Here is a 72,089-nt window from a genome sequence, read left to right as displayed (position 1 = left end):
CTCAGTTCTGGAACCGAAAAAGAACAAATCCTTTGTAGTGATTGATATGTATATTTAACTTGTTTGTCAGTTTTTATTAATTTCTTTAATTTCATTATATGATATAGATAATGTAACATTGTATGTTAGACTAGACCTTGTCCAGTTTATTTTCTACTTAACCTGATTCATTGATTTTTTAAATTATGTAATCAACTAATAAATAGCTAAATAGTTTCGCTATGAGTATGGTTTTACTATTAGGATTATTTTTTTGCCTAAGTCAATACATTGTATTTATCACATTTTAAATTCTAATATAATTAAGATTTTATTTTGTGAACATTATGAACCTTCTGGAGGGTTATTTTCTATTAGGTAATATTTTTTAGACAATGCTAATTGTGACCTGAGGTAAAGTAGTGGATTATTACATAATCTTGTTTTTCATGAAATTATTCATTTATGCTGTAAGATCTTAGCAGAAGCAGTTGTATTATTGTTTTGTCCAGAATTTCATTTGGCAGGACTTTTTTTCTTCTTCAAATTATTTGATTGAAGTGAATATTCTCCGTAAATACAAAGTACTCTTCAAAAATAACATTATTGGATTGACTGATTGTCTTTTTACGGCGCACCAGCACTGTCAGGCTATTTAGTGCCATACTAAAGGTTATATGTATCAACATTATTAGATATACAGACTTTAATTATAGCGAAATTTGAAATAAGGATATATTCTTGGATTAAAGTGATCCATCAAGAGACTGTTGGTACATCACCGTGACAAAAGCCACAACAGGCACATTCAGAACTTTAAACATTAGGACTTGTGTCTGTAATTCCAGGATATTGGGGGGGGGGGGAATTTAATTCGTAATACCGAAAGTTCCTTTTTTACATTTTCACTTTGCATTCATGGAAATAAATTGTTTGTTGAATTTTAGAAAGGTTGTTGCGTCTCACTTTATTTATTACTTTTTTTAAGACCAAGGAGTCGCAAGAGTGACTTAATAATTAATGAAGTCGGTCTTCAAACATAAATTTCGGTCTGGTGGCAAGATAAATTTTAGCAATACGCCTCCTTTTTGGAATTTGTTGCTCAGGAAGACATAGATGATTACATCTTAAAAATCTGTACAGAGGTTGAACATTGTGGGTCAGTTATGGTAACTGTCACGAGTTGTATAAATCTTTTTATTTATTAAATACATGTACTCGGGTTTCGTTTTTCTGTACAACGATACACAAGGGTGATTTATGTATATTATACAAAGATTTCGAAATAGTGAGCTCGGTTCATCTGATGCCACACGTGCGAAGTGCTTTAGATGGGAAGAACCGAATACTTCCAGCGCGCAGACGATGTATTGCGGCATCGTATGTGTATAAATGCCTCACCGTAAGACTAAATCTTTACATTACGGAACGTCTTGTCAGTGAGCGGTCTACTTTAAGGACTTGCACATCTTCAGTGTAGAGGTATGTGAGTTATTAATTTCTTATGTATAAATTATAACTATTTTACTATTTAAGTTGCATCTTTAAGAAACGCTTAGTACCGTATGATTCTTGTTGGGCACGGGTTAGGTTCCCTTTTGAACTTGTGTATTGTTTTGTAATTATTGTGCCGATAATGTAATCTGTGTAGCTTACCGTACATAACATCATTTACGATTTATCGTATATGCCCGTGTAATGCATAGTACACAGAGTTAGATGTATTATCAGTTGACCAGAGTGATCTGAGTCGCAGCTGCAGAGCAAACCATATAAGTTGACCATCGCAGCTGTGAAGCTGAACCATAGCAGCCGTAGAGCTGAGTAAACAGTGTTGCTGGTCGAGTAGAAGGTGATCGGGCTAACCGAGATTGGTGGGTGCTGATTGCTTGATTGACCAACCTGGAATATTGACTGCTTGATTGACCAGTGTGACTGGTAGCCAAGTGTGCTGGTGACGGAGTGTGTAACCCCCTACACGTAATCATTTAGCCGTGGGCTAATCGTTGGGGGTTTTAATACCCAGTGTGGTTTGGGAACTGTAAAGATATATTGTGTACATCTGTTCCTTTGTTTTCATTATTTTCACAATTTGCCACAGGGAATGTTTTTTGAAGCAGGCCATTAACAGTCTGGTACAAGGCACATTCTACCGCCTATCATAGTGAACTCCAGACGTTAGAGCTTAACGTGTCTGACCCCACTTTTTATAAAGTTGCTTTTAAAACGAATTCCCTAAAACGAGACAGGTTTGGAACATTATCTCCATGTCTTTGATGTTGGATTTGTTCTCCTTGGACATTTTCTAACTGGCGAGAAAACCCAGTCAACCAACACACCTGAGAGTCGACAGCAGGAATTGTTCGGATCATTAGCGACGCAGCTTATCATTCAATGGTGAATGTGCTGATTGCTTACGCCAGACGACACTCGATACGTCATAAATCGTGGTTGCGCTCCACAACGCTTAAAAAAGCATCACGCTCTCACTTGAGGGATGGCTTCATTTGTCTCACAATTGCTCCGGGGGCGAGGGGATATTTCAAATAGTTCGGAGGCAGGCAGCTCAAGAAATACCCCTCCAATTTGCCGTTCCACCAGTATGCTGGTTTTATAAATGGACCGTCCATGCCATAACGGACGGAATATAGGCAAGCAAAGCAAAGGGATCATTTACGTCCCAAATATCATTCAGATCTCAACCTTATGCCAGCAGAACACAGCTAAACTAATCCTGGAGGCACCCTTACAGGGAAGGTAAGAAAACAAGTTTCTCCACCAACACCGCCCGCAGACTGTGTACCGGGGTGAGGGGAGTGCCAGATTAATGCAAATCCGATCACACTGGATCAACCTATTGCCCCAAAAAGGAATCGGTGATCCTAGTCTTTTCAGGGGAGCTTCGGATTTGTTTATATAACCGCAATCTCCAGGTTATATTCATGGTTGTTCCGTACAAACATGAGCAAGGGCGCGCGCGCACACACACAGACAGACAGACAGACAGACATATATATATATATATATATATATATATATATATATATATATATATATATATATATATATATATATATATATATACGTTTCTCCATCCAAACGGACAAGTATGCCATCTGTCTTGATCTCACAGATGTATACATTCATGGTCCTCTTCACCACATGTCTTGAAAGTTTCTTCGGTTTGCTTACCGGGATGCAAATGAACAATTTCAAGGTCTTCTGTTCAGTCTATCAACTTCTTGGTCTTTATCAAATTATGGATGGCACAGTCACTATTCCGGTCGAAGTTCTCTACGGCAATGGTGGTATATCAGGACAGTCTCCTCCCAAAATATAGAGTATGTTCTATTCTCCCCAGGGGCAGAAGAGATCTCTGGTTTATTATGAATCATCTTGGTTTTTGTTAATTGGAGAAAAGAGCGTCTTCACCTATTAGTGTGTTATGTCTCAGTCATGTACGTCTCCGCGTGTCTTCGTCATACGGATTGTCGAACTCGTACAGTCATTTTCAACAGGAAGAGGATTTCAGCCACGGAGTTCTTGCAACTAACTGGGTTATTCAATGCTGAAACGAAATTTGATCCGCTCGGCAGCTTTTCTATACGCCTTTTACAAATGATGTTGCTGGCTCAGTGGCGCGTTTTTCAGTCCATTCAGTCAGAAAACACCATCACGAACGAGGTACAATCATTCCCGTGTGGGTAGTGCAAACTAGATTGGCTCACGACAGGAATTCTTCTGGAGAAACCCAGATTAGAAGTGAGGCTATATACAGATTTATGTACATTCGGTTGAAGTACCCACTTAATGCCGGACTTCGAATAAGGTCAACAGCAAATGGGGATAGGGAGAACTGCCTTTTCATATGAACTCCCATATGAAAGATATCATAAATGTATTTTAGTTCTAGACGGACAGACTGATGGTGACTTACGTTCTCAGACAGTGAGGCACCAAATCGCCCGACCTTCGCGTTTGACAGTTTCTTTGTCAATGCTGCAAACTTCAGTTTAAATCATACACATTCCCGAAAGACGCATGGTCTTCACAGACGTTCTCCCAATAAAGATTCAGGTTATACAGGAAGGTCCCTTTCTCTATCGGATTTGTGCACTTTGGGGGCGTCTTATGATAGAATATTGCAAAAAGGTGTTGCACTCCTGCCCAAATCGTTTTATCCTGTACATCAATTTATTTTTGAAAATAGTGAGAGGTAGCAACAACTTGTGAGCAACTAACTCTTATGTTATATTCTCTCTCTCTCTCTCTCTCTCTCTCTCTCTCTCTCAGCTGTTAGCATATTCGTAATGAAATAAGACGAGAAGTTTATTATCTCATCATTAACTTCTTAATTACACAATCGTTTTTGTGATAAGTTTTGTACGAGTCAGCATACCAGCATATTTGAACATCGGGTAATTATAAGAAATGTTAATTTTTTTTTTAATTATATATTTTTGCTTTACTTCCCTGCTTTAGATGATTAAGTGCGATTAGGCAAAATTACTTTTTGTAGACCCTTCCCACCCTTGCCATTACCTTCCCTTACAACACGTATGTGACTGCAGTTGTTTACTAGTTTTTAGCTTTCATTGATACATCGTAACCACTACCTCTCACATAATCTATGTCAGTCGTGTGGAGTATTACACCTTTCATAAGTATATTTGGCATCGTATTGAATGTACAGGTATGTGCTATATACTGCAATCATTATTTTTTTTAAAATGAAGTCATTAAATGTATGTGAATTTACTGCAGTCATGGTCGTAGCAATTTTCTGACCGCCTGATCAAACACAGTAGTGTTAGTACACAGTGTTGATTGTTTTCTCCGGCAAATGCATTACCTGATCACATTACTTTAAAACAACTTTATTTGAGACCTCCAAAACCATGCAAGTCTCAAAATCTCTTTCTGGCTGAATATTTTATAGACATAGCGAAACAACTCTTGCAGGTTAACATACCTTTCTATCTAGCTACCTGTATATTCGGTTTAAGCCAGTTTATACTTTCGCGTTTGTTTAGGTGGCGCTCTACAATATCGTATTTTGCATATGGTTAGATTATTCAGGAGGACAAATTTATACTCGAAATTCCAATGCTGTTTAGGTGTGTATCAGGTTTTGCAGGACATGTCGGTAGGATTTGAAGAACTAACCAAGATGCATAAATATAAGTATATTTATTACCAGCTAAAGAAAACACGTTTATGCCCTGTCACTTGTGTCTCGCTGTTGGAGGGACTCCAGCTGTGACTGTAACATACAGTGTTTCTTCTATCACTAGGGTAACATTGTATCCATTTTAGTTACACAGGGAAAATAGAAATCAGCTGTTATGTGACACTCCAATTACCCAGCTGAAATAACGCCTTTTCGTCCTCTTGCATTATTGGTTCTGAAGCTCTTAGTTTCCTACCAAAACATTCATTTGCATTTTCTTTCCTCGAATCTAGTATTTTGACATACTTGAAAATAGGTACGTCTCTGATAGACATGATATTGCCCTTGGCTACAATATGCTTTTCTATGCTATATATTTATAGACCCCAGACAGCACTGGTCATAGTCTGAACGATTCTATTTGCGAAAAGATACGAATATTCTCTTAGAAAGAACTATTTCAATAACCAGAACGGTATTTTCAACTACTGCGTATCCCACGTTTGTTGTTGACAATGCGTATATCACGTTCATTTGTTCGTTTGTTTGAAAGTTTGTCCACATCGTTAATTTATCATTTCTACTTTCAGATGGATAAAACAGCTGCTTTAGTTCATTCCCATAATTAATCAACCAAAACCTAAAGCGTCTACTACAAGAGTGTGCATGTTTTGTTTACAGAGTAGTTCCTAATACACTATGATATCTTTAGGCACACGTGTCGTGCACGTGCTTGCAGTATAAAAGTGTTCAGTATCGTAGAATAATGCACTAATCTGACAATGTAAAATTAACGAAGACAAAAATGAGCATATAATGAGCCAGGAGCCTCCCGTGGGTCGCTGATTTTAGTGGGGTGGGTGGGTTTTGGTGTCTTCCTCCGCCAAATATTGCCATGTATAGCCTATTATGCTCTAAGAAATAGCGTTAAACCCAAAACAACAAAACAACTTCCGCTGCCTAATGCTAAGATGTAATCCAGAAAATCCAGTTACATTCTGTAAATTTATAACTTAAATTTAATCACCCATTATTTCTTTTCAGTGGTACAGTAAGTTTAAGTGAGTATATGTTTTCTGATGGAGGCGGAGATGTTGGTGCCAATGATGGTAGTTTAGAATCCTTTCTGAGCTGCACTTTTGAGGGAATTGCTCCGATACAAAATGGCGTCATTGATGAAGTAGGTCGTTATGCAGACGACGCAGACGTCCTTGAGAAGAAAGAATAGGAAGAATGCCAAGTAGATGCAACCGACGATACTGATAACAGATGAGTAATACACAATGTTGACTACAGCTGGACTGGTGCTGAAATCTGAAATGGAATTTGAAGACAATGATTCTAATGCAGCAAAATTTCCGACCTAACAAGTGGCATTGGCTTTTTCCAGGACATTATTCAATATATTACACGTCACACGCATTTTTAGATATGTACCGGTTTCTCCGCCAGTATTTTTCAGACGTATTCATAATAAAACTTGGACTTCGACTTCCAAAAAAGTTTCCATTATAAATATTCATGAGAATCTGAAACTCACATTCAAACATGAATGTTTTTGGGCCGTGTGCGGAACCATACGATTTGCATGTAACGCGTTTTATGTATATCTAAGACGTGTCAAATAAATGACGAGTGCTAAGGCAAGGTGCTCAGGGAAGGTTGTCAATTAAGGATAGTCAATCATCGATAATAACTTTATATTCCATATAATTGACGCTTAAATTTCACATGATGATTTTCATTTTGGTTCACTGGTGACAAGAGTTAAGGTGTCTTTTTAATACGTTCTCTGTTTACACCGTATTTACCCGCTTATAAATCAAGTCCAACTTCAAACAACATATATCCTGATTATGCTGTCGCATAATGTGCCGACAGATCAAGGTCTATATTGTTTGTTCGATCAATTGCTCCAAACAAACTGCACAAACAAAGCTGTGTCTACCATTATGCGAAGGCAGACCTGGGTGTATGCTGTTTGCGGTTTTATCCTTCCTATACGCGAGTAAAGACAGAAGTATAGACCCTGCCCATCAATGTCAATAGCAGACGGCTTTTGACCGCGAGACCTGGAAAGTGGAAAGCTGTCAGTTTTTCCTATATCAGTCTGTCAAAATTAAATATTCGCAACATTGCATGTTCTGGGAAAATCAGTAAATAAACTGCGAAAGAAAGACACTGACCGGAAGCCTCTTCTTTTTTTCTTCTTTCCAAAACGACGCTCAAATATATGCATACACACACATACACGCACGTCAGTTACAGTTTTCTTATTAGTAAAAATGGTATTAAGTAATGGTTTACACACTTATACCTGAACTTGACCGCTTCGGTGGCCTAGTGGTTAAAGCCTCCGCCTCGGATGCTGGAAGTCGCTGGTTCGAACCCCGGCCGAGTCATACCAAAGACTTATAAAAATGGTACTAATAGCTGCCTCGTTAGGCGCTCAGCATTAAGAGGTTAGTGTTAGAACTGGTCAGTCTGGTGTCAGGATAATGTGACTGGGTGGGACATGAAGATACATGTCTGCGGCATGATGCCCCAGTGCTAGACATCACTATAAAGTGCCGCACTGCAGACATTGTAGGGATATGACTGAACAATTGTTAAAGCTATGTTAAAAATCCAAATTACACACACACACACACAGAGCTGAACTGTTATGTTCAGTATTTAACTGTGGAACAGTGGTGCTTCTGTAATTAGCATGCCAGACAAGCAACAAAGGCAAGAATTGTTGAACCCTGTTAGGACCGATCAAGGTTCTTGTCTATTGTGTGTCTCCAGGTCATCGAGAATGGCACGATGTAAAACAAATAAACCAACAAACAACTAGTCGCCATTCATATCTTCAAAATGTATCAAAATGTTTTTCTTTCTTATGATATTGATGCCTTGTTAGATCACCGTTTCATGGCAAATCGTTTTTACTGTTTTTGAGTCATTCTGTGGAAACCTACTGATTCTTGCATCACTGCTAAACCGTTTGTGATGACCCGAATTCCTTCAGATATTGTACAAGTTGCTTTTGATAACCCAGATGGCTTGACATTTATATACACATAAAACTCAACTGAGTAAGATAGCAATAATGTGCTAGTAAACGGCTTTGGTTTGGTATTATGTTTCATATATTAAAATTATTGATTTGTTCGTGGTATTATCTTTAGAACAGTGATGATTCAGAAAATTATAATGAGGAAAAAAGAGGGATGACTACTATATGACAGTGTTGGTAGTGGTATTGTTGTTTGTTGTTGTGTTAGGCACAGGTGCTCGACGCGAGCTTGATGTAAAGAAGAAAAAAAAAAACAATCATCTAAAGGAAACAATCATACAGAGTGACAAAATACCTTAGATTACCCCCATGACCCGTTCTGACATAGGACCCTCTCTATCATAATATATAAGAGAGAAGGTACGGAACTTCCAAATACTTCGTTCCACCCACGACCCTCGATTTCCTTCTGCTATTTCCGTTTTTTAAGGCACACGATCATAATATATGGCCTGTTTTACTCCTGAGATATTTTTCTATCCATCAAGCCATCATTGACTTTTCTGCGTTGTACCAAACTGAAGTTACGAGCTCCAAAACATGCGATTTTCACGAACTTTTTCATTGTGGACACTTCGTGTACATGTGAAAACCGGTGACAAGAACTATATGGACAATGCTTTCAACTCTATGGTGCATCCCTTCTTGAATTGCAAAACAGCGGTAGCTGTAAAAGTAAGTTTTTTACTTACCATTAACTCGATTCATAAAAAATTAGTGCTTTCCTCGTTCAACAAGAAAAGGGGACCAGGTGGCTGTCTTGCAAGAAAGACAGGGTTTAGTGCCAGGACGCACACTTTCTGAAAGAGAAGAACATTAAGGTACGCAATTTTAGTTGTTCATGTAATTTTCTTTTTTTTGTGACTGGTTTTGTGCAAATGTGTTTGATATTACTAGGATCCATCTTATGTATCATTTATTCAATTTCATGGAAATCTGTTGGTGCTAGAGTTGTTATGCAAGTTATCTCTTTAATTGTACGGTTATTAGTTCATTTATAGAACTGACGATTGCATGCTATCCAAGTTTTCATATGTGTAGGATTTCAATGAGTTATATGGAATAATTTTCTTTGTCAGTTAGGACGATACTGATAATCGTGAGTTAACAATAATCGCATATTTATATCTGATTTTGTAATATTTAAATACTCTTGTAAGTTAGGGATTGCTGTGAGCTAGAATTTTGTGAATTTTATGCAAAAGTAATCAAGAATGTGGTAGCGTAGATAAAGAGATACGGTAATGTTAGATATCTCGCTCATGTGTTAATTTATGGCCGATCGATGTGAAGCGAGGGTGATGTTCTATCGGAAGAAGTCAAAATTTATGCAGTGTGGATAGCTAGTATGCTTCTGAGTGACTAAGTGAGGGAATTTTATGTACGTATAGAAAGTGATACGTATAGAGATTTGGGGGTAATTTTGTCTTTTAAGGAACAGCTTTCTGGGGAGAGACGAGACTTTCCAAGACGGAAGTCCAGAAAAAGAAGTGACGAGTTCAGAATAATGGACTAGGAAATCCAGGAAGAGGTGATTGTTGTTGTTGCAGTAGGGTTCAACGCCATTTTTCAGCACACCATAGACTATACATGGAAAAATCTGGGAAAGAACCACCGACCCACGAGAAGCTACTGACAAGCTTTCTCACATACCCACATTGGCTGAATCCGAGACTCGAACCCACGCAGACAGAGGTGAGATGGCAGTGATCCGTAACGGAGAGCGCTTTAGACCACTTGGCCACTCGGGGCCTCTAGGAAGGGGTGAAGCGTAGAGAATAGGAAGGCTCGAGGAAATAGGAAGACGTTGATACACGGTCAAAGGAGGAAGGTGATTCAGTCAGTCGTGGACATTGCGCTCTTTTCACTACTCGTTATTATGAAGAAATAAATCTAAATTAGGCACTGCTATTAAATTCTGTTGACATAACTTGGATTGAATTGGAGTTGCCGCTATTAATTTGTTTTGGTTAAATTTGTTATTTCTCTTGTCTAAGGGAGCTCGTATTGCATTATTTCTTCCCAACAATTTTGCTTAGTTCTCTAGTGATATTCTATCTTTCCACTCCCACAAGGCTATACAATCGAGGGAGGTCATTTCCTAGAAAAAGCCAGCCAAATTCAATTAACCAGCCCTCTTACTAAGAGGGCGACGTTGCAGTTATGATAACCATAAGCAGGAGGTCACAGACGACTTATTTTTCAAACATAAATTTAAAGTGGGTGACCGCATCAGAATCATCAGACAAAAAACCACATTCAAAAAAGGATACACACCTAGCTGGACCGAGGAAGTCTTTACATTAGATACAGTTAAGAAAACTATCCCAGTCACTAAAACACTTAAAGATACCTCAGGAGAAACCATCGAAGGTTTTTTTTACGAGCAGGAATTGCAGAAAAACAACCAGGACGTGTTCAAAATTGAAAAAAAATCCTCTCCACCTAAGGCAAACAAAATCTCTCTTTAAATGGTTTGATTATTCTGAGAAATTTAACTCGTAGATTCCGACGGCGGAGTTGACATCACTTGGGAACTGAACGCATCTGAAATAATTATATCGTACGCTTCGAACACCTTTTTACCAGAGACTGTTTTACATTTCGCTGCATGCTCTGGAAGCCGCATCACCTCAAATATACGCTTAATGACGTAATCAAACTTGATACATTTCTGATGACATGGAAGCGACACTCTCGTCACCAACTTCAGCAACTGACAAAGCTTATCTCGCTCAGATGCTGATACATTAAATCGCTTTAACCTATTCAGCCTATAGTACTGCTGCTTATATCTCCTCGCTGGCCTCTGGTGACTGTGGTGTGATTCCAAAATAAAGATTACGATTTCGTATTTAAACTGTCGCCGTTATTGCAACTTTCTAAAAATCGTCGTACCCACAACTTTTTAAGAGATTTTCTACAAAAAAAAGTATTTTGTTTAAAAAGAGATGTCCTTTTACACATATAAAGTCATTCTTTCGCATGTGGATCACTCCAAAAAAGTGTCAAAACAAACATTTTTATAATGTCGCTTTCTTGTAAATCAAAACTAACCATTCCGTTTTTACTATACAACTTATAATAGCGTTCATATTATGGGCTCATTTCATACAAAATATGTTCCACTTTCATTGGTAGGAATGACAAGTTTCTTGAAGTTCGTGCCTTTTATAAATTTTAATTATACGTATGTCGTATATCGATAGTTAACATCCATAACAATTTTTAGACTAAGCAGTAATATAACATTGGATGTTAATAAATATAAGACAAACACATTTTAATAGAGGATTTTGATGTAAAAAAACGATTTTTTTTTACCTAAAAATTGTTAGGTCTTTAAAGTTTTGTTTCGGTATTTGATTTAGCTGGCTGGTTGTGTTGTCGCATTTAAGATTTTTAACATACATAACGCCAATATTTAATTTTTCACTGTTTGCGCGAATTGGAATGATAATTTTAAATAAACCATATGTAATAAACAAATACAATTAGTTACTTTTGTTGCTACAGGGAGACTTTATTTTGCAAAAAAATCCGATACAAAATAAATTTTAACCTCCACAACATTAACATGCGTAACAGTTTTCATAGATTCTCTACATACAAAATACAGATGAGTAAAACAGGGTGATTTTAGTCCATACACCGCCGGAAGTATATAGTTAAAGCAGACGACGTCATGTCATACATGTAAATGCAACTACAGATACATTTTTATTCAAGCGTCAAGGTAAGTTTTTATCTATATTTACTATTTGTAATAAAAGATGTTCATCTAGAATAAATTTATCACACATACCGTTTATTAGAACATTAATATGTCCAGTTTACCAAGTCTCCGTTTTCTGCAAATGGAAACCGGTGAAAGGGGAAATAAATTCAGTATTATTTTGCACCACTATTGTTACGCAGGTTAAAAGAAAGAATATATATAAACATGGAAAAAACATTTTCCGTAAATAACAAATCAATCAAATTCTTATTAGATGTGATTTTTATGATTAACCAAACGTTCCCCACGTGTAAATGTGCACTTTGACATGTTTAGAAGTCCGTATATTTAAAAATAACGTTACGGAGGTTAAATTAAATAATAAAATTTGAAACCGATTTTTAAAGTTACCTGTGACATTCATGCACAATTGTTTATGCTATTTCGTTTTGTACCAAGAGTTTTAAAAACAATATTATGTCTATGTAGCAAGAAACAATGTCCATTTAAACAGAGACTCCATAAGGTTCGTTATGGAGGTTAATAAAAAGTTACGGATGTTAATAATGATTCCAGAGTTATGCGTTTTGATCTTCAACATTACAATGTATTATTTTTTTCATAATATCTTACACTGTTTGCCTTTTAGATTGTATGTACACACAAATTCCTCTGTTTTAAAATGTTTAAAACATTTTTTAAGGCAGTTCATTAACAGTACCTTTTAATTTTCAGAATGGCACTGACTGATGCTGAGAGACAACACCGATGGCGAGAAAAACAGAAACAGAAAGATGCTGCAAAATTTTTAGAAAAGGAGGCAAAGAGGAAGAGAGATTCTTATGTTCCTACAACTATGCTTAAACCAGCTCAGCTAAAAGTAAGGAGAGCAGAAATACTGAAAAGAGTGAAAAAACATTATAAGAAAAAGAATCAAAAGGACAGTACGCCTATTCCCTCAGATAGTAATACAGCGAATAGTCCGGCAGATGTTATGGTGGTAAAGCTGCCAGGAATTGAACAGAAAAATGCTAATAGAGCAAAGGGGCTGAGAAAAACATACAGAAGATCACTAAGACAAGCCTACAGAAACAACGAGGAGCTAAGACACAAGAATCAGAACCTTGTCAGAGCTAATAAGAGACTTCAAAAGAGGATTGAAAGGATAAGAAAACTACAGGCACGAAAAGAGATAGAAAGCTCAGACACTGAAAAGGAAAGTGAACTTACTATCACTCCTCGTTCTAAGACAAAAAGTGAAATGAAAAATCTAGGATTCAATAGACTCCCTCTTAATAACACCAAAGTTCGTCGCACACTGATAGAGGTCAGACGCAAGTTTCTACTGACAAACACAGTCTTGAGTGAATTAAAAGATGAAATTAAAAAGAAAAAGAAGAAAACGCTTTCATCAGGCATACAGTGGAAAGATTTAGTAAGAAAGTACAGATGTGGATCAAAGTTAGCGAAGTCAGTGGGTGTACGTAGACAGAAGGTGGCCAAACTATGTGTAAAGAGGAAAAGCTCAACTAAAAACATGAATTTGCAAAAAAAAGGTCGTAGCTTTTCTAGAGAGAGAGGACAATAGTTCCATACTACCTGGAAAGAGAAACACTAAGAAAGTACAAGAACAGTTGAAACAAAAACATGTCTTGTCTGATTATATGCATAATTTGTACTTCAAGTTCATGTTAGAAAATCCGATATTAAAGATATCTAAATCCCTCTTCTATTCATTTCGACCTCAGAATATTCTTCTTGCAAATTTTGCAAGTAGAAAGACGTGCCTTTGTTCTAGACACCAGAACATGGCTTTGAAGATGCGCGCCATCATAAATATAGGGGTTCAGTGTCCAAAAACCCAGATGATCTAATAAGACAGTACCAGTCAAATGAAACAATAATTGAAAAGATAAGAGATACTGATGTGGCTACTATCAGTTTTAAACATTGGAAGAGAGTTCAGGAAGGTAATAAGTTTCGCCACAGAGAGGTTGAGGAAGAGCTACTGAAAGATGAATTTTTAAAGTTGTTAGACAAAGACCTCACCGAGTTCCGGGACCATGTTGTAAGAGTTCAACATCAATATAAGGAGCTTAGAAATCTACGTGAAAATCTACCAGAAAATGAAATAGTAGTATGGATGGACTTTGCAGAAAACTTTCAATGCTCGTCAGTTGAAGAAGTCCAATCAGCTTATTGGAATGCACCTGTCGTTTCACTCCATACCATGGTGGTTTATTTTCCTTCCGGAATGAGCAAATCAATCCAAAGCTATGTTGCAGTTTTCGATGTGATGTTTCACAACGCCTTAGCAGTATATGCTATACTTCTGAAACTTATTCCACAGCTCAAAGAAGAATGTAAAGATTTGAAAACAATTCACTACCTTACTGACTCTCCAACGAGTCAGTATCGTAATAGAACCATATTCCAGTTTATAGCGCAACACCAGGATGAATTCGGCATTGATGCGCGATGGAACTACCTGGAGAGTGGCCATGGTAAAGGTCCTTGCGACGGACTAGGCGCCAGTGTGAAACGTTCAGCAGGCGATGCAGTTAAGCATGGTAAATGTTCCATACAGAATGCGAATGACTTTTTTGCATGGGCCACTCATTCCGTTAATACTGGCAGCAAAGTGAGGTACTTTTTGTACACACAGCAAGATTATGATGAAGCCGAAAAGAATTTATCGAATCGTCCTGCAGTTCGACCAGTTCCTGGAACTTTCAAACTTCATTTTGTCTGGTCTGCCACAAACATGGAAATCTTCACAAGGAATTTATCCTGTTATTGCCCTGAATGTTTAGTAGATGTAGCAACATCTACCTGCGATGGCTATGTTAAACACAGTCTACTGAGAAACGAATATGAGAGACCTTGTGAAGAACAGGGTCTAGGAAACAACATGGAAGCTATTGAAGATAGAACAATAGAACAAGATCAGCCTCAAACAAAACGACAAAGAATTGATGTCATACCAGTACAGGAAGGTGACTGGATAGCTGGTTTATACAATTCGAGGTGGTATATTGGTAGAGTGGTCGAACAAGACAACGAAGATGGAGAACTGCTAGTGGATTTTATGGAGAAGTCTGGGAAATTGGCTAATACTTTTAAATGGCCTCGCCAAAAGGATGAAATCTGGATCACTCCGCAGAAAGTCATATATCGTCTTATAGACAGTCCTGTGCCAGTTGGAAAAACCAGAAGATCCATGAAAGTCCCACAGAAGGAAATAAAAAACATTTCAAGGGCTTTTGATAAATATGCTTGAAATTGTTGTATGTGTGTAACCTCCGTAACAAAAAGAGATTGTAAGGTTTTATGCAAGATTTCGATAATTTGTTCAATAATGTCAATATTAAGTTCAATTAAATAATCTTTAATGCTATTTTGTCAAATTCTTAGAGTTTTCAGAAAATTGAAAAAAAAATATGTTAGTAACATAACATCCGTAACTAAATTCATGCTACCGGTTTCTGTGCTTTATGTTTTTACTTAGATGCTCTACAGCCAACATCATTATGTTTTCTCTTACTTCATACTTGCAGTTTTTGAATGATGATGACAAACTGTCCTATATATTAAACTATTATTAAATAGCAAATGTTAAAAAACATGGTTAGATAGTTTAACAGTCAAGAAATATTTGGTTTCTTTTTGAAATAAAGATAGTAAGATGTTTTTACAATAACGATCACTAGTTGTGTTTTTTTCAAAATATTTGATGTATTCCTGGACTAAATTTGTGTGTAGAATATATAATGCATCTCATAGTTGAATATTTTTTCTTGATTACGGGTAGCTGTTTTAATTTTAACATCCATAACGCTCGTTTTTATTGTCATAACTAGAAGCACTAAAATTTTGTAAATTCTCAAATTTGGTGTGAGAAAAATTGGATTTTAATCACTGAAATATCCAAGATCATGAAACAAAGTCAAATAAGTTATTTCGGGTAAGTTATTTATTTCGCCAGTTGTGAATTTTAGTTGTTATTATTATTCTGGAATGGCTGTGATGGCACAGTCTCCTCCATTGTTCATCTTCGTACTCATCTATGTCCAACTTAAAAAATATTATCTCTGGGACATAACTCAAATCGTGATTCACAAAAGCCAAAACCTCATCAAAACGTTTCAACGCATCCTCAATGTCATCGTCAGGGGTCAACTGTGCCATGATTTGACTCTGGCGACTGCGGCTCTGTGACACACAGCGTGTACAACCATAATATTTCCTCATTAAACGCATCGCGAACAATGGCGTGTCTCGAGCATACATTCTTTTATACAGTACTATAATCTCTAATACGTTCACACAACACAACACTGGACCAGAACCACTACAGACAAACTATCGTCATCTGAACTAGAAAGACTGATTTTCCTTTTCGTTTTTTCTGTGTCACCACATGGCTCAGAACCACCACATTTTACACTTTTGAGTGACACCACCTGAAAAAGTGGCTCATAACCCCATTTTTTTTAATACCTTTCAGTGACTACACCATTAAAACTGGATCAGACCCCCAATTGCCTATACCACTCCCCCTCCTCACTGGTAATAGTTCAATCCAATATCAACTTTCTTGACCAGTTTAGTGCCGACTTGGCATTGTAAAAGTCCATAGCGATCGATAATTTTCGTCTGGAAATTTTGTTATGATAATTATTGTGCAGATCACTACAAAATCATGTTCGCATAAACTTTATTAAAACTATATTACGATTAAATTTTAAAACTATAATTAATTTTTAAAATTTATATCAGTAAATGCGCATACTTGATCCGTGTGACTCTTGCTGTACATAAATTACACTTTCTAATCTGCTAAAAGTTACATAACAAACAGCTACAAGTACAGTGTATGGAACAGTCCTTCCAAAATTATCCAGGTATAGTACATTATTTACTTTCGGCAGTAAAATCAAAATGTTCAACCCTGGACCAGTTGGAATTGCCAGCAACGTCAAGGCGCACTCCTTCTACGCCTTCTCCGCCTTTGCCACGCCTGGATATGAACGATTAAGAAATGAGCAGTGCACACATTAAAGCGTCTAATGGGTGTCCAGCACCCATTTGAAGGAGTAATTAAATGGGACACCGTGCGCACAATAACTAGACGTATATGGCCGAGTGGCCGCAAATATCTCTAATTTAAGATCATGATCGTCAACCAATCTGCAGACCACCCATCGTCCGCCACACAAGAAAAATGAATAGTCAACACTGTAGAGCAGGAAAACTGAGGGAGGCTATGGACTTGATGGAAAGAGTCGAGCACCTCATCGGTAGGGTAGAGGAGATGGAGCGCTACCCCCCTTCCCAACCGCCATCTCTAAAACTACCCAAAGACTTTGTTTGCTACATCAGGGAGGAAGAGGAGACAAAGGTCAGGATGGGCTATGGCAAAGGAGTAGGAACAAAAAGAGCTCCAGTGAAGGGAAACGAAATGTCCTCGTCTAAATGAAAATTGGATTAAAGCACGTGAAAGAATGAGACAGGGTGAAGACAAAGAGTAGATACCGGAGAAAGAAGAGAAGCTAGAGGATTGGGAGGAGAAAGTTAATGAGCCTCTTTTTAAGATCAGCACCACCACAAAACATAATTGGGGTAGAACCTGAAAGTGTTGCAGCTAAAGTGCATCTACTAAACCCCAACGGTCCCTTTCAGGACCACCAAAATCACTAGAAAAGAGAGATACTCATACTATTTGCCAAAACATGTATGTTTTGTGTGTATTATGTGGTTCATTGTGTATGTTTTTTTTGTTGTTGTCAACTAATACTTAAAACCCTTTTATTCCTTCTCTCTTCTGTTTGCTAGCGTGTCTGTAAACAATTTGTTACCCATCCTTGTCTGTGAATGTATGTTTGTATGCTTGTGTGAAAGTATGCGTATAAATGTCCCTATCCTTTTCGTTGACACTTGTGGGGGTTGGTGGGTGTTTGGATGGTAATCTAATGGCGTGTAATGGATTTTGGGTGTGTGTGTTGTGTTTGGATGATATATGTGATCTGTAGGCTTTAAAAAAAGTTAACATTTCCCTTACGACCCCATATCGCTACCGCGTTTACGGCCTGTATTACTATGATATGCCTTATAATCATCACATACAACTATTAGTACATCTCTCACTTGAAGGTGAGGTGGTTGTTTATTTTGGGTTTCTTTTGGGAGAGGAGGATTTTGGGGTGCAATCTCGCTACCACTCTCGTATTCTTCTTTGTCGTTTCTTAGATTTTTATTTATTTATTTAGTTTCACGGGACTGTGGTTGCTTTTTTACCTTTGCTTACTGCATTAGGAGCCCATCGCTAAAGGGAACGAATACTCACTCCTCCTAAATATCCAATTACATCCAGTTTCTTCGTTTGTTTATCGATTCTTGAATTGGTCGCTATTGTGTCAAAGCTACTTTATACTTTTTATTTCTGACGTTGAGTATTTTTTTTTTACACATGAAGTGTATCTTGAATTTGCATTGTTTATATTTTTAAAGAGGAATAGCTTTATCAGTTCTCACTGCCTGCCATCATTGTACATAATTTAACTACTGTTACATGCTGAAGGACAAAGTCCTTATTACGATAATTTTCGTTTCGGTACCTATTATGTGGGTGGGTACTCCGTTTACGATGGACGGTCACCTGCCAGGGGAGATTAGCCATATTGAGCTCTTCGATGAAAAAGCTGTTTTTAGAAATGGCCTGGGAATTCCCCAGCTATCGAGTCTATTTATAATTTAAGTACGAAGACCAAAAGCATAACCTCTTCCAGCATGTTTTAACGACTTTGAGATGTTTATTTTCTTTTCTTATTGAAGGTAAATGTTATATTTTTATTCGAATTAGGGACAAGTTTGACCTACATTGGCAGATGTCCAACGTCATACTGCAAAAGTACATTGCCACAGAAATCTCATTCCAAACGAGAATTTATTGCACTCCAAAACGAAATTCGTTAAGAAACAGTATTTTATCATGCGTCTTCTGGAGAGTTTCAGTTAAAAGAACGTTATATTTTCCCACCTTATTATTCCAAACTAATAACGATAGAACAGGAACACGTGTGCTTGCATCAAGGCCAGTCCCTCCAGCCACATGTAAATCGTGGAGTCGCTCAACACCCCAGGACACTCCAAGACTCTCCAAGAACACCCAAGTATTACATGTAATCGCACCAGAGCTCTCAAAAACGCACGAAGACGCGACTAAAAAAGCAAACACATGCATGGATCCTATTAATGATTGATAGAATTGGTTGATGACTCCATTTACGATAATCTACGGAAAATAACTTATGCACAGGCACTTGGTTCTGTGGAAACTAATGTTATATGGTGAGTGTACACATTAGTTTCCACAGAATCAAGTGCCCGTGCTCTTATGTATTAAATCTCTTTAAATTTTCAAATAGTATTTTAACAGTTTCCTCATTAAATGGCAATTCACTGTACTTCCCTCGTATATTATGCTATAAACTATTAAAATACAAATTTTCATTTCAATGTCGTATATCGAAACTCCTGACAGAAACATTTTCAATGCATGACCAATGATGGTTACAAACTACACGGGATTGATTTCCCTTGATTTTAATCAGCTGTGAAGATGAACTGCACTTTGTTTCCCTTGATTTTACTTCAGTGTCAAGAAAAATCTCTGTGTGTAGATTTCTTGATGTAATTTATCTAAACTGTTTGAATATATACATAATTTAATGAGTGCACAGTCACATAGACAATAATCAACAGTAACTTACAAACCACCACGTCGTTTAATTCAAATACGCTTAAATCATCCCATATGTACCATTGACAGTTTAGGTGGATTTTTGTATACATTAATCAAGAGTTAATATTAAATATTTATTTTTAAACAGTGTGATCGCGATTTACACGATCTCAATTCACGCAAATTCGAAATAATGTGAGATGGGGAAAAATACCAAAAAGACAACTACTACTGAGTTAACTCTCATACATATAGATTGTGACACCGTCTCATTCAAACATTACCCACAATGCTCAGCTCTTACACCCCTACCATTCTGTTTACTGTTGCCGCCATGTTGCATACCTATGTACACTGTTATGAGTCTATGCCCTTAAAATAAGTAACAGAAAAGGGTGAAGACAACAAGCCTTGTAAAATTTAAGAAATGATTTATTTCCTTTGAATACAAAGTGAAAAATGAGAAAAAAGACAAATTATAATCTAAGAATTAAAGACACAAGTCCTAGTAATACAACTTAAAGTGCTAGATGTTAAAGCACAACTGGTAAAATCTTCACAGTCATTAGAAAATAGTTCTCTCTTGACCTCAGGTCACACTAGCATTTTCTATAAAAAAAACCTATTACCTAATGGAAAATAACCTTCTAGATCTAATGAGCCTTGTTTACTTACAAAACAATAACCTATGAAATTCACGTAGGAATTTCCAAAACCCTTACCCTGATAAACATATTTACCACTTCTTGTTTACCTGAATAATAATTTGTTTAATAAGTTCATACACATAGGGTATAATGAAGCTATTTTTGGTTGTTTACATAAATGAAATATAAAAAAATAAAAGAAGTCAATCAGGTCAAGCAGAAATGAACTTAATTTTGGACAAGGTCAAGTCCAGCAAATAATGTTACATTACAATAACATGTAGTGAAATAATAAAAATGTAAAACTAGCATACAAACAATTAAATAAAAAATACATAACATGTACAAATTGTTTGTTAAAAAGAAAATTATTTGTTCAAATTTTTTAATGTTATTAGTGACAGCATCTAAAAGATGAGCAAGTGAGTTTGAAGAGACAAAGGAAGGCTAATTTTTAGAGGTTAAACTTGAAGTAGTGAAAAGGTATGAAGCTGGTCAGAGTACCACCATGATAAAGTATGCTTTGAACCATAGTGAAAGTATACATGTACAACAACAATACAACAAGACAGTGTAGAAAAAATAAAAGCAATTGTGAAAGCTGGAACCTCCCTTTCAAACCAGAAAAGTTGCTATACCCAGACAGGATGGATAGGATTTTGGCAACGTGGCTTTATGAACAGCATAAGAAGAAAATTTCTCTTAATCAAGCTAAAGTCTCTAGCCTGTACGAAGTTCTCAAGGTATCTGAAGAAGGTGATCATAAAGATTTTCATGCCAGTATTGGGAGGTTGCACAAGTTTAAAGCATGTTTTGGCTTTAAAAATGTTAAAACAAGTGGCGAAGCTGCATCAGCTGATGAAGAAGCAGCAAGAGGATTTCCTACCAGACTGCAGAAAGTTATGAAAGCAGTGATTACTCAGAAAAGAAGATTTTTGATGTTGACGAAACCGGCATATACTGGAAGAAAATGCCTGACTGCACCTTCATTTTGGTTGAAGACAAGCCTGCGCCCAGTTTTAAAGCTGCTAAAGACCACTTAACATTTCTCCTGGGAGGCAGTGTACAAGGTGATTGCAAGTTAAAGTCTGTCTTGATTTATCGTTTTGAAAATCCCAAGGCCTTGTAGGGGTATGAACAGTCAGAGTTGCCCATTGACTAGCATACTAATAAGAAAGGTTGGATGACCAGTGCAATATTCAAGCAATACTTTGAGAAGGACCTGCATTGTGGGTTGAAAAACTATTGCCAGAAAGAAGGCATTCATTTAAAGTCTCATTACTTTTAGACCATGCCTAAAGCTATCCTAGAAACTATTGAAGACTTCTGAAAACATTAAAGTTATATACATGTATTTGCAACTAAATACCACATCCCTTTTGCAACCAGTGGATCAGGGTGTCATATAATGGCTTTCTGCAATCAGTTTTAAATGATTTGGCAAACAAAATAACGGAACATTACAGTGAAATAATACTGGAATGCATTTAACATCAATGATGCCTTGCAGTTTGTAAAAATGTCATGGCAGGTTTCACCACATTGCATTAATATCATTAGGAAATAAAGTTGTATCATTCTTTTGATGGCTTAGATGTAGAAGACATCATCGTATTAGCAAATAGGCCCAGTGTAAAGGCTGCAAACAAAGTCAGACTGGTGGAAGAGACATTACAAAAGATTAACATTGAGCAGCTTTTGGAATATGATGCTGAGGAGTTGACATATGAAGACCTGTTGGATTCGGAACAAGAATATTTAGATGAAAAACAAAAAGCATTTGCCATCCAGCAAGAGACTTGTGAGCAGCAACATGTCACATCACTGCTGCTTACACTTTAATGGTGGATATTGATCAAAGTTCACTTATTCAGTGCACAGTTATGGATGCAGTTGCTTGCTATGAAGAGCTTTTACAACACAAAAGAGAACATTAGACTCAGACTACGCTGGATTCTTTTTCCTTCAGAGTATCATCTCCAGATGAGCCTTCCACTTCAAGTGGCATGCCTGCATGCCTGCATGCCTGAGCCTATCTCCTGTTGTTGTCTCTACAGACAGTTCTGAACTGGATATGCAAATGTTCTCTCCTATACAGTTTCGAAGATGGTATCTACACTACTGTTCAACACAGCTTTCATATTTTAATTACATGTACATTTCATGTTTTTATTTTATGCTTTATGTTCATTTTCCTATGCTTTTTATGAAATTAATATTAATTTTGTATTTTAATCAACTTTGCAGAGGCATCAACTGATTTGGAACATATTGAATTTATACGGATTAAATGATCTTAATTTATGCCAATCTCAAATCATGAACACATGTCAGAATGTAACTCGCGCATAAATCATGATTGCACTGTATATAAAATTTGACAGAAAGATTTTCTGAAGTTAAGGTCAAATAAAATATTCAACATGGAATGTAAACTAATGAATGTTTTACGCTTACTAAAAATTATACCTGGTTGAATAGACAGTAGTCAGACCATTCAACTACTATGACTACCCTAACTGGCCCTCCTAGTTTTCTTTCATCATTCTTTTGGATGATTGGCAGGTAATCAAAAGGATCGCTCTTCTTTCCATTCTGCTGCCATATCTAAACAATTTCTGGTTGTGAACCATTACACTGAGGGAGACAAAATAATTTTATTTTCAGTACATACTACAAGAAAGAAACTTGATGAACCTATCCTTTATTTTAAGTGTAGAGGCTATCAAATTCAAGACTGGAGCTCATTAATTCTGTTTGCTGTTGCCACTGATTTGACTTAATAGGCACATTGCTCCTCATAGCTCATGCTCTGTCAGAACATATCCCTGTCATAACGATGTTTGGTCATCAAATCCATAGTCCATTATTTCCATGAATTAATTAGGAGACAAAGACCTTGATTGGTTCCTACCGTCATTACCAGTGTATGCGTTGAAGTCACATCAAGAACAAAGGTAAAGAAACCATGCTGTATGTGGTGGTTAAAAATCATTATACTTTGTTGTCATTGGTACATACTGTCTGCTCACAAACTACCTTATTTCACTAAACTCATGGTCCATCACTGAAAGTAAAGAATCCTGTGAGATTTTTGCAGCGGAACATTGTATATAATCTTTGAGTTCATCGTCAAAGATAGAGAATGCTTTTCTCCACGTGTCATTTTACCATCAGATTTACAGTATTGTGGCACTGATGTTAACCTATTATTGCTGGATGCATGTAGGTCACTGTGAAGAGTATGAATGGATGAAGGAACAAAATGGGATATGTCACTTTTGTTAGAAATGTCAACTTGCTTGGATCATATCACAATGAGACCTGTGTGCACTTGGATCTTCATTGCCAGTATATTTAGCTGGATATTAGAAGAAAATTGAACATTAGAACTGCAACTGGCAGTATTTATTTGTTTAAAAAACATTATTTAATTTTTTTATCTGCTTGCAAGGATATAATGCAGTCTAGTTTACCTAGTGCACTTAGGACTGGCATTGAATTTGTTCATCAATCACATCGGTACACAATCAAGTGATTAATTTTTTGGACAAGATATTCAGGAAAATTATCTGGTAAAATAAAATAGTACATGCAATTACTTTTAAATGTACAAAAAATCAGATAAATAATGGTGATTTTTTATGATTAAGAGAAATTAATTTAAATCAAGTCCACTGAAACCAGTTATGTGTAAAGCAAACAGAAAGAGGTATGAACTTTGTAAAAGACAAACAAGTCAATTATATTCATTAGTGCAAGATAAGGTAGATACATCTTATCCAAGAATTATGCCATGATTAGTCTGCTGATAAATTATAATGCCCTGATCCTAGATTAATATATATAATAATGATTATAGTTTTGTTCTCATTGTAAAATTGTTGAAAATGAATAATATTTGGATTATTGATGCAGTTTACCTTTTCATTTAAATTTGCAGTATTGCAGAAGTGTAAGGAACTTAAAACTGTAAGGTTTTCTTTAAAATTTATGACATTTGTTTTGACGTTTTAGGTCTCTTAATGGACCAATGGAACAAGATATGGAAATGACATATGGAGACTCCAGCTTTTGTACATTCTATGAATTTCCCAGCAAAGCTTTTCCAAAATTCCGGTACATCCAAGATAATCTGATTAGCTTTTATCCAAGATTTCAGAGAACAGTAGGTAAGTTGATAAAAAGTTTTTTGCTCCAGGGATTTATCATTACTTTCTGGTACTGACCCAGCATGTTACATATATTTTATCCTCATTTTCTCATTTCCTTTATTTGTCATAAATCTTGTTATAGCTGGCTACATCACATTTATAGAGAACATTATAGACGTGATGTTTTCACTTAAATATTTTCTACGCTATCCAGTTGGTTCTGATTGAAAATGGTGCTGTCAGACTTCTAATTAATGGCCATCTTGAAAGTTTTGTTATAGCTCTTTCTCCTGAATGAATATCAGCATATGGTTGCCACTAAGATATTTCCTGTCATATGCAGTTGGTCCTCACTTACTGTATAAAGGTGCAGTTAGATATCCAGTATGACTTCCAAGGTTGCAGTCTTTCGAATCCTGTTGTACAGTACTGCTCATTTTCTTTTCTTCTTGTGTCACAGTGGGGCAGTTAATCCACTCTATGCTTGCTATATAGTGCTTGTTCTGTGAAAATCAAAGCAGCAGCTGTTGTCGGCACTGTTATACTAAAATATTGACAATAGTTAGCATGAAACGAAGATGTCAATGTCTGCTTGGGGAAGGTGTCTTTTAAGCCCCTCAAAAATGTGTGCATTTCTATTGGCACTGGTTTTAAAATTTGAGTTGGTAGGCTTATGTTTTTTTTTCTCTTGAACTTTATCTATATGATAATGATTAGTATATATAATGTACCAAGAACTTCAACTATTGTGCTAAACTAGATAAGTTAGATGCCCAAATCAATTGTTTTTTTTATAATTTTAATTTAAACATTTTCTATTAGATTGATTCATATATATAATGTGTGAAGCTCTTCAAGAACTAGGCTAAACCAGCTCGAGTAGAATTTTTGTTTTCAATTTTTTTTACCCAAGGGGGAAATAAATGCTAGGGAGGGCAGCGAAAACAGACATGGTCAGCCATCTGGAAGCACACAGTTTTTGTGTGCCTTATATTGTAAAAGCCAACTGACAGCAAGGGGATGGACCTTTACTAGAGGCTGTAGATATTAAAGATTGATACCAAATATTGTGGCAGATTTTGAGGCAATTAGTGGAAGGTGGTCAATTATTGGAACAGTGATAAGTAAAAGTTTTACAGTATTTTAGCCATATGGCCAGTAATAAGTAGAAGTTTTGTAGTATTTTAGCCATATTACTTCTGATAAGCACAGCATAAGCTATATATTGTAATTTATTCAAGCTTAAATGTGTACTTTAATTACCTTATGAAAATTAAAAATCGGGAAAAGTATTTAATTAACTGCAGTTAGAACAAAGACTTATTATTTTCTTAGTTTCTTAAACTTCACCCAAATGACTGTCTCAGACCATGCACATTCTTCTCAGAATTAAGTCCATGCACATGCAGTTGTAAAACTGAGGTTATTCACCCATACCATCATCGACCACTGATTTATGGATTTTGTTTCAAAGCAGCTTTAAAATGTTTTTTACTTGAGTGATGTTTTAGAAACTACAGGTAAAAGATATTTTCATCTAATTTGCGATTCTCATAATGTAAAACAAGGTGTTCAAATTAATTACAGATGTACAGTGAATGACGATGCTTTACTAATTTATACATAATGTCCAATGCGTCACTGTATAAACTTTAAAGGGATTGCTTACACCTTTGATTTAATTTTTACAGCATCCTTGATAGAAGACAACATATCCTTCCATGCAACATCTAAAATTAATGTATTTTGTGTTACCAGTGCTTAGAATTGAAACATTTTAACCAAATATTACCTTTGTCCCTGACTTGTGCCAAATATAAATATTGGTGCTGGCATTATTACCATGGGTGCTGATGGAGATATACCAACCAGCATGTGTATTTATGAAGAAGAAAAAAACTAGACATGTTTGAACAGATTTTATTACATGGAAGAGAGTAGTAAGTGGATATTGAACTAAATATGTACAGATGTTCAAAAACAAAATCATGTACATTTCCCCAGCTGGTAGTAAAGACAATTTGCAGATAATTTGTGCTATACATGTATATTCTGAAGTTTGCATGTGTTCCAAATTGATCTCTTACAATTTTTATCTTTGCAAGTGCCTGCAGAGTTAATATGTATTCCTCAGCAGTCGATTCACCAAAGTTGAGACAAATATACATTACTATTTTGGTATGGATGAGTGTATTTTATATTTCCTTAACTTAAATCTTCATATTAATTCACTTTACAAGTCTGTATTTTCTAAACATTGATAACATGTGATTCGAAGTAAACATTTTTTCCATTCATTTTTTATCATAATTCCGTGAAATATGTAAATATTCCCATTAACATGAGCCACAGATTTATTTACATTGATCTATACAGTTAAGAAACAAAAACTCAGACCTGAATGAACAACAGATACTTTATTCAAATACATGATTTAATTTTTGTTTCATTTTGCATCTTATTGCTTCTATTAATTCCAGCTATTAGTACTGTGATCTTAATTCATTGTTGTTTATTATTTGGAAATTAAAGGTTTGATTGGGATAATTGCATAATCAAGTTTCCTTGTATCCATGTGTTAACCATCCATTTCAGATCCATTTGTTGCATGCCTTTCTTCTCATTAGAATTACAGATTCCAGAATGTTGGGGATCATTTGTTTTGTGGCCTGGAGAGGAAGTTGCTCTTTTAGTTACTTTTTACATCTATATGCATCACAGTTTGTCTTTTGACCTGATTGGTGTTCTTCTGTCAAAAAATAGGTGAATTTCTGGACAACTTTAAACCTTGCCTTTTCCATCTTGTAAGAAACACAGCCATCTGTGTACAGAAAATTTCTGCTTGTTGAGGAATGAAAGCATGTTACCAAGAAAATCAAAGAGAGATGAATATATTTTATTTATGAGACTCAGTCTTTGAGGATCCTGAGAGTGTTGCAAATAATTAGTGTAAAGATCCCATCAGCAATGATATACATGTTGAAACTATATCTCTTTCCCATGTCTAACTTTCATTATCAGCCACATTGTACATTTTTGAAGTATGATGCAAATTTATATCCACAAAATAAAAGAATGTCAGTAAGGTGTCTAACTGCACGGAATTTTGCAGAGAATCTCCCATTATGTTTGAAAGGGAAGAATTTGATGGAAGACCTAACCAAGAAGGTAACACCTCTGGAAACAAGCATGCCACAAGTAATCCTTTTTGGGGAGAAGCACAGTAAGATCCACACAGAGCATATTGTGGCCAGTATTAATAGGCTGGACAGGAATGAGTTCACGATAAGCACATTTCCAAGAGAGTATTTGCCTTCCCATGTGTCTGTAGATACACCCCAGGTTCTTGTTTATAGGTGTTCATCTGATCAGGTAAGCCATAAATGACATTATTGACTGTTTGTTACCTTGAACCATTTCTGTCAGTTTTCATGACTTTTTGATCTGTTTCCATTTAATCACAAGATCAGTAGTCTCACATGAGAATAAATTACCAATAGATACTTTTCTCTCACACATCAATTGAATGTAACAGTAACACCTGCATGACTGACATTTAAAACTGTTTGTGAAATGAAAGGTACTGATTGCAAGAGCTCTCACGAAGCCAATGTCTTTGCAACAAATAACAGTTAAATTTGTGCTTTTTTTCTGTAGGTCTTGGCTAAAAGCATTTAATTTATGGCAATGTATGGAATAGACCACCTGTTTGCACCTTGTTGCTGTGGACAGTCTGGTGTTGTTGTGCCCAAGACCATAATTTAAAGCAGTAGACCATCCACAGTACCCTGAAGGCAATTAGACAAGGGACATTTAACCATCAGCCAAAGTGAGCTTATGGTATGGCCATGTGTCTTTGATTGGTCATTTATTTTCCGTCTGTCAGGAATTGCAGACATTCTACTTTCTTCTCAAAAATACAACTATTCAGGAGTAAATCAGGACCAGAAAACCACTGAGGGCCTGTTAAGTGTGAAAGTTAATAATCACAAATAATGCCATCAGCGATCTTGTAAATGAAACTAAAAATTACTTCTCAGTTTGTTTGTTTTTTAATTCTTGGCTGTGATCTATGAGATATACACCTTGCATGTTTCCTGTATAAATGTCCTGTGAGTAACAGTTACCTGCATCAGTTGTCAATGGCTAGATGTTACCTAGCCAACAGGTAACTCTCCCTGCCTTTTGCAGTCACTTGAGCATATCTACAATGACTGCTTTAAGTATGCAGATTAAAGTTTTGTTTGATAAGCAAGGCATTGTTTTGATAAAGGCATAACATGTGAATTGATATGTAAACACTTCATATCTTGCTTGTGCTCACTGTTCTCAAGTTACACTGTCAGCCTAACTCAACAGTGTCAGTACAACAGGTTTGAGAGCAAGGTGGTTTTTTAGGAAATGATAAAAGCAATTCATGTGCTGGATTGTGGTAAAATCTCTTTTGTAGTCACAGCAGGAATGGGAGTTGGATGAAATAATAACCAAGGGATTTATTAAGTATAAGTGAGATATTATGGCTGATTTTGAACATAACATTAATCCAGAATGCATGATCAATGCAGAAGACAAGATTAATGAACTGTACTGGAAATGGTTCCAGGATGCTTCATTTTGCAGAATCAATGTATCATGACCTTTAGTAAAGGAAAAAAGGACTGAAATTTGGCAGTTGTTTATCCATAGAATCTTCCAAAGCTTCTAATGAATGGTTGGAGTCTTTTTTGAAGATGCACAGCTGCATGTTCAAATCCATGAGAGGAGGAAAAGGTTATGTGGTTACATAAGTAAATGAAAACTGGAAAGTTATCCTCCTGGCATGTGTGAAGGGTATGAACCCAAGAACATTTTCTATATGGATGAAACAAGACTTTTCTTCTGTGACAAAACATAACATAACTGTTAGGGGTCAAGATTGCTTGGGGGGAAAAGAGCCAATGAAAGTATTACTGTCACCATTTGTACCAGCATGGCAGGTGTATTTCAGTATCCTCAGGTTTTATTGTATCATACTAAATTTCTTGTATAATTGAAGTATGTTTATTAATTTTATTTGCCTTTCACTTTTGATTGGATGACTGTTAATTGTTATTTTCAGACATTGAATTAAAGCTGTCTCCAATGGAAAAGGTTGATCTCTGAGTAGAGGTACAAGATACACCCTATTTGATTTGGGTAATTGACCTTTAGGGGATATAATATATTATGATTCACATTTATCACAAAATATTATAGCATCAGAAACAAAGCAATATTTCAGGTTTGTTGTAGTTGAGTGGATATTTCAGGCATTATTTTGATATGTACAAATCGCGTGTTTATAAAGGCAAATTAAATTTTGGCTCATTAGTTGCTAACAATACCCCAAGAAGCTTCTTGTCTTACTCCATTAATTAAAAGCTCTCTCACACAACTTATCTTTTGATCTCACTGAGTTTAAACAACTGCCTATTTATCTGTATGTTGCTCAAGGTGTGAATACCTGTTTCCATGCCTAAATACACCGGCTGTCCAAACAGAAAATTGGTCCTGTGGATCACATGGTGTATGATCTCTCCCTTTTCCATAATTAGGGCATAAGTTTTTTAGCGAAAACAATTTTATTTTAAGTGCCATTTCTTCTGATAGTGAGATCAGGTAAATGTTATTTTCATTTGATATTATTGAAGTTAAACTATTAAACCAAAGATTTTAATTTAGATCCATTCCATTTATAGTATCGTAAACTTTTGAACCACCAATTTAACTTTAGATCCATTTTGGTTTTTATTTCATTTTGTTAATTCAATTATTTAGTATTTATTCTTAGTTTTATACTCATTTAATTGGTATAAAACTTTACCCAAGGTAGTCAGTGAAATCATCAGTTTTGCTATAGTGGGCCTTATGTCAGAGAGATGTGAGAATGAATGGATGAGAAAGAATGTTGCAGTAGGAACAGATAGTGCATCAGTGATGCTGATGCTGCTTATGAAGATGATGATAAATACCATACACAAGATCTGTCAGCATTACAAAATAAAGCATATTAACGGTTGATGAATTCATTATAAACTCTAATAAAATAACAACCTTGTATGCATGTTTTATTTATTGTATAGATTACACAATTTTTTTCATTAAGTATAACCATGAACGAGAAGGACTTTCTGTCAGTCAGAAGGACCACTAGTTTTCAAAAGCAGGAAATCCTGCGGGCTCACTACTTAAAAAGTTAATGTCGAACCCTGGAGATCATTCTGCTGATAGTGAGATTAAAGTGTTTGCATGTGTATTAGAATGGAAGTTGTATGTACACAGTTGTATTGTGTTTTATTGATTTGGGGGTGTATTTAGATTTGCATATTGGTAATTGAAAAGGCATTAAATGACATGCAGAGTCAGGAACTGAAGAATGCACATCTTTTGTTTTGGGGCCCAGAGTACTGAAGTGTTCTAAAGCACTTGCCTTTACCAATCACTGCCATCTCACACCTGTCCAAATGGGTATGCGTCTTGGACTGAGCCATTGTGATTATACAAGAAAGCTGCTTGTTGCTTCCCATGGGTAGCTGGTTCTTACAGGTTCTTCCTCCACCAGTTATGTTGGATACCATGTATAGCTTATCTTGCACTGAGAAATGGCATTAAACTCCAAAACAACAAGAACAACACTTTTGTTTCTCAACAGGAAAGAAAATAATACTTCTTCTCATTGGAATGTACAAGAAACTAAGGTATTTTAATAAGATCAGGTCAGATAACAGTTTTGTGTTTGTGATGTTCCTACAGAAGCTTAAGGACGGCAATGTATTCTTTGAGGAGTGGCTGATGAGGAGGTTTGATCACAGGATGAATCAGCCATATAGAAAAGTTCTTCTGTCTTTAGACATTGCCACAACCCATCCAGAGATCTAGCTGTGGAATGTAAAGCTGCAGCTTATTCCAGCTAACACAGTTTCTGTATGTCAGCCAGTGGATGAAGGGATAATTTCGGCAGCAAAGCGTCAAGTATAGGAAGTGTCAGCTCCACCATGTCATCAGAGAGGCAGATAAACGATGGTAATGGGTCAGAGCTTCTGAAAGAGATGTCACTGCTGGATGCAATTTACGAGATCTACAAAGCCTTGAAAGAATTTAAGGAGTCTGCTATCCAGAAATATTTCATCAAGTGTGGATTGTTAACCTAGCTGAAAACAGTGAAGTTCCCATTGGTGATAGAGTGAAGGAAGAGAATTCACTGAGGGCAACATCCCACTGGTTATTTATACAATGGCCAGGAAAATGTTTGGATTTGAATTAAATGAACTGCAAAATACTGATCGGTGATATGAGACTTATCGGTGATATGAGACATATGTCGGTGATATGAGACATATATTGGTGATATGACTGACTGAGACAGACCAGCAGATGAACTGCTTAGTGCTGAATCTTATGATGTGGGGAAGAAGAAGAGTGCTGATTCCACTCCTGAAACATTTTTGATCTCTGATTATTTTTTTTAAGATAATCTTGATTACATACTACTGCAGTTAATAATAATAATAATAATAATAATAATAATAATAATAATATTCAGTGCATAATATTTGTCATAGCCAATTTTGATAACTGAACCTGACTACAGAGGTCATCTTTGTACATAGGCCACTTTTGCCTCCTCTGATGTGTCGCTGCTGAAGACACTGGTTTGACTGTACATGTAGTTTGATTTCATTTGACATATTTGATTTTATTATTAGACGACGTGAAAATTACTTGGCCATCACAATCAAAATGGCATTGACCAGAGCCATACATTACCACTCGTGCCAAACAGAACTTACCAAATTAATTGATCTTTGGCTAATGGAAATGGATAATGGACATGTGACTGGGATTGTTTTCCTTGACTTTAAAAAAGCTTTGATATTTTTGATCATGAAATTCTGTGGCAAAAGTTGAACTGTTATAGATTCAACAATCCTTCTTCAAACTGGTTTAGATCATACCTAAACCAAAGGTCTCAAAAAGTAAGCATTGGTAATATTAGCTCTCAAACTCACACTATTCATTCATAGGTCCCTCAAGGCTCAGTTTTAGGCCCTCTCTCCTCTTCCTTATCTATATCAATGATATACCATTAAATAATGAATCTACAAATACAGATTTGTTTGCAGATGATGCAACCTTGTATACATCTAGTTCTGATACTGAAGTTTTCAAAATGAGATTAAACTCAGACCTTATCAGAGTCCAAAACTGGGCACAACAAAATAGGATGATAATCAGGGAACCTAGAACTATCTCTTGCAATAAATAATCATCCGTTAGAAAATGTCAGACATGAAAAGCTTGTAGATGTGTCTGTAGATAATAATTTATTATGTGATGACCATATTGATAAGTTTTGTAAAACACTGTCATCCAGAATTGCCCTACTCAGCAGAATCAAGAAATATTTACCTATGGAAACTCACAATCTATACAAGTCATATATTCTTTCAACAGTGGAATATTGTTCAGATGTATGGGGAAACTGTGCTAAATCTGAGCTTGACAGGATTTATAAACTTAGAAACGAGCAGCATGCATAATTTTAGATGCATCTGTAGATCATCCCTCAAAAGCATTGTTTACAGAACTCAAATGGTTCTCAATATACGACAGGATAGATTTTCACAAGGCAGTTCTTTTATATAAATGTCTACATGGAACTTCACCAGAGTATCTTCAGGACTTATTCAGGCTTTTTCAACACAATACCAGTTGAGATCAGTATCACATGGAAACCTTCTAGCACCAAAACCAAGAACAGAGCAATTTAAAAAGAGTGTCCAATACTCTGGTACAGTTCTGTGGAACAAGCTTCCACTATATGTAAAATCTGCTGAAAATATAAGAAGAGATATCATGAGCATGTATGTTTTTCTAATAGATAACAGAATTTAGTATTTTAATGCTAAACATGTTCAAATACACAGTAATTATTGCAATCTTCATATAATGCGCATTGTTATACTCTCCTTAAGAGGGTCTCAAGGGAGAATAGTCCTTGACTAATTAGTCACCCTTCATGAATAAAGCATTATTATTATTATTATTATTATCATTATTGACTGACAAAAACTCTATACTATAAAACAGCATCTGATACTAATTTCTATGTGAAATATTTTTTTAAAAAAATATTGTCTTCTTTTTTTGAGCATCCATTGGGCTGTAAAAGACCATAAAATAATTTTTCAAGAATTATGGCTTCTGACATGACTTGGGTAAATTTTTGCAGACTGGAAGTTATTTTCTTTTGCCATGTGTCTTTGAAGTAAATTTCCATTGTCTTTAAAACAAATGGACATTCCCCGAAAATCAAAACTTTACACAACAATTAATTCACATGAAATATGAATGGTTTATTTGAGAGATCAGCTGTGGGTTCAGCTGCATCATAAAATAAGCTAGAAGGTAACTTATGGAATCCCATGTGATCACTTGTTGATGATATTTTAGTAAGTCTTCTCGTTTTTTTTTTTTACATGGGATATGTTTTAATGAGTCATAGACATAATGAAGATTAAAGGAAGTATTTGTTAGTCACCAGTAACAATATATAATAGTGGCTTCGAATCCCAGTTGAGTCATACCAAAGACTTATAAAAATGGTACTAACAGCTGCCTCACTAGGCGCTGAGCATTAAGAGGTTGTGTTAGGACTGGTCGGACTGGGTGGGACATGATGCTTAATGTATGCGGCATGATGTCCCAGTGCTTGACGTTACTGTAAACTGCCACACTGCAGACATTGTAGCGATATGACTGAAAAATTGTTAAAGCTATGTTAAAAATCCAAATCATACACACACACACACATTAGTATATAATCAGCAGCCTGCTGTATGCATATTTTATGTTGAACATTTCAAATAACCAACAATTTGATTCTTGACAGGTGGAGCAAGAAATAATTCGTCTCGAACAAGAACTTCTGAAGACAGGGATAGATAATGTGTTTTTGTTGTTAGATGTTGGAGGACGATCCGAAAATGAGGGTAGAGTCTTGGAAGCAATAATTAGTTCATTGACTGATACACACAGGGAACTCTGGAAAGACAAAATGGTTGTAAACACACCAGATCAAAATATAAGCACAAGGATTAGCAATCATTTGGAGATTTGCATATTGAAAGAATTTAAGAGAATAGATGACTGTATTGCAGAGTTTTTGTCTGTCCAGCGAAAAGTTGCAAGTATTTCTTCATTGGAGAGGGATTTAGTTTCAGTAGTAAAGAAGTTTTTCCAGAACAAAACAGTAGTGCAGGACCTAATGAATCTTGCTGATCAAGATGAAGGCAGTGATCAGTTTCTTCAAGAGCAGATAATTTGGTTCATACAGAGAGAAGTTTCATCAGAGTTCCATGTCCAATTTAAAATAGCTGCAGGAGATATTCATGCCATCTTGGAAGAACAGAATTTTAAAGAGGAATGCAAGAAAAATATTTTACGTACTACTTGGTTGAATATTCAGAGAGAGTTGTCAGAGGTCTACATGGAAAGTCAAATGGATATTAATAATCAAAGAGGTAGGTCACAGTCCATGAAACCACTGAAATATTTTATGAGGTTCACATTTGTGTGGTTGTATGATGTGTCATTGTTTATCTTTCCAGAAAGTTTTAGTGAAAAGAAAATACTGACATATCAAGTTATAAGGCTGTACAACTTGCAAGCAAGTACATATTTGTAGACCTTTCCTTTCATGTACGTACTTAATACTAAAATTTATCGCCAATTTATATCCATGTAATAGCTTCCTTAAACAGATAACTGAAATGTACAAAGAAAGAAAAATTCTTTTTTAGAAAATATATGACCATGTTATGAAATAAAATAAATAAAATAAAAGACATAACTGGCTCAAGTGTTTTCAAGATTTGCTTGGTAATTATTTACAAGTCAATCTACTTAATATGGAAGCCTTTTGTCCAGATGTGGTAAAATCATTAATAGATTACTGCATTTGTATGGGAACATATGAATGAGTTTTTCAGACGGAATACTGTATGACCCTGAGAGTGCAGTATATCCATCCCACAAAATGAGTTCATATTTTCCCATAATAATGCAATATCCTTTTTATTATATGCTCGTTTTCTTTTTCTATCTAAGGCTTAATTATATAAACAAAATAAACTACAAGAAACAAAGTAACTGAATGTATGCCGTATTCCAAACAAAATACACAAGCGTAGATTCATCATTACAAAACAACATTGTTAGTGTGCACATAACTTCGCCCAGATAAATTTGAACTTAGTTGTGCACTGGACATAACTTTTGAAAGATAATGGCTTTTTTTTTGTCTACTTCAAGTTGAAATTTGGAGTCATATTGTGAATAAATGCGCATTGCAACAACTTTTCCATTTCATCTGGAATGAATAGATTTTGGTATTTTTGTCGATTCTACGAAAATTTGTGATTATGGACATGAAATACATTGGATTGAAGCAGTGAGGGAGAAGTGTGTTGACATTTGCAAAACTTAGTGTTTTCTGTTCTGTCATTGACTATTTGAAATCATAATGTGGGAAAAATATGAAGTCTTTCAATTGCCATTATCAAAAAGATGCATTGGAATTTAAGGTTTATTTCATTTTGAGTAATTGCACCTGGAATATAGTTGAAATTACAGTACAGTTTCGAAATGTGTAATCAAGCTTGAGAACCCATGACATGGCTCATGTAAGTCAGATTTGCAGAACTAAGAAAGTACATTTTGAGGAAAACAGGATGTAAAACTGTAAGTATATTTCTTGCCATTTTTATTACCAGCTAAAGGAGACAGTTTTTGCCTTGTAACTTACATGTTATTTGTAGGTACCCAGCAATTTTATGAAATCTGGCATCTATTGCCAAAATCCGAAACATTGCATCAAAAAAGTTAACCCAGAATGCAGCAAAGCAGCTGGTATGTGGCAGTCCACAAAACATCTGCTTTAGTTCATTCAGAAACAAATTTAATCAACCAGAACCTAAAGCGTCTGCTACACGAGTGTACATGATTTGTTTACAAAGTAGTTCCTAATACACTATTGGGCAAACGTGTCCTGCACATGAGTGCGATATGAAGGTGTGCAATTTCGTAAAATACTGAATGATTCTGACAATGTAAAGTTAACAGAGAAAAAAATTAGCATATAATAATATGACTTATTGCACATATTTATTTACTTTCATTGATTGATTTAAATTGACAATTTTTGGTTCAACTGGGCATCTACACCATCACCAGAAGAACTTAATGGGTTGTCTGTTGCTCATTGTCTGACATCCGTCCATTAATTGGAGGATTGCCATAAAACTTTGTACACATTCGTCCCATTGGTCTAGTTGGTCCTTGTGTTATTACTCTGTGGTCTTAAACTAAGTATCAGAAAGAAGCAAACCCAGCAAGTTTTGTAAAACTTAACAAATAATTTTATTTTGTAAATTTTGAAATGAAACTTTAAGAGGAACTTGTGTATTATGAATAAAGTCCAAAATAATCCTTTAAAAGTTCTATCACAAGTCCAAAATAATAGAGAGTTCTGAATGTGCTGATGTACCAATAACCTTGAAGTGTGAACAGTATTGATGTATCACAATGGCATTGTTTAGAAAGGCTTTGAATAAATTTACAATAATCCCAAAATATTGTTTAGTCCAAACAGTCATATGGGCACTTTGAAATTCCAGTAAATAATTTCAAATGAATGATTCCTCATTTAGTATTTCTACATACATGTACTGAAAAAAAAATAGAAATAGAAATAATTGTTCAAGTCTCTCCTTATAGACATTTCCATGATTCTATGGCACAGTTCATGCACATGTAACATATTTCACAATAAATCCCCTTGTGACAGATGTCTCAATATTCAATCATACATATCATATAGAAACTACCACAAGTAGTACACAGGTTCAGTATCAAGGCTGTAAAGAACCTGTTTATAGTATCACTATCCCAAAATAGAATCTACACTCATGGACAAAAATTAGCTGTGCAATATACATGTATTGTTTATAATGATCATTAAATTTTACAATCATTGATAAAAGTTAAGCACACAATATAGATATACATAACACTTAATAAAAATGGTACTGCTTGCACATCCAGTATGGTTGCCACAGCAGCCATCTTGAAATCTTGTTATTGGTACTCCTCCTGAATGAATGGTCCTATCAACACAGTTTTTACTTAAAGACTTCTATGATGTCTGATTAGTTCTAAATGAAAATGGTGATGATCTGATGTCCAGTATATCCACTTCAGTGCTATGTTGAAAATCTTGTTATTGCTCCTCCTCCAGATTGAATGGTCATATCTGTATGTGGTTTTCACTGAAAGACATCATATGACATCTTGTTGGTTGTAAAAAAAAAAATGGTGTTGATCTTGAAAGTCCTTTGATGACTGTTTCTCAGAGATGGCTGGTCATTTCAAAATGGGGTTTCCAAATGAAGACTCCTTATCATGTCTTGCTGTTTGTAAATGAAAAAATGATGCCGCTCTGACATCCAATATATCCACCGAAACATTTTTTTATCACTGAGGAATATCTGAGATGGTTTCAACACTCAACAGTTAAAAGGGAGAAATGGTTTTATCTTGAAATTTTCATAACTTATAAAAATAAGATTGCAGTTTTATAGTTGAGAATTAGAGAGTTGTTTAATTGGTGGGTTTGCACTTGCCAGTGCCTTCTCTTCCAGCTCTGCTGCTAAGCAGTCTTTTGTAAAATTCAATTTGCAAAAGTAAAACCACCAATAATGTTCTCAAATTCATATTAATTTTCATCTCTTTAAATTTATTCCTTTTTCTTAATATGTATTGCATTTTTAATTTTCTGTCCTCTCATGTACTCTTCAACCATTGGTTTTGTCATCCATGTAAACAATTCACTTGCTGGCTCAGCACCTTAAGACTACATCCCCTACCCTGATTTGATGCAACCGCTCTGGTGGCCTAGTGGTTAGAGCGTCCGCCTCGGATGCGGGAGGTCGTGGGTTCAATTCCCGGCTGAGTCATACCAAAGACTTACAAAAATGGTGCTAACAGCTGCCTCGCTTGGCGCTCAGCATTAAGAGGTTAGTGTTAGGACTGGTCGGCCTGGTGTCAGGATAATGTGACTGGGTGGGACATCATGCTACATGTCTGCGGCATGATGCCCCAGTGCTAGACATCACTATAAACTGCCACACTGCAGACATCGTAGCGATATGACTAAAAAATTGTTAAAGCTACGTTAAAAATTAAAATCACATCACATCACATCACTGATTTGATGCAGGGAAGTTACAAGTGGGGATTTTAGCTGGAATCGGGGTTTGTCTCGGTTCAGAAATCGGAAGCATTGGAGTCTAAGGTCCATACTGTTGTCATGATTGTCACACATGCCAATCTGATTTTGTCAGGAGGAATCATTGTGTTCAGTGCTCCTTAGCCAGGTGTATCCAATGGAGCCCAGTTTTCAGGGGTTGGTGGGTGGGAATAACAGACAGTGTTTTGAGTCCTTTCAACTCTAAATGGTTTCATTTCTAGGAACATCCTTCATTATCATGGACCCTTATCTTCTTTCATCAGTCCATCTTGAACATATAAGGGATGAGGTACACCCATCTGCAGACGGGCACAGTAGAGAGGGTAAAAATCAAAGAGCTCTGGCCTTTATTTAATCTTGGTCTTTATCCCAAACATAGAGAAACTAGATCATCACTTCTCAGAAGTTGGTATATGTGGGGATGAACTACCTCATCTGTATCAAGAGGGATCTTATTGCTCCAGACCAGATACAGTCCCTCATGATGGCTTTTTTGGCCCAGACCTTGTTAGCTCATTTTTACAAATTGCTCCTCAGGACTCTGAATTCTGCAGTGGATTTGGTTCATATAGAATGACTTCTTTGCATCCACTCCAGGATGTTCTATCTGCTTGGACCCCCACCCCCAAAAGGAATCCAATATTTGCCCCACCAAAGTTGATGAGTTGATGGCTAAATCTGGACTGGTTTCTAACTGACGGCCCAATTCACCCCCCACCCCCCGAACCTCACTCCTTTCCATACACCAATGCATTGGATTTGAGATGGGTTGCTCACCTGTTGCCAGTGGTCATAGTTCTTTAAGGATCTTCATCCAGTACAGATGTGACCCTTCATATAAAGAACTTAGTAATGTGGGCAAATCAGTGGTGTGTCAAGACATAAGCAGTCATTATGCTATGGTCTCCCCCAACAACATGTTAGTAATTATGGAGTACCTCAGCAAGGAGGTATACATGCTCCTTCTCTTTGTGTAAAAGTCTGGAACCTCCTTTGTTGGGCAACCTCAGAGGAGATCACTCTCTGAGTCTGCCATATTCTGGGAACAACAGTGTATCCGCCAGGGGTTTAAAATTAAGGGTGAAAAAAAAAAAAAAATTAGTATCAGAACTAGGGGTCCGATAAAAAATGTGGGGGTCAAAAATGTACTGACAAATTTTCATCTTAATCTGTACTTTTTCAGCTTGATATATTGCAACTTGCACAATATACTCTCTCTCTAAAAATACAAATAAACCAACATGCACAATTAACAAACAAATGCATTGTCCATTCAAAGAATAATTTTATTGGTTCATTTTTCTTTTAGTTTAAAGTCGTACTTTTAACAGTCTCCTTATAATCTTTTTGTAGCAATATTATAGATCAACACATTACATATAAGCCAATACAGAAAACCAATTAATCTTTTTAACCATATGGCAGTTAATTTACTGCCTGTTGTAAAATGCGTACTATCATCGGTTTCATTGTACTTCGTCCTAGAACACTTTTATCCAAAAATCAAAAAGGCTAATGATTAATCTTCTTCCTAATAAGTTACACTTGAACTTCAAGATCTTTCTTTTATTGCAGCAACTTAAAAACCAACAAAATCTGCAATGACCCCCCGACTTTGTAATCCAAATAATGCGTTTGTCTCAGCAAGCTTACTGATTTCTTTGTTGTGAAAGAATGTCTTGGGTGATAATGTGTTCTCCAGATATCTGGTGGCAAACAAGGTCAGATTTTTTAATGTTCTTAAACCCCATCAGGAAAGGATTATTCACTTTGGCAGTCTTCGCAATCATGCGATCAGAAGTCACACCAGTAATCCTAAAGAATGTGCCGTATTCCAGTCAAGGGACTTATTTTCTCTGTTTTTTTTTTCATTAAAGTTAGATCCACAATTACTCTTTTGTTCTCTACTTCTTTCACTTTCTTTGCTAATGATTCTTATAGTCCAAGCTGTTTTAATCTGGTGATCACTTTCTAGTGCAACAAGCATTGACGTTAAACACCTGGGTGACGTCTTGATGAGCTTGATGGAAATTGTGTGAAAGCTCATGAGATATGGGGAAGCTACTCCATCATAAAATTGCCTATGCTAATCTGGTTTCCTGTTTCGTATGCTGTAAGGCAGACCAGTATCAACTGCACACAGATAGGTGAACCTGTGCAAAAAGTAGGATAAGATAGGCATTTGGAATAAAAAGTGGTCTCAATTAAAAAAGGATGGGTCCATTAAGCAAAAAAAAAACCTCCAACTTTCACCATTCTGCTCATGCGCGAGCAAGATAGCCAGTGATAAATGATGTTTCTAACACAACTAGACATTAGGTTAATGAGAAATCTCTTGGAAGTCGATGTATTAGGATGTATTCTGAAATAGCCCCCAAAATGTGTTTCCTACTTGCATTTCAGGCAAAAACGACAAAAACCTACAGGGGTTAATGAGTTATGAGACTCATATCATTTAGCTACTGCAATTTTTTTCAAGATTAGAGAGGAAATAGCAGGGCACATGTCCTTATCAGGTACCGCTACTTCATTGCCTAGCTGAGTAGTACGAGTTACAGCTGTACGTGAAAGGAATTTATTCTTTTGTCTTGGTAGGATCTATCAATCTATTGTGTGTGTGTGTGTATATATGTGTATGTGTGTGTGTGTTGACCATGCCAATGCATGCAGTTTTAGCTTGAACTCTTTTTGATATTGATATGATCTTTATTTATGTTGTCTTTCTTTATCTTTTCCTTGGATATGGAATATCAAGGGTACAGAAGGACATCTGGAAGTCAGCAAACAGCCTTAATACTCATGGGGAACTTAAAACCAGTCTGCAAAAATGTAGAGCGGTTCCTCCAGGGGGTACAAAAAGGACTAATAACTCTGAGTCAGATGAAATTTGAGCTGAATGGAATTCTGAAAAACACCATTTTCAGCCAACAAAATGAAGCAGAGGGAATGAGAACAGTAGCTTCAGACATAAGAGACTATTGGAAAGAGAAGCTGATGCAGTAAGTATATGATCAGCTCCTTTTTTTGTATTAGTAGTTTCCATATTCATCCTGTCTGTCATTACCCCATAAATAGCTTATGCGTAGTAGCCAAGTTTTAGCTGGCCTGGTCACAAGGCCTCTTGAGTTTGTGATATGGCCGTGTATCTATGATCTATTGTCCGTCTGTCAACAATTAATTGCTTGATACCACTCAGGAGTCCATGTTTCTAGCCCATTTTGGATTAAACTTGGAATATGGGTTTATATCATTAAAATCCTGGACGTCAGGGCACAAGATCCATACATATTAATGAGATTACCTTGCATCTTATTAGCTGAGATATATACCACTCTGGAAGTCTTATTTTTTTATCTCTTTTGACCTACTACAATATATTGTCAAGATCTTGGATGAGTTTGATAATGAGCAAGATCCATGCATATTAATGAGGCAATCTTGCATCAGCTTTAAACATATGCGTGGACTCCATTTAAACAGATGTTGAGTGTGTTATTGGTGTATCGATAACTGTTCTTTATTTTTCAGCTCAATGTTGCTACTGAAATTTCTAAGTCAGACTAAATAATTTCTTTGATTAGTGAACACAGTTTGTTTTGAAAAATGGGGTATCCTTTTTGTGGATTTTTTTTCTCCACTTAAAAATCCTTTATGGTCTCACCCACATATTGCATGTGTAGCAGGTGAGTAAAAATTCAGTGTTAGATGTATTACACTGACCTCTGATTTGAAATATATCTGAGGTTGGTACAAATGCTTTTAAAGATTTTTTGTTTTCCATTTTAATGCAAATAGTGCAACTTTTTAATGCAAATAATTTACCTATGAAACTTTGAGTTTTTCTGGCCCTTTTTATTTAAACGCCATTTTATACTTATTTGCTCAGTTTTGTGTGGTAAAGGTCATTCTGGTTAGTTATTTATTTCACGATTACATGTGGATATTTTTCAACAAAGACTCAAAATCTGGGCAAATTGTAAACTTTAGGCACAAGTTGATCTCAAAACCTCATGCTATTTTACCTGAGGTTGCACTGTGCAAGGTAGTCAGCTATGATATCTTTTGTAATTTGACTTATTTGAGTAACATTTTTTTGTGACTTTGTAACAAGGGGAGGTAATTACTTTTTCGTAGAAGAGCTAGATAGAAGCGCTGATGCAATCCTGTAGAGACTAAGTATTCTCTCCCTGTATTTGGAATCTATTAGATAGGTATCCCACAGAGGATCACTTTCACTACCCATTAGGTCAAAACTAGAAGAAGGAATGTTGCGGTATTCTCTCCAATCTGCTTTGGTGGTCTGGCTTTGATCAAACCTAGGTTGATTTTGAGTGAACTTGGTCAGATAGACTTAAATCTTGTAGATGTTAGATAGATGCAACTTTGAAAAACTTCAGCACATGTTGATGAAGTGATCTTGCATCCAGTTGGCTGAATCTGTCAACACTTTGATGACTATTTCTGAGCAGATTTTTAAGATATCCAGTGAGTTTTATTATGAACAAGATCTGCACAATGTCAGTTAGAAATAGTTTGTATGCTAGGTAATGAGTTGGTTTTTTTTAACTTGGTTCTTTGTTTAAAGGAGGGGGCCCCGAGTGGCCGAGTGGTCTAAAGCGCTCACCATTACGAATCACTGCCATCTCACATCTGTCTGCATGAGTTCGAGTCTCAGGCTCAGCTAACATGGGTACATGAGAAAACCTGCCAGTAGCTTCTTGTGGGTCGGTGGTTCTTCCCAGGGTTTTCCAGGGTTCTTCCTCCGCCAATTATACTGGCCACCATGTATAGCCTATCTTGTGCTGAAAAATGGGGTTAAACCCTACAACAACAACAGCAACAACATTGTTTGAAGGAAAGCATCAGATTTAAACCATGATATTGACTACAGTATTTAGAATCACATGATCGGGGTTACACAGAATTCTTAAAAATGCAAACCAGATTTTTACAATTTTCTTTTTGAATTTTAAATGCATATATTTGGTTGATGAAAATTTCCCAGAATCATAATTTTATTGCTGTAAAGAAAAAGTGTAAAATGTAAGATGTGATACCCAAGATAAATAAAACAATCGACTAGTTTATGAATCATTACAACCTTAAGACAGTATTATAATGATGTATTGTGAGTGATAAGTGCTGAGTAGTTGAACAGAACTGAGGATGCATTTGATTAGAGATATTGGTGTTACGTGTACAATTTCAGGGTAGCATACAATATGTGCAATTTGTTTGTTGTTTTTGTAATATTGGTCTTGCTCCAATAATAGTATATTTCTTGAAAATTAATTCCTAAGTTTATATGTTTATATACAGAGAAATTTTTTTGAAAACATTACCACATTTGAAATTCTTGTATATTTGGATTAAAGTTTTATATGTTTGGTGGCATAGAGTTTGACAGGTGCTAGCATTACCATCATGGTAAAATACCAGAAACATTTGTCATTAATAAATTAGGTTAATTAGAATATCACATGCATCATGCATTAGTTCATGTTTTCGTTGCCATGACTCACATTATTTTGAAATTTATATTATATCTTTAGCTTTTAATAGACATTTTTTTCCAGTATGCTTCATTCTATATTTAGTACGTGTAGTAAAGAAATTCAAAGACTTAAAACTTATAAATTCATATTTTCCGAAAGTCAGGTAAGTCAGTTATACAAAAATAAGCTATTTCTATAAACTTAACTATTAAAGATCTTGGATGACTGGTTATGAGCATAGCACTTTGCATATTAAATTATACTTTAAGTTTACCTTTGCAAAGAATTTTGTTCAGACTATTATAATAACAGGTAAAATCAGCTATAGTTAAAGTTTTGGACATAGTTTATGTTGTGTTTTTACAAAACTACAAGTCTTTTTAGTGAAATGGTTTTTTTAGGCCTCTTTGTTTAGTTACTGTCATTTTGAAGAATATTTTATCTTATGATCATAGGTCATTTTTTAAATTTGTTTCATTATTATTTTTGCCATGGTCTCTCCTTAGCTTAGCATTGTTGTTATTCTGAAACTGTTCACCACCATTTTTATCCAGAAATTTGGCTAGGTGTGAAATCAGTTCAAATTGATACAGAGTTTGTTGAAAAAGCATTGAGATCACAAAGAATTTGTATGTATGTTGATAGTCAGTTATTTCTTTGCACAGCAAGTAAATGATATTAACGCATGTGCCAACCTTCTCACACTTGGTGGCTTTAACATGGGTGTGTGTGTGTGTGTGTGTGTGTGTGTGTGTGTGTAAGAGGTTGACTATGCCCATGGCAATAATCAAAGTTATTTAGAGGATTGTGTTCCTTAAAGCAGTCTTGGTGGCTGAAGATTGTCTAATGCCTCCATAGGACAGCCTGTTCTCAAGCAGATGTGAAGACAGAATTCTGCCATGAACAGAGTTCATTACATACAAATTGGCATTTAGGTGGAAAATTTCAGACTGGCTAGGTGTTAGTAGAGAAGTGAGTATGATAAATGTACCGTAGATACAGGCCTATAAGTTGGGTCCAAATGTAGACAACATAGAACCAGATCTGCCCTCACATAATGTACTGACACATCACATTCTGTATTGTTTGTTCTACTATAATCCTAACAAACTGCATAGACCTTAATTTGCTGATGGATTATGTGACAGCAGATCTGGATTTATTCAATGTACAAAGATTGATAAAGGGAAATAATTCATACCAATAAATTTGAAATGTTGTTACCAGTACTATTCCATCCCCAAGTGCCTATGCTTCATTTTATTCATTTAAATAAATTGTCTTTATTATTCCAGTATGGATGAAGTACAAGGTTGTGGTGACTACTTTGGGACTTGGACAATATTCATATCAAATCAAAATAATTTGGCAAAAGAGCAAGAAGTGAAGCAGAAAATTGCGATGTGTCTCTCTAGATACCCATATGATTATGATATTAAAATAATCACAACACCAAGGACATTTGCAAACCCAAAACTGTGTGGAGCTTGCAATCAGATGCAACAGTTGAACTTCAAAGCTGGGCAGAAATTACGTTGGCAAGATGAAAAGGGCCAGCTAAATAGGTATGGGACACTTGGTATATTTGTTCAGGGAAAGAATGAACCATCAGTTTATTTTGTCACCAATGGACATTTCACTGTTGGCACAGGAAATGTCTGCATTTCTGTCAGGGATGAATCTTATGAAGAGCTTGGAACAGAAAGGTGGACCTATGTTGAAGGATTGATAGACATTGCTGCTGGGAAAGTGAAAAGCAGTTTGCTCACCCGCTGCATGTTTTACTATGAAAATTATTATGGAGAAGAGTGCTCATATGTTATAATGAAAACTAATGAAGATACACTTGATGGTCTGGTTGGAACGAAAGTTTTCAAGAGAGGTGCAGAAACAGGACTGACAGTTGGCATTATTTCATCAAAATCATTAGATCTGAAGAAAGAAGGAACAATAAAGGCATGCAATATGCTAATAAGTCCTCTCCCAGGGTCAAAGCTAGAAGAAGCTGAGTTTGCCATAGAAGGAGACAGTGGGTCAGTTGTGTCCCTTTACAAAGAAGAAGAAAATATAGTTGTGATCATAGCAATGATAATCGGGGGATTTGAATTAAAACTAACTCTGGATGAGAGGGAGCCCAGCATGAGTCAGGGCAATGATACCTCTGAGCAGAATGCAGAGAAACTTTGTCTTGCATTTTCCTTGATGGATGGAGTCGATGCACTGAATAAAAAGTATGATCTTGATTTAGTTGTTAAAACAGATGTGTTGGACAAAAATGCATCTAAATTGCACCTACTTGAAGTAGGGAAGAACATATGATATAGCATAGTTTTGTAGTCAGTGTGGCCCGGTGTTTAAGTTATGTTTGTATGCCCTTGCTTCATGCATTGAGATATGTTATCTTTCTCCTCTGGGATACACTTGTAGTATACAAGTCACAGTGACCCACCTTCTTTTTGCTAATTAATATGTTGCTTAAATGTCACCCCTTGTTTTAAATTTCAATGCATAACAAGTTGAAGGCATAACATCTTCCTTTTAACTTTGTTAGAATATTAGTTTTCCTTTTTTGTAACCACTGCTGGGGAAAGTAGATCACAATGACCTGTATTTCATGAATTTTGTGTCAAATGTGCATCACTTGGCATGGCATGTTTATGGAACTTGGTCAGGACCATACTCAAATAATTGGGTACTTTCAGAGGGGACAATAGGTCACACTAACTTATTTTTTGAAAAGTAAACATTTTATTTATTGATTAGAGTATTCCAGTGTTCAAGGTTTGTTTTCCTACCTTTACCTTTCTATTTGGCATGATATTTTAATGGGTCTTGATCAGGGCAGTCCATGCATACTGTTTTACATAACAAGATAAAAAATAGATACAGGTAACATGAACATAATTTATTTTGCTCATGTTTTCTTTTTGTTTACAAGTTAACCCAATGTTATAATAGTTTCTTTGCATAATGAACTTGGTCAGGATATCACCATTATTTTTTTTGATTGCAAATCTCTGTATGTAGGCAAGGTCTACAAGGTGTGTTCAGTGGAACTTAGTCTCACTCCAATACTAATAACAGGGAATTATAGGAAAAATGATGTCCTGTTTTTCCTTTGAAATGAACTTCACTGTTAGTAATTATAGAGTACCTCAGCAAGGAGGTATACATGCTCCTTCTCTTTGTGTAAAAGTCTGGAACCTCCTTTGTTGGGCAACCTCAGAGGAGATCACTCTCTGAGTCTGCCATATTCTGGGAACAACAGTGTATCCCCCAGGGGTTTAAAATTGAGGGTGAAAAAAAAAAACTTAGTATCAGAACTAGGGGTCCAATAAAAAATGTGGGGGTCAAAAATGTACTGACAAATTTTCATCTTAATCCGTACTTTTTTAGCTTGATATATTGCAACTTGCACAGTATACTCTCTCTCTAAAAATACAAATAAACCAACATGCACAATTAACAAACAAATGCATTGTCCATTCAAAGAATAATTTTATTGGTTCATTTTTCTTTTAGTTTAAAGTCGTACTTTTAACAGTCTCCTTATAATCTTTTTGTAGCAATATTATAGACCAACACATTACATATAAGCCAATACAGAAAACCAATTAATCTTTTTAACCATATGGCAGTTAATTTACTGCCTGTTGTAAAATGTGTACTATCATCGGTTTCATTGTACTTCGTCCTAGAACACTTTTATCCAAAAATCAAAAAGGCTAATGATTAATCTTCTTCCTAATAAGTTACACTTGAACTTTAAGATCTTTCTTTTATTGCAGCAACTTAAAAACCAACAAAATCTCACTCCAATACTAATAACAGAGAATTATAGGAAAAATGATGTCCTGTTTTTCCTGTGAAATGAACCTCACTGTTGGCACCCTACTGTAACCCAGTGTTGAAGTTACACACAATAGGGCATGAATACATCATGAGCAATCTGCCGTCCATTCAATATAGACTAGATGAAAATGTGTTTGTATAGATAATTGTTTAGTTGACTATTACTCTGATAAATTTCAAGATTGAGTCAAACTCTTTAAATATTGTAGTTCTTTCTAGCTACTTCATATGGTTTATTTTTGTTATTGTTTTTTTTTACTAGTGTTTCAAATGCTTGCTTCCACTATTGAATCATGTATCTGTAGTTAGGTGGGATACCTGGTGTCTTTCATTATAAATGTAGCATGTTTTTATAATTTCCATATCAATTCGCAGTTATCCTACCATACTCAGTTTTAACACATGACGATTAATCCTGCATCTAATGTTATCGATGGAGCCTACAACATGTCATGGGTCACATTCAGTCATACGTTCCTTATTGTGCTTAATATGCAAAATATTCTGAGGCCTGTTACATATGGTCTGGTCATAAGTGATGATTGTATTCTGTGGCCTGTTACATACGGTCTAGACATAAGTGATGATTGTATTCTGTGGCCTGTTACATACGGTTTAGACATAAGTGATGATTGTATTCTGTGGCCTGTTACATACGGTCTGGTCATAAGTGATGATTGTATTCTGTGGCCTGTTACATATGGTCTGGTCATAAGTGATGATTGTATTCTGTGGCCTGTTACATATGGTCTGGTCATAAGTTATGATTGTATTCTGTGGCCTGTTACATATGGTCTAGACATAAGTGATGATTGTATTCTGTGGCCTGTTACATATGGTCTGGTCATAAGTGATGATTGTATTCTGTGGCCTGTTACATACGGTCTGGTCATAAGTGATGATTGTATTCTGTGGCCTGTTACATACGGTCTAGACATAAGTGATGATTGTATTAGATACAAGATATAAAATGTATAGAAAACTTGGAATATTGCTGGGTGAGGGGAGCATTGAGACGATAGATATCTCATATATTTTTACATGTACTACAGTGTATGTATGTATGTATGTATGTATCTATCTATGTATCATGCTGGGGATGCACTACCAGGTGAAGTGGGTGACTAAGTCACCTAAAATGTGTAAACTTTGCCTTTTCTGCTAGGAAAGCGAAAATGACCTCACCTTGTGATTTGGTTATTAATTGTTTAACCGGTTACATTAGTTTATGGCTTTTGAAATGTACCCTCTTTGCAGCCAGTAAGTTCTCACTGTGTAGTGTTATTACCCAAGGCAAAATGTACTGTATGTGGTGTTGATACCAATGGACCCCTTTCACAATACGCATTTCAGACAAATCGCCATTTGTGATAATGAGTGCTAAATATCAAAACGAGGCTGTCACTGCTGGGTGAATGTTATTTATACTGACTTGAAAGTGGAGATCAGTGTTGGAAAGTCTGAATAAAATTATGATATCATGTACTTACAGTGTTGATAAAAAAGCATGGGCATTCATAATAATAATATTAATAATAATAACCTATTCCTCAGTGTATTTTAACAAAAAATAAACACGTACACACACGGCCAAGCAAATGAGAAGTTTCTCTTAAAAATTTGTTTTATGCCAAAAAAATTGTTTTAGAATGTATTTTATCTTATTTTGCACTTAAGCAATATAAGCAAGTTCTTTTTTAGCTTTAATAACATTTGTCTGATCATCATTGAGAGGTATATACACTTTAGCTATCCAAGCATGTTTTTTTAGCTATGTAGTTTAAATAAACTTCAACTAAAAGCAGTGGAAAAACAATCACTATCCTTGCAGATTCAGAAGATAGCAACCCCCCCTACCAATTACACCACCACACCACACTCTTTCTGTTGAACTTAATTTTAAAATAAAATTTCCCTTTGTACCATTAGACTAATACCAATTTTAGGTTTTAGTGAAATCTAGTCTCTGGCTAAAAGACTAACTTAAAATGTTAGTTTCAAACTCTAAAAATGTCTATATAAACCTATTTTCAGAATCTTGGATTTAAGTCTGACTATTATCTAAACAATTTTAATTTAAAAATTACATTATTCTATAGTTTTGGTATTTTAATTAACATAACATTATTCTGTAGTTTTGGTATTGTAATTTAAAATAACTTTACTCTATAATTTTGGTAATTTAATTTAAAATATCATTATTCTTATTTTGGCATTTTGATTGTAATTCTCTCAGCAGTGAGTGCCTTGTTTTGTAATATAGAGATATATATACATTTTAACTTTCAAAGGATGTTTAGAAGTATGTAGTTTAAATAAATTCTAAATACAGTCAGTAGGAAAACAATTACTAGCCTTGCAGATTCAGAAGGCTGCAAGTGTCCCCATGCTTTCTGTTGAATTTAAATTTCAAATAAAATTTTGCTTTGTCCTATGAGACTAATACAAGAGTACTGATTTTAGTCAGTAGTTCAGATCTACTAGTCTCTGACTAATGGGCTATTGTTAGTTTCAGACTCTGAAAATGTCTGCATATAACCATTTTCAGAATCATGGATCTAAGTCTGACAGTTATCAAAACAATTTTAATTTAAAATAACATTATTCTGTTGTTTTGGTATTTTAATTAAAGTAACATTATTTTTTTAGTCTGGTATTTTAATTAAAATTATAGTATAGATTTGGTATTTTAATTAAAATAACATTTTATTCCATAATTGGGTATTTAAATTTTAATAACATTATTCTATAGTTTTGCTATTTAAATTTTTCTTTTATAAAAATGTATCTATCGTTTAGGTATTTTACTTTTAAATGACATTATTCTATAGTTTTGGTATTTTATTTTTATGGATGAAATCACTTTTTATTACACAAACAATGTCTGTTCTTTGACACTTTAATCTCAGTGACAGGAATTTCAGGGAAAAATGCAAATGCAATTTCCCTTTTCAAAATTGGTTCCTTTCATCACTGTTTTCATTTCTCTACTAAATAGTGATAAATCTGATGGAAATTCATTTCTGATAAAAATTTAATAAAAAATCCAGTCCATTGAGCATTTTCAGGGAGCCATAACAGATTGTGAAATGTTGGATGTCAGCATCATACTTACATCTATTAACTATGTTTTCATGCAAATTAGGGCATAGTTGCAAAATACTAACATGGAAGTTTGTCTGCTGACACTATCATTGTTCAGATTTAAGATTTCTTTCAGTTGTTTAATGGTTAAACACAATCATTTCTCTAGGAGAGGGGTCTCTGACTCAAATCACCCTGAAAGCCACATGAGGCCATTTTCATTGGCCCAAGGGCAGCACCACCTTTGCTATCTCTCGTGAACCTTGTGACGCCAATCAATTTGCGGGCCATATAATATTGTTTGGCAGGGTGCGTGTTTGAGAATTGCAAGATTTTGCGAGATAACCCGATAGCATTGTCTTCAGTTATTGTGAAACTGGTCCATTGTGTTGACAATCAAACTTGCGCACATTCACAGGGGTGTTTTAATAGCTGACTGACCGTTAACCCTTTCCCGACCAAGTTATTACTGCGCGATTTCTGCCTACCATTGGATGATGAAAACATACCAACTTCTGTTTTAGTATTTAAACATCATTATATATTAAATAGTAATTTGTTGTTTTAAGTATAAAATCAGTGGAGAGCACTAATTTATTTTAAATAATGATTTGAACTGCCGTGTTTGCATTGTTTTCTGTATGAATTCTGTTTAAAACTGTAAGTGAAGCTATAAATGGCAGATGTCACTGTGTCTTGGAAATGCTACTTCATTAGATTATGTTTTTGTAAATAATTCTGCAGTAAGATAAGGAAAATAGTTAATTATTGTTATATGTTAGAAGATTTAGCTTAAAAATTTAATCATGTAGGTCAGTAACATGGGACAATGCTCTGTTGTGGAATTCGAAAAGTGCTGCAACTTTATGGTCATTGCTGTTTTCTGACATTCATTTTTGTGAAAATACAAAAAGAACAGTGAAGCAAATACTGTTTAACCAAAGCATGATGTTACTACAAGTACATAATCAAATAATAAAACCATAAATATGCAGTCCTATCAATGGATTGTTGTAATAGTTATGAAGCTAGAAAGTGAGTGGTTATGTTAAGAAAATCCCTCTTTCTAAAAATAGACGCACTGACTTGGTATACATGGAGCCATATGTGTGCTTTGTTGTGTTGATTTGGATGGAAAAGAGGGTCTAGTTTGGTCATATTTCGATATAAATGCTTCATTGTGTTGTCTATGAATAGTAAGAGTAATGTTTACTTGGCAACAATGAAATTAAGATGAACAGTATGGTATGAAGTTACATACACCTTGGCTCCATATACATGTTACAGGGAGTGGTTTCAAAGGAATTTAGAAATTCTACCATAAGTGGTGTTCTTGGGTAAGGTGCTTTACTCTGATTGCCTTTGCACTAAAATAACCTTGTGTTGCTGTTCCATAATTCAGCTTTTCAATACCTTGTCTTTTTGTCTATGTCATTTGGATTTTTTAACTTTTCTTTAAAACATTTCAGTCGTATCGCTACTCTGTTTGCAGTGTGGCAGTTTATAGTGATGTCTAGCACTGGGGCAGCTGTTAGTACCATATTTTTAAGTCTTTGGTATGATTCTGCCGGAGTTCGAACCTGCGACCTCCCGCATCCAAGGCAGACCCTATAACCACTAGGCCACCGGAGCGGTCAACCTGTCTTTTTGTAATAAAACAAATAAGGTCAATAGTAATGAGATTTTGCCTTTTAAGTTTCCTTTCCACATAAAACATTCCATATAGTACAAGGAATCATTATATAATTGGTTCATCTGTGTCACTGTGGTTACTTCATCCATCAGCATATCTTACTAAAGGGAGCAATTACTGATTTGGGAATTGGTGTGAGTGTTATTAAGGGCCCAAACTTGGAATGCACTGTGTATCATTGTTTTAGGTCTTTATGGGGTGTTCAGTCGTATGTTGGTACCTGCATCTGGTGCTTTAGGGATCAGAATGAAAGAGAAATGTAATAACAAGTAATAGTATATTACCAGATGCCACAACACCAAAGCCTTCCCCAGTGGGTGGTTGCTGGGCATCATCACCAAATCGCAGATGCCACAACACCAAAGCCTTTTCCAATGGGTGGTTGCTGGGCAGTGGGCAGTGGGCATCATCACCAAATCACAGATGGCACAACACCAAAGCCTTTCCTAATGGGTGGTTGCTGGGCATCATCTGTATATCACAGATGCCACAACACCAAATCCTTTCCCAATGGGTGGTTGCTGGGTAGTGGGCATCATCTCCAAATCACAGATGGCACAACACCAAAGCCTTTCCTAATGTGTGGTTGCAGGGCATCATCACAAAATCAGAAGGTGAAATGGAAATCACTGATAAGCATCACAGATAGCTACTTCACAGATCAAAAAGTGATTCTTGTTCACTAGCCTTTTCACCTGCTAGTTCTGGCCATTATTGATTTTGACTGCATTCATTTGTTTGATTAATTTCATTATACTGGGATATTTGAGCCAGACACAACAGATCTCCCTACGCACTATATTATCTGTCTAAAGACATTGTTTATTTATGGAGACCAACATATTTTTCCCTCAAAATATATTTCATGCCTTGTTATTTACCGACATCATTATTTATGCACTGATGGTTGTGGACACTGGTAGTTTTACAGTGATTATCCAAGAGAGACTGCCTAATGCCACTTTCAGAAAATGGTGAAGTTGCTTGATTATAATCTGAAATCAGCTTAAGTTATCTTGTTTCATACATGATTCAGATAGTAATTATTTTGGGTTTAACGCCATTGTTATATATTGCAAGATGGCAGCCAGCATAACTGGTGGAAGAAAATCCCAGGAAAAAACCCGGTAATGACCCATGGGAAGCTAATGGCAAGTTTTCTCACATACCCACATTGGCCTGACCCAAGATTCGAATCCGCATGGACAGAGGTGAGATGGCAGTGATCAGTAAAGGCAAGCGCTTTAGACCACTCGGCCACCCGTGGCCCCATAGGTCTTAAAACCATAAGAATAATATGTCATCCTTTATTAAAAGAGTAAACCATTAAAATTAAAGTCTTCATCTCAAAAATTTTGCTTGGCACTTGCATTGTAGATAATACTAAAATCTGCGCTCAGTCATGTGCTGGAGATGGAATATCCTTATCTACATATAATAACAATTAGGACTGCATCCACACTACCAAAACATATTTTTAACTTGAAAATTACAGCCTAAATTTGTCTTATCATGTCCTTTTCATTTTGTTTTTTATAGAATGACAAACTATGTGACCTATCCAACTTATATTTATGCAGATTTTTATCAACTGTAGAATATGTAACAATGTAAAACATAACAAGTATTGCATATTTGGAATATTTTACATCTATTGTTGAAACAAAATCATTGTATGTGATAAATATAATCTGACAGGTTGATTTTAGTTTCTAATTGTGTTGCAGGTGATTATCGTAACTCATCTTGTAAGGTATGGTAGTAATTGATGTATCTAAAATAAAATAATCAGTAACAATACTTATTCACACTGGAACCTCCCTCCTTTGGATTGCATCGTCTATTACAGAGGCAGGGATGACATCAAGGTATGGTTGTACGAGGTATATGCAGTTCAACTATTCTTGCTTATAATGCCATGTGATTGATTACAGAAGTAAATGGCGATGTAAAAGTGCTAAAGTTTCAAATTTTCTTCATTTTAACAACTTACGTAGTGCTTATTTTTGCTCAGACTGGACAGATGTAAACGCCTTTATTTTCAAATGGGGTAGAGCCATGGAGACATTTGGTTCGCATCAAGGATTGGTCTTCTATGAAAACAGCTGACTGATAAAGTAGGGTTTTGCAGAACAACATTTCTCATCAATGTTTATCAATATTAAGCAGGGCCGTATTATCGAATAGACACAGTAGGTACTGTGCCAAGGGTCTACGAAAACTAAAGGGCCTGTGGAGATAAAAAATGTTGACCATGTTTTATTTTCCTTGGTATGATAAAGACTTTAACAAAGATCTCTTCTTGAATGATTTGCTTTCCAAGAAAAATTATTCAAGATAATTTGGATAGCCCATCTAAATCAATAACCCAATAAAATTGCATCCACCAAAAGGCCTATGAAACAGGAGTGTGTTGCGGCACTACAATGACTTTTATCTGGCCCTTAGTATCACTAATAAATGCATATGCAGGCTTTCTGAGATAAGATTACTGTCTTGTGAAATTTACCATGTCAGCTTATCAATATGGGAACTTCTGGTATTTAAAAGCAGTGTTACTATTGTAGACCAGGTGTTTGAATAACAATAAACCATTCCCTAGTCAAAATAGATTTATTTTTTGACGTAGCTTATGTAGCAATTAAACCAGAACTAAGACTTCTATGTAGTATTTAACTTCTAATTATTGTGAAAGAAATATAGAGGCAGATATAGATATATATTCTACAAGTGCTACATACTGGAGAAAGTTCTATAACTGCTCTCAGCTATCAAGATCTCTGACAGACTGAGTTCAGAGAAAGGAGGAGAGGGCGGGTTTTGTAATGCACACCAACATGCAATGCATGGACTGTTATGGTGAACACTTGTGTTCTTTTACTCAATCGAACTACTTGCACATACATATATATATACATATACATGCTACATGTCCATAAACGTATTACACTACACATAGTAGTGCACATCCTAGCAGGTTGTACACTGTAAGCATATAATTGCAAGACAACAGACGCAACAGATATAACATTGATGCGCAATATAACACTGGCTACACCCGCCCCCCTTCCTGTTAGGAAGAAACAATATCTCAGTTTTGCATGCAAGTGGAGTAACTTCTATTGGCTAAAAGAAAATTAGGTCTCACTGGATAGTTTCGTATTTTGACACCCAAATTTTTTACCTTTTACCTCATAGAGCATATGTACAAAGTGCAGCGCGCTATAAATAGAACACCTGTAACCTAGTCGACTCCATACGTATAGGCCTGCCTGTGAACTATTAAGCAATGTAGTGTATGCTATGTATAACAGCAATTTTAACCATTTTACATTTTTGGTACACATCTATTATATGTGGAAAAATTTAAGAGTTAAGTCCGTTTGTTATAGCTGTGTAATTGTTTTTCACGGAAGAATTTTTTATGTGCTTTAAAATCTTGAGAGAACTCGTTCACTGTCATGTCAGTGAGGCCGCGTGACCAACCATAGCTGCCATTCTCATACTCGAAATTTACAAGTTTTTCGTCTGTGTCTACATCACTAAGTCATCTGAATTTGATAATTTATAAAAACTAATTGCTGCCTACATCAATATCAGAGCCTTTACCTAAATTATTGAATCTTTCATATTTGTGATTCTAATCGCGAAAACTAAGTAAGTACTGAATGAAATCCGCGATCGCCATTTTGAAGAGTGGAGATTACGACCCAGTTGCTTTAAATAGCAGATATCGACCAGTGCATAAACAGTGACCACGTGATCTGACGTAATTGTCATTCGCAGAAATGAATGTAGTTTCTAAAAGGGGGGTTTTCCATGAAGGTGGCACAACGAAAACCAGCTCAAAATGGCTGTTTACAGCAGGCGTAAAAAAAAAAAAGCGCTTCCAATCAAATGGAATAGAGGCGTCAAAAGACGCTTCCATGCGAATGGAGTAGAGGCGTCCAAAGACGCTTGCATGAGATAAGGGGAAATGCATGAGCCTAATTATCACAAGCCTAGCATTTATAAATTCACACATAAGCTAAATACCTAATGTGGTTTAGATTTACTTTGAGTTAGGTTTGGGAATGGGTTGGCTTGTTGGTGAGTGCCTGTCACAGTTAGATGAGCATTGTAGATCAAATGCGTAACTTGGGCTGCAAATGAGCAGCCGACGTGGCTTACGTATTTACGTGTGTATGCTACAGAGGTAAATATCTAGATGATTGAGGGGTGATGAAAAGTATGCTAATTTGTTATGGTACTAGTGAACTTTATTCATGCATAAGGCATACTGATTCTTTTAGCTGCCTTGTTACAGGAAAATATTCAAAATAGTTATTTGCTGTCAAAAATAAATGTAAAATTTAGGGGTTGGTGGCAGTGTTGGTTCAGTATAAAAAACCACAGGTTGCATCAGGAATTAACCTGTTTGCTGCAGTCAAAATCTCACATGTATGCTTTCTACAAAAATCATTAGTTTGCTTTTTTTTTGCATTTTCAGTGTAAAATTATTCTCATTTTTCTGCAATAGGTCATTGTTGAAAATTCACCAGATAAACTCACAGGCACTTGATTCTGGAGAAACTAATGTGTACACTCACTACATAACACGTGAGTATACACATTAGTTTCCCCCAGAATCAAGTGCCTGTGTCGAAAATGGTTCAACAATTAATGAAATACCTGTACATTTATTTTATTTTATATTAAAGAATCATTTGGTTTCAGTAGCCTTATATGATTGCTTACGTTGCTGATAGTGATGACATTGAGTCATTGTGACGTCGATGAAGTTATCACCACGTAGTAACAACCACAGACTCGAGGGCTGGCCCAGACCTGCCAACACTTTGCGAGTTCTGAATGGCCTGAAATAGTGTTTTTAAAGACAGTCCAACAAGGAAGTACTCCAGTGTTTCAAGAAAATAAAAGCAACCCAAAAATGCATAAAACCAAACTAAATAATGTCAACTTATTTACAGGACGTCGGTTACAAATTTCAAATCTAGGCACTCATTTTCGCCCATAGAGTAAAGTCCTTTCTTTTTTTAAAGCACGGTTTAGAAAAGTGGTTCCTAACCATTTCGAGTACGTGGACCCCCTTCTTAACTTTCAGAAATTTCACGGTCCCCCACATGCTAATAGATGTACTTTTAGGATCCGTTAATTGAGAAAATACATAATGACAAAAAAACTATTATGAACTTACTAACCGTTTTACTGAATTCTCAATGTATTCACCACAACAACAAATACAACATTTGAAAAAATAGTAGTATTTGTTTGTGCAGTTAACACGAAAGACGTTGATACAACAGAGGGGTTGTTCTATATGCTTTTGCTTTTTTGTTGTTTTGTTTTGTTTTCTTCTGGCGAATAGGTTGATTATTTATGTCAGACTTTATATCTATCAGCTAGTTTTATTTAGATCATATTTGGTCATTCAAACTTCTCAATTCCTTGATATTGGTATTTTACTATTTAAAATTCCATTAATCCTCTGCACGGAAAGCAGATCTGATTCTTGAATAACACAAAGACGTTAGCACCTTAATAATAAGTTCAGTTTATTTATTAGTATCAAGAGACATCCTTTCTTTTGAACGAATTTCACTCCATTTTGCTTTACTCCGAATGTCGCTCCATTTTGCTTTAATCTGAATTTCGCTCCATTTTGCTTTACTCCGAATTTCGCTCCATTTTGCTTTACTTCGAATGTCGCTTCATTCTGCTTTACTCCGAATTTCGCTCCATTTTGCTTTACTTCGAATGTCGCTTTAATTTGCTTTACTCCGAATTTCGCTCCATTTTGCTTTACTCCGAATTTCACTCCATTTTGCTTTACTCCGAATTTCATTCCTCTTATGTTGCTACTGCACAAAGCATTTTGAATTTAATGACACGAGATACTCGATACGCACGTGATAGGTCTACGTCAACGTTTATTTAGAGTTGGTTTGCGTTTATACAATAGCAAACATTAGCTAACTGGAGCTGTTTTACCGACTATAAACAAAAATATAACAGAACTTTGACATACATACATACATACATACATAAATACATACATACAAACATACAGACGTTTAAAATCAATTTCCCTGGCCCCCACCTCCTATTCCGACGTTGGATTTGGAGGTTACGTTATCCGGTCAATATGTTAATAAAAAATATTTAAAAAAAACATCTTTGGTGGCTGTACTAACAAACAAATTTGCTACAGTCCTGTAATTAAACTTGGTTTGCGTAATAATAATGCATTGCATGTAGATCGATCATTTCATTCTAGGGCAGCATTTTAAAGCAATTGTGCCTTTGAATACTTGTTAAGTTTGGAATCAATATATTTCAATGTAAAATGTATTAGTCTAGATTTTAGATTAAGGATCTAATTTTTCGTGCATGAATGACATGGCGAATTCCAAGAGAACTTTTCATTCAGCATGATACAAAGGGTAATGTTTTTTCTCTGATATTCTTCTGCTGAAATGTTTCCCAAATCGTTCAAGCTATTCATTTCTGTCTTTCTTCTCGTTTGTGAAGTTCCTGTAATAACCTGTCAACCATTCAGTTCGATCGATCAATAGATGTTTGCAGTTCTTTCATAAAATTTTATTAGGGTGTAATCTAAAACAGTATATATTTGTCGATACATTCTAACCATTCTCCGAGGTTATACAAAAGTTAGCGTAAGTTATACGTCATACTTTATATTCAGTAATTGAATTCTGCGCTCAAATACAGGTCCACATTGTCCAATAGAAATGTGTATACAAACGTATGCAACTCTGTATAATTATTCCTAGTTATCAATATTCTATTTAACGCTATAGATAGCTATACTGCATATATGATATGATGTAATCAATATTCTATTTAACGTTAACGATAGCTTTATTATACGCTCATTTTTTATCTGTTAAGTCTACATCATAATCGTTCAATATTTTACGATATTGCACACCTTAATATTGCACCCACGCGCAGGACACGTGTGCCCAATAGTGTATTAGGAACTACTTTGTAAACAAATCATGTACTCTCGTGTATGAGACGCTTGATGTTTTGGTTGATTAAATTTGTTTCTGAATGAACTACAGCATATGTTTCGCTATTGATAGCTATACTGCATATATGTTATGATGTAATCAATATTATTATATGCTCATTTTTGCCGCGTTAACTTTACATTGTCAGAATCGTGCATTATTACCCGATATTGAACCCGCGCGCCAATACACATACAAAATTCACGTGCAGAAAGAAACTACTTTCTACTGTAAACAAACAATGGACGCAGACGCCAGCACTTTTGATTTGTAAACAATCATGTAAACTCGCGTAGAGGCGCTCTACGTTGTGGTTGTTTAAATTTGTTTCTGAATGAACTCAAACAGACGTTTCGTGGACTGCCACATACCAGCTGCTTTGGCACATTCCGCGTTGATACAATGTTTCGGATTTAGGCTGGCTACAGTATATAACAGACGCAAGATAAGGTCCTTTCAAATAACATACAAGTGACAAGTCATATACTGTCTTCTTTAGCTGGTGATAAGAATGGCAAAAAAATATACTTACAGTTTTACAACCTGAATTTCCTCAAAATGTACTTTCTTAGTTCTGCAAATCCGAATTACATGAGCCATGTCATAGGTTCTCAATCTGGATTACACATTTCGAAATTGTACTGTAATTTTGATGATAAGTGCAATTACATCCTCCTTACTGCACTCAAAACGAAATAAGCATTAAATTCAAATTCCATAGCGTCTTTTTGATAATTGCAATTGAAAGACTTCATATTTTTCCCGCATTATGATTTCAAACATTCAATGACAGAAACAGAAACACATTTGCAGATGTAAACACGCTTCTCCCTAGCTTCTTCAATCCAATGTATTTCATGTAAAATTGTCACATACAAATCCAGTCCATAATCACTAAATTTCCTAGAATCGAGATAAATACCAAACTCTATTCATTCCAGATCAAATGGAAAAGTTGTTCAATGCACATTCATTCACAATATGACTCCAAATTTCAATTTTAACTAGACACACCATTTTCTTTCGAAAGTTATGTCGAGCGCGCAACTAAGTTTAAATTTATCTGGACGGAGTTATGTGCGCAGTAATAATGTTGATTTGTGTAATGATGAATATGCGCTTGTGTATTTAGTTTGGCATGCGGCATACATTCATTTACGTTGTTTATTGTAGTGTATTTTGTTTATATAATTAAGTCTAAGGTAGAATTTTAAAAAATGAGCATATCATAAAAAGGATACTGCATTTGTATAGGAAAATATGAACTCGTTTTGTCGGAAGGATATACTGCACTCCCAAGGTCGTGCAGTATTCCATCCAAATAACTCGTTCATATTTTCCCATACAAATGCAGTAACCTATAAATCTATTTAACGTTAACGATAGCTATATTGTTTACAAGTTATGGTGTACTGTATACTTTTTTCTAAACTCTTGTGTTCTTTATAATAAAAAAAAATAAGATGAAACATGTTGTCATGCATTTAGAGATGTCATACGTACTGGATACAACATAACAAAAATATACGTTTAATTCTCAATGTGGAGGTGAAATGACAATAGCTGTACTTTGATATGTGTATTGACACAATTAGTATGCTGTATATTAATTAATGCCAAGGTGTGGCTTTGGGAAAGGTACATTGCCTCAATCGGCTCGGCATGATATAGCCAATAATGTTTAACTAATGCCGTTAAGACCAGCATCCCTGCCTGATCTAATATATTACATTCAGAGTAAAACGAAAATGGAAAGGTTACTGTGGAGGTACATCTGTTTTTGTTTTTGTTTTCTTCTTTTTCTTACATCTATTCAATCCAGTAAAGAGCCCTCCATTTTGTAGACAGATCTGCAAAGAAATCAGATAGCTCTACATTTGAACTAGAGAGCGCCAAATATAAAGGCCCACATATCAGTTATATTACTCTCTATTTCAGTTATTGCGCGTAATATTTGTTTCTGATTTGTGGACCTCTGTACCTGAAGTGGTCATCTCGGTATTAAAATTATTGACCACTCAAACGGTACTGCTCAGCTCTTTCTTTGGGTACTAATTATACAACGCCTAATCTTGTCATCAATTAAGGCTTTCTCCCTACCGACTTAGGAGCACTCTGACGTTTGCGAAACGCGTTTTTTTTTTTTTGTTTTGTTCTTTTATTTGTTGTTCTTTTTGTTTGTTTTTTGTGTTCACTTCAATTAAGGGTGAGAGTGTCCCAATAACAAATCAGTGAAGAAAATACTGGAAATACAAAATTAAACACCTAATTGTTAATGAAATAAATTAGAAGTTAAAAAAATTAAATTAGATTAAATCCATGATCGGAACAACAAATATGGATTGCTAACATGTAAATATATTGGTCTCAGCAAATAAGAAAAATAAATTAGGTTCGCAATCCCTTCAGGACAGATGCTTAATTGGTCACGATCGACATAATTTAAAACAAACTTGTGGATATTACTGTACAATCATATTTAAGACCACTGACGGAAATCACCACAGTCCTTGACACACATTGATTTGTTCAGATTCACGCAACGGCCGTTTACTATAAATATTCCTTTTTAAACTCTAGCTATTGTACAGTGCACCAAACACAAACAAAATATTGGCTTGCATGAACTATATTCCTTCAACTAAATAATTTTGGTATCATGGTATACCCTTAAAAAAACTAACAAACTAGTTGTTTCTATGCGCCCCCCCCCCCTTTTTATCCCACATCTAACTTGAACATTTTACATTATCCTAATTTCGCCTTTAGCATTTTACTTTGAATTGTTCATGTCTAAATAATATGCTTCATATAGACAAGTAGGCAAAGTCCGCTAGAGAAGGTACTGCCTTCAAAACAGGTATAGCAGCAAAAGTATTTAGCGTATGCCAAATGCTTATTAAGTTCTGTAAGCATATTATGATTATTCCATGCAAACAGACCAAACCCAAGATGACACGTTCTGAAGCATTGTTCTCACGATTTGTTTCTTGTTATGTAACCATTTCAGTTTATAAAGATAGCGTAACCCTACGATACATGATTGTATAGGAAGCAGTTATTATTTTATATTAAGAAATCCGGGCTTGCATGCCCGGAGCACTATTTGGAGACCTCTTCAAATAAAATAAAAAAACATTGGTCTGAATTTGAAATGAGTAAGGCTGTAATTCATTTAAAGACATATTTAATTAATTTATAAATTTTCTGAACCAGTGTCGAATTAGGGAGGTCTCAAGTTCTAATAGAGAGATAACAATTAACATTAATAATCTCTTATCCGTCTGTAGAATTCTTCATTTGCATTAAATGGGTCTATAATACAGTTGCAAGCCTCACCAATTATTAGTTGAGGGCAGTAATTTAATCAGAGAGGTCTCGAATAGAAGATATACAGAGCTCTCTTATTCGACTGTTGAGCCCTCTAAACAAATATGTATATAAACGGCCGTTCATAAATTATAGGAATGGACAGTGGCACAGGTCTACTGGATCTATACTGGATGGAATAAGACGCTCTCGCCCTCAAGAGTCCCCCGACTAAGGGTAAAATATAGTGACGCTAGCAGGGAATCGCTGGGCGTTCGTCTTCCTCGATAAAAAGTCAGCGGCCAGGGTGGAAGAGTTCCAAGATGAGCTCAACGACCACGTGCTCTGGATCAGGGCGTCCCACATTATTTTCGTGGACTTTGGCAGTGGTCATCCAGTCTGGAGAGGGATGGGCTCCGTAATACTGTATCTTGCCCTTGACACACCACATGAAGACAACTAGCAATCTTTCCACAACGGACGGTCGCAACCAGGGTCAACAATGACCACGAATTATGCTGCACAACAGGACAGAGATGTCAGTTATGCTACGTGTGCCCCCACTACCAAGATCCATGGAAGAGACAACATCGTCATAGGTACATGGAACATGAGAACACTTAGACCTATGGTAAAGCTGAAAGAGTTCACACATGAGTTGAAGAGGTACAGCTGGAACATTCTTAGTTTCTGCGAAGTTCGCTGGAAACACTTTGGCGAAATATGATGATGGGCGTACGTTTTACTTCAGTGGTAGAGGGGACAAACACAAGTATGGATTTGGATTTCTATTCTACTAAGACATCTTGAACTGCATCATGGGTAGCCGTCCAGTTTGTAACAGTCTTATTACCATCCACCTGGGGCGATTCCCTTCAACATCAGAATCATACTTGTGTGACGATTGTTATGGTTGGGGTGGGTGCTCCCAGTACTTTTTAAAACCATAGTAGAAATCTCACACAGACTCTGTTTCGTTGGAAGTTAAATTTAGTAAAAGATCGATGTAAAGGTCCGAGCCCCAGTCAGCAATGTCGACGGTTAGATGGTTAAATATACAAAAAGGGTTGAAATTCAATGAATAACAATATAATAACAATTCAATAATGATTCAAATTTACAATTACACTCCTTCCGCTCGACCCTTTCATAGCCTATTGCATTACTTGATTAGCAGTGTGAGATTGATTTCCACCTGTCCTTGTATTCTACTCATCTGTGATATTAGTCTGTCTTCTATTTCTACCAATCCCTTCTATTTTTTCTTCGACTTTCTCCAAATTTCTTCTCCTCCTCCTTGACTTCTCTATACTCCTTCTCCTTCTCCTCCACTTTCTCCTGCAGACTCTTTTTTCTCCTCCTCCACCTTCTCTCCAGCGAGTAGACTTCTGTGGACTTCGAATGTTCGGCTAGTCTCAATTACGTCTCCACCTCTTGGAGACTCGGGACTCAACTTAACCGAAAGTTCTCTACCCACTAAAAAGCTTCCTTTTGAAGCTTTTCTTTCCTTAGAATCTAAATCTAAGTTTTGCCGCCAAATTACAAGTGGCTTCTCTCAGAGTAACCTTCTTGCTCAGCCATCTGTCCACGCGAATGCTAACTTTTCATTTACAAGTTCTGAAAGTTATCATTTGCCTCCAACTGTAATCACACACTCTACCTCAATTTTTGATTTGACATCGCTGTGAACCGATCAAATCAAACTTAACGGACAATGTCCCTTTGCGGACAATGTCCCTCTCGCTGTTTGACGGATGAGAACACGCCCCGCTCACCCCGCGGGCTTCCCTCTGATCTTAGGACTAAGCTTTAACACACAGGTGTGATAACTACAAGCCTTTGTTTAGATGGTGAGATCTATCGCCTTTGCCCACTCAAGACCCCGGTCTCCGGCCGGTCATGTAACCTTGCGTAAGAGATAAACATGAGCCCGCGGAAATCTTTAGACATCAAAAACACATGGCCGCGGTAATATTCCCAAGACATGTAGATTATAACTTATACATGACTTTATAGCTGTGGCTTAGCAAACATGACACCTGAATGAGTACTACGACAAAAACAAACAGGAAAACTTATGTGATCAACTGGAAGATGTTAAAGACAACTCACCCAAGAAGGACACTCTGTTTGTACAAGGAGATTGAAATGCTAAGTTGGAAATTGACTCACAGACTTACAGTTTGACAAAGCACCCGCGGACTCTTTTGCAATTCAGAAACAAACGAAAAAGGACTCATGCTCATGGACCTTCCGCCTACAACGACCTTGTGCTAGCTAATTTCTTTTGGCTCCCACAGAGCATCAAAACGATTGACCTGATAAAGTCCAGATGGAACACATCACAAACAGATTGACTACATCTTGGTGAAAAGACGATTCAGCACAGGAATGAACAATTCTTCTATCTCAGACTCCTTTGCAAGAAACGTCCTAAGCATCAGCAAAACCTCTACCACGTCTTCATAGACTTCAAGAAGGCCGTTGACGGGGTATAGCATGTAGCCTTATGGGCAACTATGAGGAAGTACAAGATCAGCTCAAACCTGATGCTGATTATATTACACCTATATGATAAAACCAGCAGTGCAATGACAGCGTAGGAGACTGGTTCCGAACACCAACTGGAGTCAGACAGGGATGTCTACTATCACTTACGCTCTTCAACATGTTCCTGGAAACGATTGTGGAGGATTCCTTGGGAGACTATGGCGGCACTTTCAGCATCGGAGGAAGAACACTCACCAACCTTCGCTTCGCAAATAATATTCATGGCTTGGCAGGAGATGAGTAAGAACTGACTGACTTGGTTGAGCTCCTGGACACAAGCTCCACAGTATAATGTATGAAGATTAACGCCGAAAAGAGCAAACAACACCAATGGTATCACTGCAGAGATAAAGTTCAGTAGACAGAAGCTGGGAATAATCACAAGCTTCAAATATCTGGGATTATTTCTCACAGACGAGGACTCCAAACCAGAAATACTTTCCAGAATTACTCAGACAACAGCAGCACGAACAAGGCTGATACCAATATGGAAGGAGAGCAAAATTGCTCTTGGTTACAAAATAAAACTGATGGCTCTACTGTCATGTTCATTTTTTCGTATGTTTGTTGAACATGAACGCTCACAGCAGATCTACTAGGGAGATTCAAACCTTCGAAATGAGTTGCTACCGCCAGATTTTGGGCATATCATTCATTTACCACGTAGCCAATAAAGATGTCCATGATAAGAACCAACAAGCAATCAGACTCTACGAAGACCTCTTCACCACTGTAAAAAGAATTAAAAAAAAAAAACAAACAAACGCAAACTGAAGTGGTACAGACATGTCTCGTAATCGTATGGACTGGCAAAAACAATCTTGCAAAGCACAGTGAGAGGGTGCAGAAGAAGAACCAAACAAAATGGAGGTCTGAAGACAACATTAAAGCTTGGACAGGTATGGGGCTTAAAGATTCTAAAAGGGCAGTGGAAAACAGGAACAGTTGGAGAGAATTGGTGGCTAAATCATCTTTGGTGCCGCAACGACCTCTTGTTTTACTGTTGTGATAATGGTTATGATGAATCATAGCACGGTAAACATCTGCCTCGACAAAATTGTCAAAATCGTCAAGGCAGATGTTTGGACTAATTCGAGCTGAATTTTGGAGTACATGGGAGTAGCCAGCTTGGTTAGTCCTATACTTAGATCATTACAGTTTCTACAAGTACAATATGCAAAGGCATTTTAGCCACATTACGTCAAAGTATCATAGAAGTATGCCAATATTCTCTCCAAATTGCATGTTGCAAACAAGTTCACCTTACAAATGTCACTCTGTCAAAAATACGTAATATCTGTTGTATAGCGCCCTCTACAAGAGCACTTCATGGCCTCTGAGGCTACGGAATCGTCGTTAGTAAAATACCAGCTGGAAAAGAAAAAAAAATAACATAAAACAAAACAAACAACAAGAAAAAAGAACCATAAGTCTTTTATAACTGCATCGGATTGTCCTTGAAAACCTAAAGCGAGATCGATTCAACGAGTCATAGGAGTCTGGTATACCAGGTTATAAAGAAAACAGTGTACACCACAAAAGTGTATTTTTTTAATACATGCCCCATTCCGCTTCCTGTGCATGTACTGCTAAAGGTGCGGTGGGCGAGTGACAATGAACGGAATCAAACCATGAAAGCACTTCTGAATCAACAAAATGGGTGATCAAAAAATTCAAAATAATAACTTGCTTCATGTATATTGATCCAATATACTCAATGGGCTGCCTCCTTATGTCAGAGAGGGATTTTATAGTCTGGGCGCAAATACGTCGGGGACTTTATAACAAACTAAGTTCCAGTATTTTTAAAATCGACCACTTCTGTGTAGGTGCCGCTTTAAAGCTTCGTTATTTTGCACGGGGGTTAAATTTTTAAAGAAAACGAAAATAAAAATCCAGGTTGTACCGTTAAAATGGCTTTTAATTCCCTTTATTGAAGTTATGATTGTTGGGTGTAATATGGGTTATAAAGTATAGTGATTGGCTTTATTTTAGAGGTGCACCTTTCAAGAAATCTATCTCCGCTTGGTCATTTTCACTTTCTGGAATTCAGAAGTTATTGTAAAAAAAAGAGCCGATTACTCTAATTTTACTTTTTATATGCTTGGCAATTCGTTCATTTCACGTTCTGAAGACGGTCTTGCCTAGTCTGGCAAAACTTGTTTCTCTATTTTGTTAACTGCTAAAGATAATATACTTTAAACTAATTCAGGCTTTTTCCGAGCACATGGGAGCAGACATTTTGATTGGTTGTGTGCTTAGATCAGGTAGAATTTCCATAAGTACAATATACAAAGAAATTTCAACCACAGTACATGAAAATAACATAGGGTATGCCAACATTCTCTGCGATGTCCATGTTGCAAATACAAACAACTTCACCTTACACATGTCGCTATCTTAAAAGTTGATCATATCTGCAGAGCGCCCCCTTATCGCATTTTGGGACTGGGTACTACATAGTCTGGTTCCCTGCTTCGAATGGTCACTGCGTTACACTCCGTACAGCAACGCTGGGAGACTACGAATCAAGAAATCGGACTAGGGACTAAAGCCAAGATTTACTTACCTCCGAATTGAAGAGCTAGACAACAGGAGAACTTGAGCACCTACGAAACAAAAGGTTTAACAAAGGTAGTATTTTAATGAACATGAGCAATTTTACGTTTTGAAAAAGCCTGTAACCACATTTTGTACGAAAACTTTCAATCATTGTCAATTACAATCAAGACATAAATTAAATTGACCTCAGAAGGTCATGAAAATTAATAAAGAAAGCAATAGGGTCAAGCGTTTGGAACTATTTTGTAATTCATATTATACAGACCTGTCTCAGAGCTGGTAGGCAAACAATAATGTCTAAAACTGAATAGTAAATCATCAATAGTAGATGCACTTACTTAGCAGCAATGCTACTTTATAGGCGTATTCGCAAGTTCGATTCTAAGGTCATAACTTTAAAGTAGGCCGATAGCTGCCACTCAGACCACCTTGGCTTTTTACGAAATACTGATTGACCAAGACGCTGCGAAAGCATGAAACTTTCTTTTTACATTCGGTTCAGTTTTTGCCAAGAAATTTCCGGCTAAGAAAATGTGCGATTTTTCTATAAATTATATCGCTGACACGCATTCAAGGCATGATAGCTTCTTAAAGAAATAGTAGAGGCTGCTCAAATGTTTATTGGGTTTATGAGGTGGTGGTGGTGGTAGTGAACTCAAAACATGTTTATGGAAATTTCTATTATTAATGCCAGCAGCTTAAATAAACACCGATACGAGAGCAGCATACATCCAGCGATCATAATTGCTCGGCAAAATTCGCCATACACTGTTAGGCTTGTAGATATTAGTTATATCGAACTGAATTTTATTGGATGTGCGTAATTCCATATGATAGCTGATCAATCCTACCAGAGATAACTACGATCTATGTTACAGGTGTATCTGATAGTACATTCTCCCTGAACGGTATTAATGTCCGCAAAAGTAGGTGTTGTCAATGTCAATTGAGGAGAGACACCGTTGTGAATATAGACATTAAATTTGTTGTGTGTAAATACTTTTAAAATACACACCAGCATAAATATTTTCTCTAGCCAAGGGCAGTCGAGCCAGTTTGTTTTTTGTCAAAACAGATGTGGAACGAAGCGGATCGACAATCTAGGCTCGCTAAGACGAGGCAGATAGTACCTGATCCTAGAAGTGATGTTCGTATACTGTTCACGCACGACTGAATCTTATCGCTATTTGCATTTACATGTATTTCAGTCTTCTGAATCCATAACATTGTTGCATGCATGGTCATTCAGTTTTATGTTACGATTGACCTGCATAGCTTACGTTAGAACATACAACATGTAAATCGTGACTGCAGTGAAAAAAAACTGGTTTAAATTAGAAATGTTAACATTTTTGGATTTATATCTTGTATCGGCGAGGAGGAGAGACATAGCATTCAAAATAATTTTCTGTTGGTTCTTACAAAGTGTGAAATAACATACGTGCAAGAAGAGAAAATTCATGTGATTCGGATTGATTTCATTAAACAGAAAAACCATGTTTGATTCAATATTTTATCTGCGTCCTATTTTGGTACCTTTTAATGCACAAATATTATTTTTGTGCATTGTTTTTCTCTGCACTTAAATCTGTTACAATATATATATATATATATATATATATATATATATATATATATATATATATATATATATATATATATATATATATATATATATATATATATATATATATATATATATATATATTATACGGGCTCTTGTATCAATGCGTCAAATTGATGTACTGAGTTTAGATATATTCTGAAACCGGATGAGCTGTGAAGTGCGTCATAGGAGTGAGGTCGGGGGTGGTTGTAATAAGAAATATATACACTTTTAAGGAAAAATGCTTTCTCTAAATTTTAGAATCTTAAAAGAAATGAACAATAATCCTTCTAAAGTCAGACATAGATTTTAGAGTATCTACGCAAACATAACGATCACTTTATAGGGTAGGCTCAAAGCCTGTTTGTGCAAATGTTAATTGTTGATCTAATAGGCAGGGAAACTTTGAGTGGGATGCCAGACACCAGACACTATATTTATCAGAGAGGGCCATTACACATATAACGCACTGACTCAACAAACCAGAAAATATTTATTGGACTTGAGAAGTTGCGTAAAATTCAGACAGAAAACAGTTGCTTTCCTGAATATCATAGGGTGATTCTTAATATATTAACGTACGCTAGTAAATAACTAAAAAAGATTACATTTATTTTTGCGTTATTTTCGAACCTAAATAATGTTTCCGAAAATAATTTATACATAATATCTTTCATAAATCAAGTTTGACCATCACGTTGGCATATATGGCACGCGTCAAACATGAGAATAAAGGATCATGACTATAAAAATATTTGTAATATTTGAATTAATTTGTGGCAAATACAACTGTTTTGCAAAACGAAAATAATAATTTGCTAAATTATTTTTCTCGTGAAAAACGAAAATATGCTGTTCACAGTATTAAATTCGTAACAGAATTAATCGGGAATTTCCAAACTTCCTTACTGAGGCAAATTCCCGAATTACCGGTACAGTGAAAAAGTACTGAGATACGTACCACAGGAAAACAAAAAGTCCGCGATAAATCGGTCTATAAAAACGCGCACCACCATTGACTGGGGTAATATGGTCACATGATGCCTGAACTCGCTAACCAAACTTCATCTATGCTCACTTTTATTTAGGCATTAAGGGACTATGGACTACATAAACGATTTACTTACCGCTGAAGCTGAAAGCTTGTCACCCTGGGCACCTCCGAAATGAAAGATTTAACAGCCGAATACTCCAATGATAAAAGGCATTTTTTGTTTTTGTTTAGCACGAGGACAACATACAACATTTGTAGAAGAAATTAACTTAGTTAAAATTACAATCGAGACAGAGACTGACCTTGGCAAACAATCACGACAAAGAAAGTAAAGGGTCCAAGTGGATCAGAACATCGCTCGGCCATTTCCAACGGTTTGTAAATATTTTGTTAGGCTCTGAAAGTACATAAATGTCCGTCAAATTGGTTGGTACAGGGATAAGTCCGAAACTAGATACTAAATCGCCAAATAGCAGAGGCGCTTACCCGGCACAAATATCATGTAGATTTCGAAGGAGTGTTTTTATATTTTCACCTTTATTTCTATTGTAATAAAAGACTACTTATTGTTGTTACCGATAGGATGAAATAGTTTTAAGGCACAATAATGAATCTGACTAGGCGTAGATCAGTACTGATCCGATATTTTAGAGTAATATATAAAGCAAGTCATTTGTTGTGTAGTTGGATATCGCGGATCATGTCAGCGTCACCGAGTACCCCTACCCCCCCCCCCCCCCCCGCCTCGTAGTTATATATACCAGCATTCACTGCAACTTTAAGAAACTACGTCAGACACTCAGAATGGCTTTTAGCTTAGCTTTCTAGACACTGTTGCATGTATGTTCATGAAATTTCATGCGTACATTCACGATCATCACTTACGTTGACACTCACAAAAAGCAAAATTGTGATTGTGACAAACTACCGTTATTGCTAAACTGGTTACAATGAAGTTTTGTAGTATATGCTGTACAGGCGAAGCAGGTGAGACCTACATAATTTCCTGTTGGTTCATTCTTAACACATACCTTCACATTTGGATCAAATTATAAGCGTGAAGTAAGAGAAGAGTATGTCATTTGGATTGATTTAACAAATATAAATT

The 72,089-nt window shown here is 35.9% G+C and overlaps 2 protein-coding genes across 2 annotated transcripts; both read left to right on the top strand.

The window, feature by feature from the left end:
* The first annotated feature begins 11,807 nt into the window (after positions 1–11,807).
* Positions 11,808–14,116, top strand: LOC149769879 (uncharacterized). The gene is made up of 2 exons (XM_089949700.1): positions 11,808–11,946; positions 12,664–14,116. Exon 2 carries the CDS (start codon positions 12,665–12,667, stop codon positions 13,514–13,516), a length of 852 nt encoding a protein of 283 aa, XP_089805826.1. The 5' UTR covers positions 11,808–11,946; position 12,664; the 3' UTR covers positions 13,517–14,116.
* Positions 14,117–18,917: 4,801 nt separating this feature from the next.
* On the top strand, positions 18,918–54,885 carry LOC149769878 (uncharacterized). The gene is made up of 6 exons (XM_089949699.1): positions 18,918–19,109; positions 24,337–24,491; positions 27,586–27,845; positions 34,384–35,014; positions 41,555–41,798; positions 45,590–54,885. Coding segments are annotated over exons 1-6 (2,316 nt in total). The 5' UTR covers positions 18,918–19,107; the 3' UTR covers positions 46,614–54,885.
* Positions 54,886–72,089: the final 17,204 nt, after the last annotated feature.

Source organism: Sinohyriopsis cumingii, unplaced genomic scaffold, assembly GCF_028554795.1.
Source record: "Sinohyriopsis cumingii isolate HCF-2022 unplaced genomic scaffold, ASM2855479v2 utg003096l, whole genome shotgun sequence".
Lineage (NCBI taxonomy): Eukaryota > Metazoa > Mollusca > Bivalvia > Unionida > Unionidae > Sinohyriopsis > Sinohyriopsis cumingii.
The sequence above is the reverse complement of the archived record's forward strand: the minus strand, read 5'-3'. Positions and strand labels throughout refer to the sequence as shown.

Coding starts and splice junctions, on each gene's coding strand:
- LOC149769879 (XM_089949700.1), top strand. CDS start 12,665: ATGGCACTGACTGATGCTGAGAGACAACACCGATGGCGAGAAAAACAG.
- LOC149769878 (XM_089949699.1), top strand. Junction 27,846..34,383: donor ATAGGTGTTCATCTGATCAG/GTAAGCCATAAA, acceptor GATTCTTGACAG/GTGGAGCAAGAAATAATTCG. Junction 41,799..45,589: donor TGGAAAGAGAAGCTGATGCA/GTAAGTATATGA, acceptor TTATTATTCCAG/TATGGATGAAGTACAAGGTT.